A 72,089-nucleotide genomic window follows, 5' to 3' on the forward strand; every position below is an offset into this window, starting at 1 on the left:
CACGGGGGTTGCTAAGGACAATTACTTGCATGGATTACAGTGGTAATCATGTATCGCGAACTGTCTCGGACAGTCAACTCGAAGTCGTTGGTATCGATGGTCCCATGTTGATAATTTACATGCATCGTTTGCCCTTGTGTACGTGCTTGGTTATGCGTAAACTATTCGAACTCTATATGCTATATCAAACTTGTGTACTCACCTTTACATTATATGTATTGACTTTTATTTTAACGTATGTGACAGGTGTTTAAGCTACTAGCGTGCTAGGGAAGCGAGGCAATAATAAGCTTCTAGGAGCCTGTGACCTTAGGACAGTGTCCACGTACCTGCCCCAGGGCCATAATTATCTGTAGATCTTGTACTGGCACCTGTAGTCAGTAAGATTTACGGATAGCCGTCTAGAGGTCTTAGAACAATATTTACATTCAGTCTGTAATAATTAAGAATTTGAGTTGTCGGAACAGTTCCCATATTGTTTAGTTGATTTCTATGATAACTTGTTATTATTTGGGACACGGTATGGGACGTGTTATATAACTGAATTGTATGATAGTTGTTGTGGAAACTTCTGAACAATCTGTTTCGCTCAGTGCCGCGCCCCGATGATTCCGCCATCGGTTGGGGTGTGACACAGGTTCAACTGAGATCCGAATGCTTCCTGAAAGGACTGCCAAATTCTGGACACAAATCTTCCGTCTCTATCAGAGATTATCGAGAGAGGCACTGCATGACGTGCAACGATCTCTCTCATGTATACTGCAGCTAATTTGCTCATGTTGTCTTTTTCTCTGATTGGCAAGAAATGCGCAGATTTCTTTAACCGGTCTACTATTACCCAAATAGTACCGTGACCCTTGGGCGTTCTTGGCAACTTTGTTATGAAATCCATCGAAATCTGTTCCCACTTCCATTTGGGCATCTCAGGTTGCTGCAGAAGTCCTGAAGGCTTCTGGTATTCGGCTTTTACCTTGGCGCACGTTAAACACTTGCTAACATAAACTGCAACATCGCCTTTCATCCTAGGCCACCAGTAGAAATCCTTAAGATCTTGGTACATCTTATCCGTACTGGGATGAATAGAGTATCGTGACTTGTGAGCTTCATCGAAAATAACCTTTCTCAAACCACCAAACAGAGGAACCCAAATTCGTTTCATGAAACATAACGTTCCTTCCTCGTTTGGCACTAACTGCTTCTCCATCCCACGGAGATATTCCTCCTCAATATTCCTTTCCTTGAGAGCTTCTTTCTGTGCGGCACAAATGCGCAATGAGAGATCTGTCTGGATAATCATCTCTAGAGCCCTAACCCTTATGGGCTTGATCCTTTCCTTTTGACTTAGGGCATCGGCGACCACATTCGCCTTCCCTGGATGATACTTAATTTCGCAATCGTAATCGTTCAGCAGTTCTACCCAGCGCCTTTGTCTCATGTTAAGCTCCTTCTGATCAAATATGTGCTGCAGACTCTTATGATCAGTGAAGATTGTACATCGCGTACCATACAAATAATGTCGCCAAATCTTCAGCGCAAATACCACTGCCCCTAACTCCAAGTCGTGCGTGGTATAATTTTTCTCGTGAACCTTCATTTAGCGAGAAGCGTATGCTATAACTTTCTGTCGCTGCATCAACACACATCCTAAACCTTGACGCGAGGCGTCACAATATACCACGAAATCATCCGTTCCTTTGGGTAGCGACAAGATCGGTGCATTACAAAGCTTGTCCTTCAACAACTGAAATGCTTCTTCTTGTTTGATTCCCCAATCAAACTTCTTATCTTTCTGAGTGAGGGAAGTCAATGGTTGGGCGATTTTTGAGAAATCCTCAATGAACCTTCGATAATAACCAGCCAAACCTAAGAATTGTCGAATCTCAGTCGGCGTCTTTGGAGTTTCCCAATTCTTTATCGCTTCGATCTTTGTTGGATCTACGTGGATTCCATTTCCATTAACCACATGTCCAAGAAATTGGACTTCGCGTAACCGAAACTCGCACTTCGAGAACTTGGCATACAACTTCTCCTTTTTAAGCAACTCCAAAATAGCTCTTAAATGTTGTTCGTGCTCATCCTTCGTCTTCGAATAGATCAAAATATCGTCGATGAACACAATCGCGAACTTGTCGAGGTACGGTTTACAAACTCTGTTCATCAAATCCATGAAAACGGCTGGCGCGTTTGTCAACCCAAACGGCATCACCAGAAACTCGTAATGTCCATATCGAGTTCTAAAAGCAGTCTTGGGAATACTTTCCTCTTGTATACGCAACTGATGATAACCTGATCGCAAATCGATCTTTGAATAGTAGCTTGAACCTTGCAGCTGATCAAAGAGGTCGTCAATTCTCGGCAGAGGATATCTATTCTTGATTGTCAACTTGTTCAGTTCCCGGTAGTCTATACACATACGAAAACTACCATCCTTCTTCTTAACAAACAAAACTGGAGCTCCCCAAGGCGAGAAGCTTGGTATGATGAATCCCTTGTAACAGCTCCTGGAGCTGTGTCGACAACTCCTGCATCTCCGAAGGCGCAAGTCGGTAAGTTGCCTTAGCCACAGGCGCGGCGCCTGGAACTAAGTCAATGTGGAACTCGACTTGTCTCTGCGGCGGTAATCCTGAAAAGTCTTCTGGGAAAACTTCAGGATACTCCTTTACCACTGGGATGTCTTCAATCTTTGGCTCAGCAGCTTCTTTATCCACGATGTGTGCCAATAAGGCAACACATCCCTTCTGTAAACACCTTCGAGCTTTCAGATAGCTAATGATTCTTAGAGGCGTATCGAGCTTCTCTCCGTGAACCACGATCGTTTCTCCATCTTCTATTGGGATGCGAATGGTCTTTTCGTGACAAACAATCTCGGCTTTGTTGCTTGACAACCAATCCATCCCTACCACCACATCGAAGCTTCCCAGCTCGACTGGTAGTAGATCCAAAGTGAACTCACGTTCTCCCAGTTCAATTACACATCCTCTAACGACTTCATTCGCTCCAACTAGCTTTCCATTAGCCAGTTCAATTGAGTACAGAACATCTAACTTACTAGCAGTTAACCCAAGCATATTCTTAAATTCTAACGATACAAAGCTATAGTCGGCACCGGTATCAAACAGAACAGATGCAAAGCGTTGATTTATAGGGAACGTACCAGTAACAACGTTGGGATCCTGGTGCGCTTCCCTCACTCCGATGTTAAACACTCTTCCACGGGCTTGGTTCAGCTTTGGGCATTCCTTCTTAAAGTGCCCGACTTCTCCACAATTAAAACAGCCTGGTCCTTGACCATTACCACCTCCGTTTCCAGCTTGAGTGTTGTTCAGGTTGCGATTTCCATTCCCAGCTTGATTCGCAACGTTTCCACGGTTCCCATTTCCTCCATTTCCTCCCTGCTGGCGGTTTCCATTACCATCCCCATAACCTCGATTCCTAGTACGCCCAGCACCAGTTCCAGCCCAACACGTATCCTTCGTGTGGCCATTCCTTCTACATGATTCACACTTCCTCAATCTGCATTGGCCATTATGATGGCGCTGGCACGTATTACACTTGGGAAAAGTACCCATATAACCCTTCCCTTTATTCTCAACACCGGTTGCAGCTCTGGCCGGTGTGCTTGATTCACCCTTCTTGTTCACATTACCTGTACCTTGCTTGAAGTTCGAAAATTTCCTTTTATTTTCACCAGACGACTCCACATGAGTCTCTTTCTTCTTCTGCTCAGAATTCGAAAACTTGTTCAACCGAATGGCTTCCTCAGTAAGTGCCACACTAAGATAAATGGCTTCTGTGATGGTTGCGGGCTTGGAAGTAGTAACCATACTCATGATCTGAGGTGCCAATCCCCAGATAAAGCGCTCAATACGTTTGAACTCCGGTGTGACCATGTACGGCACTACATGGGACAAATCATGGAATCTCTGAACATACTCTGCAATCTTGGGACCTTCCATTTTTAGGTGCCAGAACTCAGTCTCCAGCTTCTGAATTTCAGCACGTGAGCAGTACTTCCTTCTCATGAGCTCCTTCAGCTCATTCCATGACATCGCATAAGCAGCAGCTTCACCCAAGGTTTGCACTTGCAAATTCCACCAAGATAGGGCTCCATCCAGAAATAGCCCTGAGATGTAGGTCACTTGTTGCTCGGGAGCACACTTGCTCATTCTAAGGACAGATTCAGTCTTCTCAGCCCATCTTACAAACGCAACAGCACCTCCTGTGCCGTCGAAATTCACGGGCTTGAATCAAGAAATTGCTTGTAAGTGCACCCTACACATACGTTTCAATTTACAAATGGTATTAGCGAACGTGCTAAAAATATCCAAATGTATCATAGTATATCTCAACGACTTAACATTACCATTGGGTGGATTGTTATTGCCGTGATTGTGCGAGATATTTCCACTCGTTTCTGCATGAGAAGCAGCGTATTGCGCGATAGCTGCAACAATGATTCCTTGGAGTTCTGCCTCATTAGTGGGCATGCGCGGGTCACGTCTTGGAGGCATCTTCTAAAAGATGTTTCACGTTGGTCAGGTCATAGTGAGTGAATAATATGGGTATGTAATAACATTCATCAAGCACATAACATCTCGTGTTACAAATTAATCAAGCACATAACATCACATGTTATAGAATATAAACAATCGATCCATCATCACATATAATGAGAATACTGCGATTGCGCTATCATAAATCAAGACCACAGTACAATGTTTACAAGTTTTGTAACTGTATCGTACATCAAAAGTGACTAAGGGCCACATCGCCCTTGTCTAAACTGTCTAGTCATGTAACACCCCAAAACCGAATTATTAATTTGCTAGTTTGTTATCATGTTTAACAAAAGGAGGTATAATAACTAGGTTAGTAAACCTAGTTAAATGCCTAGCAAATTAAGTAAAGGAATGAAACTTGTGGCAACTATGATGGGTGATAAACTTGAGGGACTAGGAATGCCAAATTTGAAACTGAAATTAATTAAAACAAAATTAAATCACACACACACACACACACACACACAAGGTGTGTGTTGCGATCGTACAGGAGAAGGGAGCAAGGGGGTGTGAACCCTAAACCTCAAGAAATCATCAAATTAAAAGGGAAATTGAAGGCTAGTTGACTGCATGAATTAAGAATGGTGATCACCTAAGTAATTCCTACATCAAGTAAGTCGAATTTTGCAATTTGGTGATGTTTGATTTAGAGGGTTTAGTGTAATTCGTGAATGTAATGCTAAATCTAGTATGAATGATGGTTGCTATGGCTGTGTAGACATCAAGATATGTTAAATTTTGAATATGAACATGGATTAGGCAAAACCCACTTGCATGTCAAGGAATGGCTAGAAATTTTGAGATTTCTACATGTTAAATTGGTTGTTGTTGATGATCTTGTTATGAATAATCGATGTCACAACCATATGTTCATAGTTAGGATGAAATATTGTTATGAACTTGATTGATTGTTAATAAGTTATGTGAAGAATTAGTAGGAATCACGCTTTAAAAGCTTGTACATAATGTGTTACAAATGCGAAACCGGCCAAGTGTTCGATGAAATGCCTAAGAGAACAAATTTGTGAAATTGTATGAAAGTAGGGCTGTAAACGAGCCGAGTCGAACCGAGCTAGACCCAGCTCGAGCTCGGCTCGAACTCGATTCGAGCTGGCTCGGCTCGAGCTCGAATTTCAAATCGAGCTGAGATTTGAGGCTCGAGCTCGACTCGATTAGAATTCGAGCTAGCTCGGCTCGGCTCGATCTAGCTCGAACTAACAAAAAACCGCAAAATTTACTACTTAAAAATGAATTTCTTCATAGACTAAGGGCCATATTTACCATTTAGTTTAACCATATGGCTAAATATGCAAGTATAAATAGTTAATTCTCTTTGTACATTGTCTTTATCTTCTTTTATAGGAGAAATACTCCCTTTGTTTTTGTTTTCTAAACGATGTGGGACAAAAAAATGAAGGATGTAAACCTTATCGAGCCAACTCACGAGCTCACGAGTCGAGCCAGACCAAGCTCGAGCTCGGCTCGTTTACAAACCGAGTCGAGCCGAGCTGGCTCGTTAACAACCGAGCCAATTTCGAGCCGAGCTTTCTTCGAGCTTTTTTCGAGCGAGTTTCGAGCGAGCTGCGAGCCACGAGTTTTTTGAACACCCCTATATGAAAGTTGTGGGTAAGTATGTATAGAAAGTGTTTATGGTGTAGTCGTTAACAAGATAATATGTGAAGTGTGCTTTAGGTGGAGTCCATACGAAAATTCAGATTTGAATGAATGGTTTGGTAAAATTATGCATTAGGGACTTGTACCTTGTGCTTAAATGGTGTGATGCTCACCATGTATTTGATGCGCTTGATTTATGGTAATCAAAAGTGAATGTGTACGAATGTGAAACGAATAGCTTATTAATAAGTAATGATGTCGGAGTTATGTCGTGTACGTATCTATGATAATAAATTTGACTAAGTAAATGTTGAACAATGTGGTTGTCAGTACATGTTTTATGCGTGATAAAGTTTGACTATTAAAAGTTTATGTAGCTAAGAGTTGAAAATGGATGCGATATGAATGATCATGCGTGCTAACTATGAAATGGGTATAATGACTTGAAAGGATAGGAAACCTAAATTGATATGGACTCAAGTATGGAAGGCTAACAGATTAAGAGGAGATGAGGAAGTTATGCACAAGCTTGGACGCACGAGGTAAGTGATTTCCATAATCACTTCTTGGTTTGTTTAAGTAATATAATGTTTAATTATTAAGTTCATATGAAGTTGAGGTCAAATCAATAGATTATTTTGATAAATGCATGAACGGGTCGAATAATTCGTAGACGAATAATAATAAGCCGAACATGTATAAGTTAAGAAATTCCTTAACTCGAATGTTGGATTTCAAGTTCACATGATAGAATGTTAATTTACAATCACGTAGGAAGAAACGTGACGCAAAACGGATGAAAAATGAGAGAGTTATGTCCGTTTCGGTAAGAATTAATGACTAGGAAAAGTGCAGAGCTGACACGGCCGGGTGGTGAGCTAACACGGCCGGGTGAAGGTTCTGTGAAAAATATATGATTTATGTGATTTATGCATCGTAGGCTTCGGCATATTATCCGTGGACTATGGTGGGCCTCCCAAACATGATTTCGAGTGTTCCCTTGACGATTATAAGTTGTAAACCCAAGTCTAAGCCTCATGTAATTTGTATAAGAGTATGATAGATGTATGTAATGATGATTAGGGAGGTGTGTTAATTAAGTTAAGTGAATAGGATGGTATGTAGGTATGAATAAATGGAGTCATGGTGAGTTTAAGCCGTATAAACTAGTATGCGTGATGTGTATAAAAGATATATATATATATATATATACACACACGTATGTACATAATTATGTGAAAGGCGTACATTGTGTTGTAGTTAAATAGATGCATATAAATGGTTGGCGACCTTTTTACGAAAATGTATTACTTGAATATGTTGGGATTACGGGTTTGCTAACCAAGGTATTATTGAGTATGTTTGAAAGTGCAGGTTTATGAATGTCGGACTTTCGAAGTGTTGATATAGTAATGAAATGGTTGAATGTTAGAAGGATAATCGGGTTGAAGTAAACTTAAGCGGTTAGATTATGCTATGGACGTTTTGGTTTATACGGTATTTCATGTTTGGTCGTCACCACCTACAAACGGGTTAGTTATATGAAAGTATATGTCATGCCCATTTAATTGGATAATCGAATGCGTAAGAGAAATGAAAGTATGTACACGAATGGAACTAAAATGATGGTTTTATAAGCAAACAAGTATAACGACTAACTTTTTAAAGCTTTGTTGTCGAATGTAGGTAAATCCTCAATTTGGGCGACTCGGCGAATTAGAGCGAGCACGTGTTCTTCATATGTGATGCCAACCGCTTTCGCTAGTTGATACTAATGTTTTGGGTCAAAATACCTTTTTGTACAATTTGTTGGTAGACGCACTTTTATTAGTATTCGATGTTTTGGTTTCAGTAGTATCTTGTAGAATGGTATTTGTCTAGGTTATGGTTCAAACAGGGATATACGCATTTTACGGACGGGTCATGCCCAAATTTTGTTAAAATCATGTGTTAATGTTACTAGCGTTTTTACCCTTTTAAGTTGTGAAAGATTTGTACATTTTAGAAGTTTATGTTTCTAGCGCCTTCTAGATGTCATTTCTTCTAGACGCAAATGCGGACGTAACAAGTCAACTACAACTACAACCAAATACAAAATATCAAAAGTCATGTCATCAAAATGCGGTCTTCAAAAAGTTGTATAGTCGGCACAATCGCGGTCGTCTCACCAAAAGTCTAACTGTATCGAATCAAAATGCCTATGCTGATGGCGGAGGAGGAGGAGGGGGAAAATGAGAGTAATACAGGCGACGCATGTGTAACTAGTCCTGCTCTAAAGCACGACAGACGCGCAGCAAATATGCTATTTGCTGCTCGGAGGTCCAAAAACGAGCGTCTGAGTCAGGGGAAAGTGGACGCGGAGGGTGTGATGCTGCAAACGGGGTCTGGCAATGACAGGATGGACGTGGAACTCTCTCCAAATCCTGAATACGACGTGTCAATGCCTCCTGCTGTATCATCAAGGAAGTAAGGATGTCCTCCGTAGAGTACCCAACATGGTATGGGTGGTACGGATCAGACAATGGCATGATAGGGGGCGTAGTCCATAAAAATGGCTCGCTCGATGGAGTGAAAGATGGTGCAGTAGGTGGTGCAACAGGAGGAAACTGAGATATAAACGGAAAAGGTGATGACAGCATGGGTGGAGCAGAAATAGGCGGCTGCCTAGATGACCCCTCTGTAGGACGCAGTGGCGGTATGTCCTGAAGGAACGTAATCATGAGATCAGTGCGGTGAGCGTCTGTGGTGTGTGGGGGAAATAGTGGGATATCAGTGGGTGCAGACACAGGTGCTGAAACGGGGGCTACTGAAGGTGTAACAGGTAACACAAATGGTGGGTAATCGTCATCGTCATTGATCCACCCGTTACGGGTGTCGGCGTAATGTGGATCTACATGAGTAACAAAAGGTGCACGGTCGAACAGCACCGGCACAGGATCAGGAAATGGTGCAACAACAGGATCCTCTATCAAGAGTGGAGCGTCAACAGGAGCGTCAGCAACGGGTACATCATCAACAAAGGGTGCAATGGCTAGTGCATCATCATGAACAGGGTCATGCTCTAATGCAGGGTCAGGAGTAGCTAAAGGCTCTGGGGCCACAGCAGGCTCCGGGTCAACAAGATCCATATCGAAGTCAGCATGGTCGTTAAACAAAGGATCGAGAGGAGCTACGGGTGCCTCTAGAGGCTGATCCAAGTGAATGAACTCGATCTCCTGGTCAGGATCGAAATCAGGGGGAAAGACAGGATCAGAATCATCAGCAACCTCGTGATCAAATTCAAAGTTGTGTGCGGGACCGGGTGCAGCTGATAACGCCATGTCTAGGTCGGCGTCATGAGAGTGATGCTGCCCCCCCTGAGTGTGTAAGGACGCAGATGCCACAGACTCAAAGGAATCTGGGACAGGTGAATTAGCAGGAAGCTCCTCTGCAGGGGCCTCAGCAATGGGTAGAATAATGTCAGCAACAATAGGGGCCCCGCCCTCATGGTCAGCCTCAGGTGGGTCATCCTCAAACAGATCGACGTCGTCGTCAGAAACAACATCGAGTGGCATGTCTACGACTGGAAAAGCAGCAAGCGGTATAGGAGCAGGGATCACCGCAAGTGGTAAATCCCCGGCAGGAAGGCCATCAGCAGGCTCAACTCCGACGTCAGGTAGCGCGAACGGCTCGAAGTCATCGTCGTCAGTGCTGGTGGTGTCGGATGTGTAGACCTCTCGCTCTGACAGAATCTCATCATCGGACACAACTGCCATAGGATCCAGGGTGTACGAAACTCCTGTGTCTGAGGATGATGGCATGATGTCTGTAACACAACCACATATATGCACAAATAATCAACATAAGAACAAATAAACATGTAAGTCACCATAAAGCAAACAAGTAATTCTCCTAGTCTCGATAGACTATCCTCCCAGCCTCTCAGACTGAACCTCCTAGTCTCTCAGACTAACTCCCTGGCCTTTAAGACCAAACCTCCCCAATCTCTGAGATTGGCCCCTCAGTCTTCATGACTGAACCTACCCAGCCTCTAGGGTTGAACTCCCTCAGTCTTAGGGACTGAACCATAAATTGTGAAAAAGTGCTCGTACTTTTTGTTCGTAAAAATGTTTTGTATCCTGGATCTGGACGTAATGTATGCAATGTAAAAATGTTTTCGTGAGAGCCCTAGTGATCATAGTCTAGACTCGAGAAAGAATCCTAGTTCGCTATGATCTATGCTCTGATACCAAGTTGTCACACCCTGGCTTTGGGGAAGCGTGGGTTTATTTGGTGTGACTTCTTAATACCTTAGCATAATCACAACAATGCTATATGAAAATAAAACCATGATGTTCATCCATTCAACAAGTTCTAAAAAGTTAACACAACAACATTGTTTAAAAAGTTGACACATGCAACGGATTACAACATGACATAATAAAAATATTGTTCATACGACACAACCAAAAGACATGAATAAAACACAGCTTAAGACTTGTGACCCGTCCAGGAAAAGATCACACTTCCTAAACTCGGATGACATCATTATTCTTACGCAGCTTGACGACATCGCATACCTTGCCAGATCCCTTAATTCCCTGAAATACATGCAGTTTGAAAAATCAACAAAAAGTTGAGCGAGTTCATGTAAAAGTGAGTATGAATAAACCTTTAAAGTATGTATAAAAGTCCCTGGTATGTAGCAATAAGGAAAAAGAGATCACCAATGGATTGCAAAGCCACTGGTATGTGTGAGAAAGTGCAGGGAAACTCAAACCTAGCAAATTTGTACTGGGCTTCGGCTGTAAGACACAGTCACCTCTATGGGCCTCCCCAGCCTCACGGGTGTGGGCTCACTACACCCAAATAGATCTATCACTCTTGTGTCCCTCGGTCCTAACAAAGAGGATTAATGGCCTCGAGTGTTGTACCCACCCCTCACATGATCTAGTAGTATAAACCCTCCCTACGCGCACTACAAGAAAAATGACCATTTGGGACTAAATTATGAGGGACTGATCTATCAGTCTCGGATACATAGTATCGGGGACTAATTTATTAGTTACTAATTGTATTAGAGACTGATTTTTTTGTGACTGATGTCCGTGACTAATAATCAGTCCTTAATACTTGGACAACTTATCTGAGACTGAATTTTAGTCACAAATATGTTTGTCTAAAAATAAATTTTGGGGGAAAACTTATTGGTTACTGAAATTCAGTCCTAAATAATACACCCCATTAATAAAAATGGCGCCATTTTATTGGTCACTAATATTCAGTCACTAATATATTGACACCGAGGGACTAAACTATGAGGGACTAATCTATCAGTCTCGGGTACGTAGTATCTGGGACTAATTTATTAGTTACTAATTGTATTAGAGGTTGATTTTTTTTGTGACTGATGTCCGTGACTGAATTTTAGTCACAAATATGTTTGTCTAAAAATAAATTTTGGGGGAAACTTATTGGTTACTGAAATTCAGTCCTAAATAACTGACCCATTAATAAAAATGGCGCCATTTTATTGGTCACTAATATTCAGTCACTAATATATTGACACCGAGGGACTAAACTATGAGGGACTAATCTATCAGTCTCAGATACGTAGTATCTGGGACTAATTTATTAGTTACTAATTGTATTAGAGGTTGATTTTTTTGTGACTGATGTCCATGACTGATTTAACTAAATAAGACTAACCCAGTTAAAAATTATAAAAGGATTTCTATTAAAAAGACTAACCTAGTTAGTCTTTTCAGTTAACTACTTCAGGGGCTGATTTGGTTATTTTTAAAAGTATTTTAACCTTATATTCTAACCGAGTTAATGGATTTGTAAAGGTTCCTTATTAAACAACTAACTTAGTTAATATACCCAGTTAATATACCCCTGTGGTTCCACATTGATTAGATAACCCATTAACATCGGGGCACGTTCGAAGTTGCTTTCGAATCGGTCACCAACAAGACTCGAACCCGCGCCCCTCGAACACACACACACACACGCATAACCGGCTGGACTACCACCATCGTTGTTCATATCTCAGATTTATGTTATATATATAGATACACTTTAGAAATATCAAATATATATATATTTAAACCTGCATATCCGCGCTGTTGACCGGACTTCGACAAACCCCGATGTTAATGGGTTATCTGATCAATGTCGTTGCACACCTATTCTCTGCACCTCAAAAGCAACTTCCCACGCGCATTTAATTGATTGGAACGTGCCTGACTTCGATGAAACCGAAGTATTTTTTATAAAATTAAAAGTGGAATCTACCACTAATTTTTGTTGATGTAATGTCCAAATTGAGGCGTTTTATAAAAAAAAAAATTAAACCAAGCGTAGAAAAAAGTTGTAGCAACATCCGTAGCAAATCTGAGGAAAAAAATCTAAAAAAATAACGTAGCAAAATCGGTAGCAAAAAGAAATGTTTGAAAATTAAATAAAGAAGTTAAATAAACCTGGTAGCAAAATTTGTAGAAAGTTGGATGTAAATAAAACTTAAACCCCAAAATAGGGTTTTCTTATATGCAACCAGTTACTCCACCACCGTTCACGACCATCACCGCCCACTCCACCGGAATCACGACCTTCAAATTGAGTTTCGGGTCGAGACGAGGTTCGTACACACTACAAAAGAACTACACAAACATGGATATTCTTGTTGACCAATCATATTCTTTCTTTATGACGATGTCTCAAACTGGAAGCAATGATTAGTAAGCAGCCATCTTGCATAACCCATCTAAACTGCATTTGCATAAAATTAAAATAACTAACATGACATTAAAATATAAAAATAAATAAAAAAACCTAATTTAACTATTCATCGTCGGAATCCGCTAAAAGGTGGGGTATTCCGTATTCCGTAACAACGTACGAGTACAAATAACAGTTCAAGTTAAAATACCAACTAACTTATATATCAATTATGTAATCGGTTTCAATTAATGGTCAATAACACAAATTTGTTACTCCTCAAGTCGATTTTCTTTACATATGGAATATTTATACTTAATCAAATTTGTTACCCAAACCCTTTCTTAGCAAAAATCATAAATCTCTCAAAAAAAAAAGGGATTTGTTTTTTGTTAAAATAAAACAAAATGGGTGAATTAAAAAAAGCAATATTCTAGCACTAACTGATTGGTCTATTCAAACTCACACGGATCACCATGCTATCACCATCATCCGTTGATCAAAACCAATCCAACGGCCACAAAACCCTACAACACTTAAAGCAGACAACACCCCCTATCTCCTCACCTCTCTCTCGCTCATCTCCCCCCTCTCTCTCCAGCAGGTGGCCGACACCACTCCAGGTGGCGGCGGCGCCAGCTTCTCGGCGGCAACGACGAACACAGAAGGTCGACGAAGGTTTGAGCGGCGGTGGCGGTGGTAGATCGGAACGACGGGCGGCGGCTCGATGGTTCAGGTTCGAGTTCAGACACGTTCCTGTTTCGGGTCGCGATTCGGGTTTCGAGTTTAATCGGTTCAGGTTAGAATCCGGTTCAGGTCTTGTTTGTTTGAATTCCGATTCAGTTTTCGTTCAGTTTTGTTTTTGGTTCAGGTCATCGGAGCTCCGGCCCGGCTGACAATGGCAACGGATTCAGGTCTCAGTTCGGTTGAATCGGGTGGCTCGGGATCGAGCCTGGGTTTGATTCGGTTCCGTTTCCGTTCTCTTGAATCGGGTGGCTCGGGAAGGTTTGAAAATTCAGATGGAGGCGTTGGGAGATACAGATCCCAGAGTCGCTAAGACTTGCAGGTGAAGTTATTGATCACAATTCTCACTCTGATTTCAAGCACTTTAATGACTTTATTATATGTTATGTTATATGTTTTAAGTTCCAGTTATTGCTCTATTTATTCTTAGGCTTTGATCATGTATCTGTTGCCGACTTGCTGGCCTTTTGTTTTGTATAATTATTTGTTTATCCAGTTAATTTCGATCTAGCAGTACAATTTAATTAGGATATGCTTCAACTGTATTGAACGTTATAGAGTTTCCTTTTGTAATAATAGAACCAGCTCCCAAACAAGGTAGAACTGTAGGAGTAGAACCGTAGATGCGATAGCCAAAAACGGCTGTTTGACACCTGAAGCATGAACATGTTATGTTAATATGTGTTTTATAAGTCCATTGGAGCAGGTAACTGTTTATACATAATAATGCAAATTCACATTGGTAGTGGTTTCGTCTGACAATGACAAATGTTTGTGTTGAACTAGCAAATGTGTCACTGGGGCAAATTGTATTACTGAATGGGAACTGATAACTTCTACATGGCTTTAAGAATTATCTTTTCTTTATATATATACTTTTTGATCACTAGGTGATCTTATATCTTTGTATTGTCCGTCATTTCCCTATGATCCCATTTTTAGTAATCCGTATTTAAATTCATGGTTCTTCATTTCTGTAGATACTTAGCTGAGGCTCTTGTTCAAGCAATGCAATTTGATGAAGCAGATACCTTATGCAAAAGAACCCTTGAAATCCACAGAATACACAGTGCACCTGCATCACTTGAAGAAGCAGCTGATAGACGATTAATGGCCCTCGTATGTTTTGTCGCTGATTGGTGACTTGCTATTGTTGTTTGTTGATGTTTGTTAATCAGGCTGCTGACATTACCGACCGACTCCAACGACATCGAAAGGTTGTAGGACTATGACGACCGACTCCAACGACATCGAAAGGTTGTAGGCTGCTGACATTATGCTTCATTAGCTGTTTTACGATGTCATTTCACAGATATTATGGCGTCAACGACTTATATTCTTTTGTTTGCTTGCATTTCACAGATCTGTGGTGGTCCCCTTGTCACGGAATTATCGACTTCAACCGCTGTATAAACATGGGCTCTACCTTAAGGTACCTAATTACATTTCGTTGTACTTATCGTTATTCTTGTCGGACGCCGGATTTACATGAGACGCCGTCATGCTATACTTGCCTCTTTTTGGTTACATGTCAAATTGCTGTCAAAGTCGATTAAAGATTGTAGAATTGATGCAGGGGCTTATGGGTATTATTGAAAATTGAAGGTTTCTTTTAACAAAATTGGACATGTATCTCATTTTAAAACCCCGGTTAAACCGAATGCAAGAAAATGCCCGGTTTCTTCTGATGAACCGGAGACTACAGTTTCAGATGATGACTCGTCTTCTGATGAATCGGGGACTATAGTTTCAGATGATGACGCTTCTTTGTGGTTGAGTGAAGATCAAGAACATGGGATCAAGATTAAGGGTTTGTTGAAAATATACATATATGTGTGTGTGTTTTCATTTAATTAATCTTTTTTTTTAATTTGATTTGATTTTAGATGAATGTGAATGTTCAAGTAAAGCAGGGGAGATTGAAAAGGGTAAAGCTGATTTCAAAAGTGATAAACCCTTCATGGTTTATATAAATCAATCACATCTTACTAATCGCGGAGTGGTAAGTGTAACTAACTTCATCTTTGTCAGATATATATCAGCGTCATAAAACAGTCACTAATGTTACCACTAATATAATTGCTTTCATATGATGCAGTATCTACCAGCGGAGTTCAGAAAGAAGTTCTCGAGGGGTCACAAGAGCGATCACAAATGTTCGCTTCAACCTTGGAGTTTGGTGGATGTGGTAATGGTCGCAAGCTCACAACTGATGTGTATTTAACCATGTTCTTTGAAATGACAGTTCTTAATATATTAGTTTGAGTTGGAACTAACTTTGTGGTTTAAATTTGTATTTTGTTGAAGTTATTTGTATGTTTTATTGTTAAATTCTTGAGCTTGAGTTGGATGTCTTGAATAATATGGTAAACATCCTCAACGTCACTTTTCTTTTTTGTTCCGCGACGCTCGATATTTGCTCGTCGCTCGTTCGAAAAATACTCGGATCGAAAGACGCTCGTTCGAATTTGACTCGGTTGAAAAAACACTTGGTTCGGTTCGGTTCGGTTTGTAAACGAACTGAGCACGAGCAAAGGTCTAATCGGTTCGGTTAGGCTCGTGAACAGCCCTAGCATGCATACTATCGACTATCAAATGTAGTATCAAAGACTATTTTTTAGTCTTCAAAAAAATCATAACAAGAAACAGTCATAGCATCGGCGACTATTATTTAGTTACGAAATTAACATATTAGGGATTGATTATCAGTCTCTAAAAAAAATATTCGGGATTGAAAAAGTTCTTAAAAGATACAAAATTTCAGTCCCTAAAAAACATATTCGAAACTAAATAAGATGATATCTAAGATTGTTTTTCAGTCCCTAAAAAATATATTAAGGAATGAAATGGCATGTTATCAGGGACTAATTCTCAGTCTCTACAATGTCTATTAGAGACTGAATTGTCATGGAACCCAAATCTAAGTAAATGTATTTGGGACAAAATAGACAAGGTTCAAGTACTGATTTTCAGTCCTGAAAGGCCTAGTATCAAGGACTGATTTTCAGTCACCGACGAAATGTATTCGAGACTGAAATTTAGTTACTAATGAAAGTATCTAGGACTAGACAATTAGGACTGGCCCGGGACTGGCAAAATCAGTCCCTAATAACCATTAGGGACTAATTTAGGAGTTTTAGAGACTGATTTTTCAGTCTCAGATTGCGATCTTTTTTGTAGTGCGCTAACCATACCATGTAATAAAAGTTTTGTAACAATTGTCGCATGTATTTCACCCCCGAAGTATAAAACAGAAAACAGTAAAGAGAAAAGCGGAACATGAACTCACAGAAGTGCGTCTCGTGAAATAGTCGATCCCAACTCAACCTGCTGCGTGACGACCTACACGTACTAATTCCTATTAGACGGACGGCCGTGCCTTGGCTTAAGGTTTAACGTTTTTGGGAAATAGTTAGGCAACTATTTCGTATTCACACTTCTTAATTATTGTATAAGTATATTCCTTCCCAAGGATGGGGGTAATAATACATGTATACTTTATAATTCCGAAAATATATTTTCACTTGAAAATATATTTTAATCACTTGTCAAAAATACTTTAATTCCAAAATATATATATTTTTCCCAAAAATATTATATTTTACCTCATACTCTTTTCCCAAAATAATATTTCACCAAAAATATACCAATAAGAGTATTTTTCCGAAATATACATAAGTTACGTGTTAAAGTTCGCGTTGTAACAATAATACTTGTACAACTTAAATAATTATTTTGTGAGAGCGTTGGTATTATTTTGGAGTCGTAATTTCACAGTATTTTCAAGTTATATTATTTTCATCCTAAAAATAATATATATCTAGTTCACAAAATAATCACATAATCACACAAGCGTTTTATTATAAAATATATATTCTAAATATATATTTATCAAGTTTTATTTACGAAAATCCACCTCCGATACTTGGTAATTTTTGAAATAAAAATCATGGCGAAGTTTATTTAGAAAAGTAATGTTAAAAATATATTTGTAACCGTTTGTTATAAAAATATTTCTAAGTGTTATATTTTTAGAAAAATTTCGCCAGAGTTTTCTCTGTAAATGGAGGTGTCCATGCTTTTAGCATATCATTTGCTTTTGTAAAAATCAATCAACCAATTTAACAATCAACAACATACATTATTTAATCACTAATCTTGACAAAATAAGACTAAATCATAAACTCATGAACTTGAAAGTTTTGTAAAAATATGTAGTAAGTCACTAACACATTTAGTAGGTCTTGTTATCTTTAAAAATAAGATTAGTTTCTTGAAAACTTTATTTTTAAGGAATTTGAAGTTTACAACTTCTAGTCATAATTTACAAAAATATTTCTTTGTTAAATTTTCTTGTTACACAAGTGTTCACACACTTGTTTACTTACTAAAAATGCTTTTAGTTCATACAAAATCCGAGTTTTAACAAAACTAGTATTTTTCACTTGGTTCTTCCGAAAAACCACTTATAGATCTTTAGATCTACAAGTTTATAACCTTATTTTTCAAGAAAAATTATATTTATTCAAGTTCAAGGTTTATGTATGGATGGATTCATCATCTTTCATATTTCTAACTTTTACATCCTACTAGTTTATGTTCTTAAACATGAACTAGTATGTCTAGATGATGATCCATCTTGCTTCTACTAACAAACAACATGTAATAATCATAACAACACAAGATCTACATGATTTACCCATATATCTTCTCTTTATCCACCCATTAACACTTATGTTCAAGACTTTAGATTATGTTCATTAGTGTTTCTTATCATTTCATCATTCAACCATCTATTAACCACTAAAATCAAGATCAAGATGATGTTTTAGAACACTTACCACTAGCACAAGGCTAGGGGAGAAACAAGGCGTAAAAGTGGTGGATAAAAGAAAACAAGAGCGGTCCTTGAACTTCCGAGTGCACCAAGCTTGTTTGTAGGACTCCTTGCACCTATGTGTGTATGTAAAATGATTGAACAAGACTCGATGGTGGTGGTAGTATGGTGAGGTGGTGGCGGCCGTGGGGTATGAAGGAGAGAGAGAAAGGAGTTGCTTGGTGGTGAGTTGATGAAATGAAATGGTTATCTTACTTACATATTTATAAACCATGCTTTACTATAATCCTCCATGTAATATGCCTTCTAAATGACCAACATATGCAATTAAATAATCAAAAGAAACAAGGGCGGGTCACCCCCCTCATGGTGACCGTCGAGTAGGGGGTAGGGGGTTGGGTTGTAATGGTGAAGTAACTAATTAGTTGAATTTGAAGTGTTTAGTTAGCATATTAGTGTGTGTTATATAATATAAGGTGTGTTAGAGGTGTTCAGAGACCCTAACTAGCTCAGAAAAGTAAAAACAGTGTCTTTGGCAATATTTTTATGTTCCGGGTAAAGTCCGGTTGTTCAGTTGGATATTGATTCGTTAAAGTGCTAAATAAAGCTTTAAAGTGTCTTTTATGTTGTTTTTAGTGATACAATAAATTCCCAACACTTTGAAAAGTGTCTGGAACTATTTTGCCAAGTTTTTGCACTTTACTAGCATTGTTAAATGCTGAATTTTGGTATTTAGTGCAGAATTCTGCACTTTAAGTATGTTTTAGGCACTTTCGGTCACTATAACTATCACCTAGTGACGCAGTTTTATGGTCCTCACCTCCCTACACTCCCTACTAGTGTAGTAATCTATTCCTGGCTCATACTAGCCTCAGAAACAATGTCTGTTTAGTGCTAGCAATGTCAGCATGTTTACTGGTTTATCCGCTCACTGAGCTGACTGTGCTTTGTGCATCAAGTTTGTCACTATTGTTTGTGTATAATAAATGGAGTGACAGTAATAAAGTATGATGCATGAGTATGTATTTATCAGAAAACAGAAAATAATTTATTCATAATTGAAATCAAGCACAGTAATTAAGCACTAATTAAATATTAATTAATTTGTACGGATACCTGGATTTGTGAGGGTTGTCACATTTTGTGAACAATATTGAGAAAGAATCATACCCAGGTGGTTTCAGATTAACAAGTTTCTAGAACTATCTTACATAAATGGTTTTGATTATTTTATAAACACCAATGATTTCTTGAGTTTGTTAAATTCAAAACACAATTGTAGACATCAACAATCATCTATCAAATGCAAATGGTGCAAGAAACATTCACAATATAAATCAAAGACACCTGTATGTTTTATAAATCAAAGACAACGAAAAGACCCTAGCACGAATCAAAACTCTTAGTAGTAATCATCTCTCAATGTCAATAACGCAAGAAACCCTTAAACAATTTCGAGTTCAAACCAATACTAACAATCGATTCACACAATTTCAATTAAAAGATTTAAAAATGTTTGTATCAAACCAAAGCATGTAAAACAAATCCTGGAAAACTCACAATCTTTCACCTCGGGATGATTAAAGGGTGTGACAACTCGAAACCTCGATCCGGACCGTCGAGAGACGAGCCTTTGATTATTATTAGTATTGTCGTTGTTATTGATATTATTATTATTATTATTATTATTATTATTATTATTATTATTATTATTATTGTCATTATCAAATCGCGGCGAGATAAACGAGTTGAACCACTATAATCATTCGCGATTTAAACCGGGCAATTGGGTATGCGGGTCCTCTCACACGAGCCCAAAGCCCAACCCAACTCTCCTAAAACCCTACCCTTTAAATAAACTTAAACCCCACCTCCCTCCTTCTTGCATAAACCCCAAAACCTTATTAGAAACCCAGCTGCACACCTCCTGCCCTCTCTCTAATCTCCGGCGGCCGGAGATATATTCCGGCCAACTTTCCGGCGGTGTTTCATGGCCAACCAAGCAAACCCCTGAAACCCTTCTTCCCTCCTTATACCATTCTACACGCTCACAAAGCACATCTTCCCTTTTTATTTGTCTCATTTCACAGCACCTCCACACCCCTTGCACCTTCATCCGCCTCCGAAGATTTAAGGGAGAGAAAGAGAGCGCAAATGGAACCAGAGATGGCAGCGCCGCCATGGCGACGGTGGTGGCACTTCCGGTCCTGATGAATTTCACCGGTAAGAAAACCCTCTCTGTTTCTCTTCATCTCGGTGACAAGTCAGCCGTGACTGGTTCAGTCGATCGAGGCCCGGGTACTTCTGGTTCGGGACAGCAAGTGGCAGCTAAGGAGGGTGATGACTGGAGCCGACGACGGCGGCGGCTGTCGGAGCTCCGGTCAGTGGGTGTAACAGCGGCAACAATGTTCAAAACCCTCTCGGTCAGTGCTATTCTACTGCTGGTACCCTTATGTTTTCTAACTTGCTTAAGAATGATAAATGCTTGCTTGTGAGATGCATACAGTGATTAGAAGTTATATTTGAAACTGATTAAATTATTTTTCTTTGTGATTTGATGATTTTATATGATAATAAAATGCTAAGATGCTATTTTCGTTAGTTAGGGTCAAACACAAATGTCTGTTGAACGGATTTATCTATTTAAATGGTAACTTTAGGTGGATATTGGGTTTGTCATAGTTAGTCAAGTTTTGTCTGAGATTGTATTGGGATTTGCTTGTATAAACTATTATATGTTGCTATTGGAATGTAAGTGGTGATTTCCATCATGAAACCTACCTGCTAAAGATGATTTCGTAATAGGATTGTTGCCACCCGATTGGCGACTAAGTCAAAATGAATGAGTTTTATTGAATAATGATTGAAGATGAGTCTAGGAATATTCATGAGATTGATGATATAGCTATAGGGTCATAATGTCGAGAATGAGTTTGGATGTGAGAACCATACATGATGACCAGTTTGAATATGTGATGAATATTTGAATATACTTGTTTGATCTGTTTTGATGATAATTTAGACAAGAAAACATGTTGGTGGAATATTAGTGGATAGTACATAATTGTTTCATAAAAATGCATTTCTATTGGTTCGTACAAGGTGACAGGTTCTAGAAGGTCTTCATGTGCACGTAATCACGGTTGCGAGTCGGAACCTTTGGTTGCGACTCGAGACCACAGCAGGATTTGTCGAGACCTCCCGGTTGCGAGTCGTAATCAACGCGTATCGAGTCCGGTTGCGAGTCGGAACTGCTGGTTGCGAGTCGTAATCTCCGGTTGCGACTCGTAATCAAAACGTGACGAACCGAGACCTCGGTTGCGAGTCGCAACCTTGGTTGCGAGTCACCCTGGTCTCGACTGGGCTGTTATTGGGCCAAAGAACTTGTTGGATTATTTGCTAACTGGACTGCTTGTGTATCTGTTACTGTTTAGGCCCAATAACCCCACTGTTTGTATGTTGGACCTTCTGTTGACTGGACTGCATGTATACCTGTTACTGTAGTTGTTTGCATTTATGTTAAGTGTGTTTTATACGTGTTTATTTGTGCCCAACTTGACCCATATTTGGTAACCATGTTAGGACGTGGTGACCAACATACTTAACCAAGTAACGTATCATACCGAGCAACCCAAGGTGAGTTCACAACTTAAAAGCATGCGTCCCGGTGGTTTGGGACACGAGACTAACCAACCCTATCCCCTGGTAAAGGGGGATACTATTCACTTTCCTTCCCTAGTTATTGGGAAACAAACTTACTTTATCTTCCCTTGTATTGGGAAACCTTTTTAGTTAATTACTGTTTATACGGAATGCAACTAACGGCACTAAACGCAACTCTATCACTCAAGTCCCTACTACATAATACCGATTAGTCGCCGGTGCCAGGCGAACGGGTTATTAGTTGATAGCGCTATTTAGGTCTTACCAGCCTCACACCGTGCCATGGTATGGGATCGGTCGTGAACTAATGTACTCAGGCATCCGTCAATGATGATAGAACATTGACATCGGGGCATCCTGCGGAAACGCAAACGGTTACCTAGTGTTCGGTATTGGAAAAACAGTTTAGTCGCTAACTTTTGGGGTAGCTCCCCATGACATGTATAAACGGATAAATTAACTGGTGAAACAAGTTTTTGGTAATTAAAACTGGACAACTAGTGAACTCACTCAGCATTATTGTTGACCCCTTTACTGCATGCTTTGCAGGTGGCCAGTGACTGGAGCAGCTACTTGGGATGTGTAGTGGTCGTCTGCCCGTGTGTTGGGCATTTATTATGCTTACTTTATGAACATTGTTTAAAACTGTTAATTATGCTTCCGCTACATTTACTCTGAACTTAAAACTTTGAACACTGAACTTGATAATTGCTAATCTCATGGTTAGTAAGTGTTACTTTTGTTATCAACTTAATTAGTCAGTATAATTGGTGGCTGGATCCTGGTCAGTCACGCCCTCGAAGCGGGTGTTATCCGCAGGTGGATTTTGGGGGTGTGACAGATTGGTATCAGAGCCATTGGTTATAGTGAACTTGGTTTTAAAAAGGGGAAAATCTTTTTGAGAAAAACCAGACTATAACCCGTGACTCGCGACGACACTACACTCCAAGTGCAAGGCTCGACACTTTTGACTCATAGCTCGGACCAGTGTTTACTTGTTTGCTTTATGTTTCCTGTTTAACTATGCATACTAGTGTGCCTAATTAGATAGATACACCTCTCTCTTCTATCTCATTCTCGCTACATTACGACATCACACTCATACTGTGTTTTCTGTGAATTTATCGTTTTGATAACCTCTGTTTGGCACTCGAGTTTGGGGAACCATTTGACACGAGTTAGGAGGAGCTGAGATGAGCATGCAAATCACAATATTATTGTGGGTGCACACATAATAATAATGTGGGGTGCATGCGAGTCCCAGTGAGGCTTAACAAGTGAAAAAGGGGTTCCGTTTCGTTATTTGTATGATGAGAGACACAACAGTCCATAGGAGCCGTAGCAATGATTGTCTCCTGCTCGAACACGATCTTTTCACTTCTCACTGCACCCTTTCGAATCTCGAGGCTATCGAGTATCACCTGAACACCCATATGAACGCCTAGCGAACTGTGTAGAACATTAGGTGCTTGTACGAACATCCCCGGGTTGGATGTTGAAACGACAATGATTGGTCTATATCCTTCTCACCTTTCTTCGCTTGCTGGAACTTAACGTGTTGACGTCTTAAATCCCGAAGTGCGATCACTTCTGCAACACTATCTCAACATACCATGTATTACTCAGCCAACTTGCAAGAACGGTGGACAAGAGGGTAAACGTAGTACCCTGCTGGCTTCAGCATTTGAGCGACCCTAGTCACCGACAACGAACATCAGCGAATTGACTCCAATCAAATCCTTAACCCTAGTCAGCGGCTCATGGGAGCCAGCCCTTGCGAATCAATCAGGACATAAGCGATGACAATTGATCATGGTGCGGAAATGCGTAACGGCCAGCTCAATAAGTACACCTTGGGACGAAACGACGCGGTGAGCGGTTACTCGATATACTTACCTAAGAGAGGCCTGCTACGAAACACATAGAGAAGTTACCAGAACGAATCGACAAAGGGGAGCCACCCCTACATCATGGGATGTTAGAAAGGGAAACAGCGTCATTCGCATCCTTTTTACTTGCATATTTCTTTTCCCGCCTTAAGTAGTGGGACTTGTCCTCTCACCCGACTGCTCACCTGGATTCTTGAAACTTGCTGGTAAGTCTGCACCTTTCGAGTTTATGTTTACACGTCTCCAACACGTAAAACCTGGGTGGTGTGTGCTTCTCTTTGTGGTGCCAGCAATCGCATTACCTCTCCATCGACCACGAAGTTATTTCCTCCTAATTTCTCGTTACATGGTTAATCCTTGCTCATATCTTAGCACGCCCCAAGACCCAGCAAGTTGATATCCTTCCTACGAACCGGTGTATTTGAAGACGTGGCTAGACAAGGATACGAGCCAGTCAACCCACCGACGAGTACGGTGACCTTGATGCTTACCTTATCCTTCATTTGCCATAACCGTTATTCTTTGACGACTTTTCTAATCCTACGAATCCTTTCACTAGCTTCCGTACGAATCAATGTTTATTGCTTAAGACGGTATCCTCACTTCCATCGTTTCTTAATCACGGCATCCACGTTTCTTCATATGGAAACCTTGACCTGATTTCTCTCCAGAATTATGAATTCAGCAAGATAGACCGTTAGTCGACAAACCTCATAAACTCTGAAATATGGCAACATCTACCTCAATCATGCCTTTTCGAAGGTCTGTTTCCGCAGTCTCACATCAACCCCCCCCCCGACTATGCAAGCACTACTTCAGGCTCAATTGCATGACTTAGACTAATCCGCTCGAAACTTGTTTCCCTACCGATCTGAGAAATCATATCCTGCTAGACGTCTTTGTAGACGTTAAGACCTACAGACCCGTGTGATGGTCATTCCTCTCTAGCCGCTTCATATTGTGCTAATCACATTGACGTAACGCCCCATATCGGCAAGCGACATTCTCTAACTATATACAACTTGTATACGACCAGCTACCTCATTGGCGTTAGATAAATCCTTATTGTCGATCCCAAAGCCTTCATGTTTTGTCTCAAGTTGAAGGCGGCAGTTATGACTACCCCTCTTGCATTATCTCCCTACTCGTGATATTGTTCACAGATTCCATGATCCTTATCCTACTCTCCTCTGCACAAATCCTCGTTTGGGCGGACTATTTCCCACGAATATTACTTGTTGGAGAGACAAGCCAAGGATACCCCGGGGGTAACGGGTATCGCAAGCACTGTTCTTTGAACTCGATACGATCAACACCTAGTTTCGACGCTCGAATTTATTCCATCCTACGATTGTTCCTTTCAGCGACGACTGAACCTATTCCGAAAACTAGTGGGAATCCGGATGACTCCTACGCTCTACCCTGGGATTCTACGAAAACCGTATGTGTTAAGTTTTCAACGCGCAACGTTTTAACGTCACAAAAGCCCGCTTTTCTCGACCATACGCGAAACCCCTCACGATTTTGACTCGAAAGGGGTATCACCTAACATTAGGAAGGCGCACAATAATCCACAACTCCAGCAATTGAAAGATGTTCTATGAGGTGCTTCTATCTTACCTTATCCTATCCAAGGCATTGGTGAAATGTCTGCTTGTATCGTCGCGCAACCAAAGAAACCGATAAGTTTTCGAACCTACAACCACCTACTTAATAGAAGTAGCTGTGGGGGCATGGAGTGCCAACTTCTATCACTTTTGATTGAAACCTACGTTCTGTACCCAATTCGTCTCGGACTGAATACAAAAACCTTTGGCTTACAGTTAGACATGAGCACCGTGTATCGCCCACAAACTGGTGGTCGGGCCGAACGCCCCATCCAAACATTCAAGGGCATGTTGAGAACATGTGTATTGACCTTAGATACGAGTGACACCTCCTTTATGTAGAAATCTCTTCTAACAACTGCTACCGCACTAGCATTCAGACAACACAATTGGAGGCATTGCACGAACGCAGATGCCGGTCACCCCTATGTTGGGCGGAAGCCAAACTTCCGGCCCAAAACTTGCACTTGACACAACGGGTAGGATTGCCCAGGACAGACAACGCATGGCGGCAGCTCAAAAACCGTCAGAAAGGCTACGCGGATAAGCGTAGGAAACCTCTAGGATTCCTAGTCGGAGACTGGGTTCTACTTAAAGTTTCACCCTGGAAGGGTGTGGTATGTTTTGACTAACTAAACGAACTTAATCCGCAATATGTTGGACCATTCGAAATTACCAGGAGGATCGGTAAGGTAGCTTTACAGACTGAACCTGCCTGAAGAGCTGAGTGCAGTACACAACGTCTTTCACGTGCATAATCTGCAGAAATGCCTGTCAGACGAAACATTAGTTGTTCTTTTTGTAGAAACTTGTGATCAGCAACAAACTACGCTTCGCTAAGGAACCGGTTGAGATCAAGGATCAAGAAATCAACACCCTCGAGCGTAGTGTAACCAACAGACCGAGTTCGTTGGAACTCACGCGGTGGCCCAGAGTTTACCTGGGAACGGGAAAACCAGATGATGCGCAGGTATCCCCAGTTGTTTGCAAACGTTACTTCCAGCACTGAGGCTACAGCTGAATTTTGGAAAGAAAATTCAAACCAACAGGGGGTGATGTGACACCCCACGAAAACGTTTAAACACACTAGCTTGTCAGTGGCTGTGCGCTAAATTTCGGGACGAAATTTCTGAAACTTGGGGATAATGTGACACTTCGGGTTTTCCGGTACATTACTTGGATGTTACAATTAAATTTGTGAAATTTTATACTATGTGAAATACGTACAAACTCTGTGGATCTTGTGCTACGTGACTGTTACGTGCTGTTTACGTGCTATGTGACCTTATGCACTATGTGTCTTATATGTTCGTTTTGTGGACCTTCGTGAAACTGCTTGTATCTGCGTATAGTAATGGAATCTATATATACATATGGAGTGCATCGTGTGACCTTTGCTTAAATTTCGAGGACGAAATTCCAGTAACATGGGGAGAATGTGACAACTCGAAACCTCGATCCGGACCGTCGAGAGACGAGCCTTTGATTATTATTAGTATTGTCGTTGTTATTGATATTATTATTATTATTATTATTATTATTATTATTATTATTATTATTGTCATTATCAAATCGCGGCGAGATAAACGAGTTGAACCACTATAATCATTCGCGATTTAAACCGGGCAATTGGGTATGCGGGTCCTCTCACACGAGCCCAAAGCCCAACCCAACTCTCCTAAAACCCTACCCTTTAAATAAACTTAAACCCCACCTCCCTCCTTCTTGCATAAACCCCAAAACCTTATTAGAAACCCAGCTGCACACCTCCTGCCCTCTCTCTAATCTCCGGCGGCCGGAGATATATTCCGGCCAACTTTCCGGCGGTGTTTCATGGCCAACCAAGCAAACCCCTGAAACCCTTCTTCCCTCCTTATACCATTCTACACGCTCACAAAGCACATCTTCCCTTTTTATTTGTCTCATTTCACAGCACCTCCACACCCCTTGCACCTTCATCCGCCTCCGAAGATTTAAGGGAGAGAAAGAGAGCGCAAATGGAACCAGAGATGGCAGCGCCGCCATGGCGACGGTGGTGGCACTTCCGGTCCTGATGAATTTCACCGGTAAGAAAACCCTCTCTGTTTCTCTTCATCTCGGTGACAAGTCAGCCGTGACTGGTTCAGTCGATCGAGGCCCGGGTACTTCTGGTTCGGGACAGCAAGTGGCAGCTAAGGAGGGTGATGACTGGAGCCGACGACGGCGGCGGCTGTCGGAGCTCCGGTCAGTGGGTGTAACAGCGGCAACAATGTTCAAAACCCTCTCGGTCAGTGCTATTCTACTGCTGGTACCCTTATGTTTTCTAACTTGCTTAAGAATGATAAATGCTTGCTTGTGAGATGCATACAGTGATTAGAAGTTATATTTGAAACTGATTAAATTATTTTTCTTTGTGATTTGATGATTTTATATGATAATAAAATGCTAAGATGCTATTTTCGTTAGTTAGGGTCAAACACAAATGTCTGTTGAACGGATTTATCTATTTAAATGGTAACTTTAGGTGGATATTGGGTTTGTCATAGTTAGTCAAGTTTTGTCTGAGATTGTATTGGGATTTGCTTGTATAAACTATTATATGTTGCTATTGGAATGTAAGTGGTGATTTCCATCATGAAACCTACCTGCTAAAGATGATTTCGTAATAGGATTGTTGCCACCCGATTGGCGACTAAGTCAAAATGAATGAGTTTTATTGAATAATGATTGAAGATGAGTCTAGGAATATTCATGAGATTGATGATATAGCTATAGGGTCATAATGTCGAGAATGAGTTTGGATGTGAGAACCATACATGATGACCAGTTTGAATATGTGATGAATATTTGAATATACTTGTTTGATCTGTTTTGATGATAATTTAGACAAGAAAACATGTTGGTGGAATATTAGTGGATAGTACATAATTGTTTCATAAAAATGCATTTCTATTGGTTCGTACAAGGTGACAGGTTCTAGAAGGTCTTCATGTGCACGTAATCACGGTTGCGAGTCGGAACCTTTGGTTGCGACTCGAGACCACAGCAGGATTTGTCGAGACCTCCCGGTTGCGAGTCGTAATCAACGCGTATCGAGTCCGGTTGCGAGTCGGAACTGCTGGTTGCGAGTCGTAATCTCCGGTTGCGACTCGTAATCAAAACGTGACGAACCGAGACCTCGGTTGCGAGTCGCAACCTTGGTTGCGAGTCACCCTGGTCTCGACTGGGCTGTTATTGGGCCAAAGAACTTGTTGGATTATTTGCTAACTGGACTGCTTGTGTATCTGTTACTGTTTAGGCCCAATAACCCCACTGTTTGTATGTTGGACCTTCTGTTGACTGGACTGCATGTATACCTGTTACTGTAGTTGTTTGCATTTATGTTAAGTGTGTTTTATACGTGTTTATTTGTGCCCAACTTGACCCATATTTGGTAACCATGTTAGGACGTGGTGACCAACATACTTAACCAAGTAACGTATCATACCGAGCAACCCAAGGTGAGTTCACAACTTAAAAGCATGCGTCCCGGTGGTTTGGGACACGAGACTAACCAACCCTATCCCCTGGTAAAGGGGGATACTATTCACTTTCCTTCCCTAGTTATTGGGAAACAAACTTACTTTATCTTCCCTTGTATTGGGAAACCTTTTTAGTTAATTACTGTTTATACGGAATGCAACTAACGGCACTAAACGCAACTCTATCACTCAAGTCCCTACTACATAATACCGATTAGTCGCCGGTGCCAGGCGAACGGGTTATTAGTTGATAGCGCTATTTAGGTCTTACCAGCCTCACACCGTGCCATGGTATGGGATCGGTCGTGAACTAATGTACTCAGGCATCCGTCAATGATGATAGAACATTGACATCGGGGCATCCTGCGGAAACGCAAACGGTTACCTAGTGTTCGGTATTGGAAAAACAGTTTAGTCGCTAACTTTTGGGGTAGCTCCCCATGACATGTATAAACGGATAAATTAACTGGTGAAACAAGTTTTTGGTAATTAAAACTGGACAACTAGTGAACTCACTCAGCATTATTGTTGACCCCTTTACTGCATGCTTTGCAGGTGGCCAGTGACTGGAGCAGCTACTTGGGATGTGTAGTGGTCGTCTGCCCGTGTGTTGGGCATTTATTATGCTTACTTTATGAACATTGTTTAAAACTGTTAATTATGCTTCCGCTACATTTACTCTGAACTTAAAACTTTGAACACTGAACTTGATAATTGCTAATCTCATGGTTAGTAAGTGTTACTTTTGTTATCAACTTAATTAGTCAGTATAATTGGTGGCTGGATCCTGGTCAGTCACGCCCTCGAAGCGGGTGTTATCCGCAGGTGGATTTTGGGGGTGTGACAGATTAGTCACGCATGATTCTTGATTCCATCTTCAAATCTTCCATTTTCGATTTAGGATCTTTAGTCGGGTGCAAGAAATGCTTCAAGACTCTCCCCAAAGCTCCTAAAAAGTCCCCAAAATTGGTTGTTCTATAATTGGGGTGAAACCCCCTTTTAAATGAGTAAAAAATTGTTGTTTCCCGAAAATCCATGTGTGAAACATCCTTCCAGCATCGGCAACGCCACCTGTGGTTGGTGCCAACTAGTGCTGGCTGACGCCAGAAATGAACACTCCAACACTCCTCACGCCACTTGCGTCGGTGATGCCAGTAGTGACGTCGTCGACGCAACTTCAGCCGATTTTTCCTTCTTGGCTAGTTTTTGCATTCCCGATCTTCCTATCTTCATTCCAAAGTTTCGTTAAGCTTCCAAAATACACCTTAAACCTGTCAAGACCTACAAAATACAAATGATGTAGTGTATGTTAAAGCTCAATTTCATACAATTTGGTAAACTTAAACACACAAAGCGTTGAAATTTTACCAACCCATCAAAAGCAACTCACCACCTCACTCCATGTGACCTTACTATTGTGTGTGTATTTATATAATATTAAAGAGAAAGGTCGGTGCAAAAGACGACAAACCATCTCACTTCACCTTCTTTATAACCCTGAACATCTTTCTCTTTCTCTGGGTACCTCGAGAATCTCACCGCTCCAACCCTTCACCGCCGCACCCCCACCATTGTCACCACCACCGTCACTACCATCATAGATTCTTTGTATTTTCCGGAGTTAAGTGGGGTTCCGAAGGCAACATGAGTGGATGATCTGGTTTGTGATGGAGAGCGATGACTGCAATGCCACAGCCGCGCTCAATTAAACGATCAGTGATTTGGGGTTTTTCGTGATCAGGAGCGAAGTGAAGTAGGGTTAGTTCTAGGGTTTCAAGGCTGAAGTTAACGGCGATACTCGGTGTCACCTTCCTTTCCAATGAAACCCTAAATCGATCCTTGCCTTTTTCCATATCATTATTCCGGCGAGTCGAAGTAGGTAAAAAATAAAAACGTTTATTTCATTAAGAACCTTTTCCTTTGTCAATCGAAACTGAAATTTTGAGTTGGGGATTAGAGATGGAGTGCATGACATTTGAAATGCTAAATCTAATTGGGGAAGATAAACAGTAACATGGGGGCTGAATCCTTGAGCTCTTCTTTGTTTATAGTTGTTTAGTTTGATAGGTGGTGACTATTAGCACCGTATCTTATTATTATTATTATTATTTAGATTATTCTAGAATGTTTATATTTATGTAATAGGATTCTTTGTAAATTAGGAATTATTATCTGTTCCTAATTAGGTGCTAGTTTAGGTTCATGGTTCTTCCCTATATAAAGGGATTTATTGTATTCTATTCAGATCATCAATAATATCAATCCATGAACACTTTCATGGTATCAGAGCCTCGGTTCTGAAAACCCTAAATATTTTCTTCCTCTTTTCCAGCCGCCGTCACCCTCTTTCCGATCAACATGCCCGGCACCGACAAACCGGAATCCTCGGATTCCAATTCAAAGCCAAACCTGTTGCATCCTGCTTATTCTGTTACAAATATTCAATCGAAAATCCGTACATTGGATGGTACAACGGTCACTTATTCTGCGTGGGTTAAGATATTCAAGTTACATGCCGTTGCCTACAAGGTTTCGTCCCACATAGATGGCACCGCCGCCCCATCAAAAACCGACCCCACGTATGAATCTTGGCTCGAACTTGATGCGTTAGTTCTACAGTGGATATGGAGCACCGTCTCTGACGACCTCCTACCTCGAGTCATGATTCGGACAGCACTGCACGGGGTGCATGGGTCAAACTGGAGAAAATTTACTTAAGCAACAAGAAAGCTCGTGCGGCGGCATTAGAGACAAAATTTGTGAACCTTACCCTTGCCGCATGCTCTTCTTTGGATGCCTATTGTCAAAAGTTGAAGGAGTTAGCAAATCAGCTTGAAGATGTTGATCAACCGATTTCCGAATCGCGTCTCGTTCTTCAATTGGTCCGTGGATTACCTCAAGAATTTGATACTACCGCCTCATTAATTAACTCTACCAACGCTGATTGGGATCAGGCTCGTTCCATGCTCACCGATGAACTTATCCGCATAGAGGCACGCAAATCCAACTCGTCCTCGGTCATGGTTGCCACTGGTCCTTCTAATCGGCCATCACAGCAGCAGCCCTCCCAGCAACAGCCGCAATCTTGGAGTCAACAACAGTCGCCAGCTTGGTCTTCACAGCAGCCGCAACCTCCAACTTTTACCCGCGGCCGGGGACGAGGCCGGGGATCTTGGAACAAAAACAGGGGAGGCCGTGGAGGCCGGGGTTCAGGTCGCAACCAACCCTACTCACCGTGGCCGACTCAGCCACCACAATACCCTACATGGGCCTGGTGGAATGTTCCACCATGCCCCTACCCTTCACAACCGGCCTGGTCCAACCCTGGCCCATACGCACCGCCTCACACCGGTACCCCTCCATCCACAGCCAACCGCTCGACCAACACCGGCCCTTCAGCCCCACCTGCATACTATACGGCTGACCAGCAACCATCCGCAATGGCCCCACCTGTTGGTTTCAACGCACTTAACCCAGCAGAGTTGCAAGCAGCGTTCAATGCCATGAATCTCAATCAGCAACCACCGGACCCGGGTCTAATGGACACTGGCGCGGGCTCCCACGTCACTGAGAATTCAGGTATAATCTCCATTCCCAATTCTTTTTCTGTAAATCCAAAAATTCTTGTAGGCAACGGGCAATGTCTCCCGATATACGGGTCCGGCACTGGCTTTTACAAAATCCTTGACCGCACCTACATCCTACCGAACATACTTTTTAGCCCGTCCGTTATCAAAACTTTGATTTCAGTTAGACGCTTTACACGTGATAATAATGTCTCTATTGAATTTGACCCTTTTGGTTTCACTGTGAAGGATCTCAAAACTGGACGGCACCTTTCCCGCCACAATAGTACCGGAGACGTCTACCCAATCACACCACCACAACTTCCGCCACAAGATTGCTTCATTACCACTTCTACTCTCCCTTGGCATGATCGACTTGGGCACCCTGGAGCGCAAGTCTTAGATATTCTTAGTAGAAAATTTAATTTTTTATGTAATAAAGACATATCTACTACTTTTTGTAATTCATGCCATTTATCTAATAGTAAACGTTTGCCATTTTATACGTCCAGTTCCTTCACTTTTTCCCCGTTCGACATTATTCATTGTGATTTATGGACCTCACATGTCCTAAGTAAAACCGGTTACAAATATTACATGGTCCTTATAGATAACTTTTCCCACTTTGTGTGGGTTTACCCTTTAAAATATAAATCCGAGACTTTTCCCACCTTTGTTAAATTTCACCGCCTTATCCTTACCCAATTCAACCGCCCCATAAAAACCTTCCAATGTGACTTGGGCGGGGAATTTGACAACAACCTATTTAAACAATTTGCTCATCAACAGGGACTCTTATTTCGGTTTTCTTGCCCTCAGACATCCTCACAAAACGGGAAGGCCGAACGAATGATTCGTCGGTTGAACGACATCATCCGGTACCTTCTCATACACGCCCACTTACCGCCCATTTTTTGGGTCGAGGCTCTTCATACCGCCACATACCTTCACAATATACTTCCCACAAAACGCCTAAATTTTTTTACACCCACTTTTGCCCTTTATCTTCGTCACCCAACCTATGACCACCTCCGCGTGTTCGGGTGTGCATGTTACCCGAACACCTCGGCTACCCAACCACACAAATTACACCCTCGTGCAATTCGCTGCATCTTTCTCGGCTACCCCGCTGACTTTCGTGGGTATCGGTGCCTCGACCCTACCACGGGCAAGGTTCACATATCCCGCCACGTGACCTTTGATGAGCAAACCTTTCCATATTCCTTACCTACACACTCGGCTACATACTCCTTTTTGGACGACTCCATACCCACTGGGTTCACCTTCGGCCAAACATCGACCCCTAAGCCCGATGTCACGACTCCTTATCCCTTTACCTATTCTCGTCGTCCACGGCCCACTGCCACTCACCCTTTACCCCCTCTTGCCACCGCCCCACACCAACCTCCACAATCCACCACCGGCCCACCTCCAATCCCCAACAACCCACCCAGCCCACCTCCACTCCCCAACAACCCACCCGGCCCACCTCCTCCAGTCGCCACACAAACAGCCCCGCCCACATCCGCCACCCAACCACCACGGCCTGCTTCTTCCAGTAACATCCACCCCAATGTCAACCCGATCCAAAACCTGTTCGATTAAACCTCCTCTTTACCCGACCCTTATGACCACCCCTATTTCGCCCGTTCCCACCACTTATGCTAAAGCCTTTGCCGACCCTAATTGGGTACATGCCATGCAAACAGAATTTAATGCTTTACAGGAAAACGAAACGTGGGAATTGGTTCCACGCCCTCATGACAGGCCGGTTATCCGTTGTATGTGGCTCTTTCGTCACAAGTTTAAAGCCGATGGGTCATTGGAACGGTACAAGGCCCGACTGGTAGTTAATGGGAAATCACAGACAGTGGGGGTAGACTGTGACGAGACTTTTAGTCCGGTTGTTAAACCGGCAACCATCAGAACGGTTCTTTCTTTGGCGGTCAATCGTTCATGGCCCATTCATCAATTAGATGTAAAAAATGCTTTCCTTCACGGTCATTTAAACGAGACGGTATTTATGCATCAACCGCCGGGATTCGTTGATACTCGCCGTCCTAACTTTGTTTGCCGATTAAAGAAGTCTTTATATGGCCTAAAACAGGCACCTCGGGCTTGGTACACTCGGTTTGCCTCATATATTTTGCAGAAGGGTTTTCGCAATAGTGCTTGTGATAATTCGTTGTTTATTTATTCACAGGGGGCCGACACGGCTTATTTGCTTTTATACGTGGATGATATTGTTCTTACAGCGTCTAGCACTCCTCTGTTAAACAGTATTATTCAGACTCTGTCCTGGGAATTTGCTATGTCTGATTTGGGAGCTTTACATTATTTTTTGGGGATCAAAGTTTCGCGGCATTCTCATGGATTGTTTCTGTCGCAATCCCAATATGCAAAGGATATCCTCGCACGTGCCTCCATGACTGCTTGCAAGCCTTGCATCACACCGGTCGATTTATCGGCTAAGTTGAGTGCCACCGAGGGTCCGCTTTTTGATGATCTGACCCTATACCGAAGCTTAGCGGGTGCTTTACAATATTTAACTTTTACTCGGCCCGATATTTCTTATGCTGTGCAGCAAGTTTGTCTTTTTATGCACGAGCCCCGGGAGCCACACTTTGCGTTCATGAAACGCATTTTTCGATATCTTCAGGGAACAATGGATTATGGTCTTCGGATCGTGCAATGTGTCTCCAATGACTTAATTGCATACTCAGACGCTGATTGGGGTGGCTGTCCGGATTCGAGATGCTCGACTAGTGGTTATTGTACTTTCTTGGGTGATAATTTAATTTCGTGGTCCTCAAAACGACAAGCTACAATTTCACGTTCTAGTGCCGAAGCTGAATATCGTGGGGTTGCAAATGCGGTTGCCGAAGCTACTTGGTTGCGAAATTTATTGTTTGAGTTGCATGTTCCCTTGAAGAAAGCTACAGTGGTTTACTGTGATAATGTTTCGGCCGTTTACTTATCAGATAATCCTGTGCAGCACCAACGAACAAAGCACATCGAAATTGACATTCATTTTGTTCGTGAGAAAGTCCGTGTTGGCCACATTCGAGTGCTCCATGTTCCGGCTGCAAATCAATACGCTGACATATTTACCAAGGGTCTTCCAAGGGACTTGTTTCAGTCCTTTCGCTCCAGTTTAAGCGTTTGTACTCCGCCCGCTCAAACTGCGGGGGAATATTAGCACCGTATCTTATTATTATTATTATTTAGATTATTTTAGAATGTTTATATTTATGTAATAGGATTCTTTGTAAATTAGGAATTATTATCTGTTCCTAATTAGGTGCTAGTTTAGGTTCATGGTTCTTCCCTATATAAAGGGATTTATTGTATTCTATTCAGATCATCAATAATATCAATCCATGAACACTTTCAGTGACTTCTTTGTATCTATACACACAATCTATCTCACTTAAAATCTGTTTACTTTTTGTTTATGGTAATAAACAGTTTCTGTATGTATTTGATTTATTAGCTTATATTTGATTGTTATAAACGAATATCATTCATGGTGGTTGAAACACCATGTATATAGTTTGGTGTAAAGCTCAATGTCATATAAGTAAAAGAATTTGAGTTATACTTGCAACTATAGTAAGCCATGATCTGTTTAATATTTTTTTTACTAATGGCCCAATAGGTAACGTACCCAAACTGTCTAAAGAGTCTTTTATAATTAACTAATGGCCAGGATCTATATAGTTTGTCGGTCTCGATCCAGTCTACCTGTTAGACCAAAATACATTGGTCTAGAATGGAGCCCATTGCCTACCAATTAAATTCAAGAACTTGAAGCGTAATCTTTTTAGTAAATAGTTAATTTTAGGCACTTATATAAGGGTTTTTTGTGTATGGATGGTATGTTTATGTTGTTTGTGGTAATACTTTTTTTAAAGATAATCCTCACCCTCATGAGAAAGAAAGCTTGGCGCTCGGAAAGAAGCTGATCTTGGTGGTGGTGCTGGCCGACGAGATTTTAGTTGCATCGCCTAATTACATTGGCGACTAGAAGCAACCCGATTTAATCGGTTTTCTGGCAAAGCTTCCGGTGACCTCAATAGGTTCGATTGCTAATCCGGAGAAATCGGCCATTATCTACTGACTAACAATTAAGTTATTTAGCTGGTTGTTTTCCCTTTCCTTTTATACATTGACTTCCATTTGTACGAAATTGAGTTGAATATTTATACTGTTTTTAACTTTATTTTTGTCTTGCATTATTAGTATATTCTAATTAATAAGACAGTTTCGCTCCTCTGTTCGGGTGTTGAGGCTAATCGTATACATCTAATGCACAACACACCAACGAATCACAAAGTACACCTATAAAGCCAACAAATGTATTGATATTGCTATTTGTGCATTTAGTATAGAAGAGAAGAAAATGATAAATACTGGTTCATATTGTTTTAGATGAAAAGGGGAGAGATTTTGAAGGAAAATGTAGACCACATAATAAGTAGAGAAAAATGTCCGGATAGTCCTTGTGGTTTGTCTATTTTTCATCTTTAGTCCCTAACTTTCTAAAATTACAGCTATAGTCCCCAATTTTTGCAATTTTGTTCCCGGATAGTCCCTGACGCGGATGGGGTTAGTTTTTGGTGTTAGATGAGTGCGAAATGACTAAAATACCCTTTATATTAAATAATATATATAAGAGACCCATTAACTATAAAAAAACAAAAAAAAAAAACAACCCCTTTATCCTCTTCATCTAGTCAGGACCGCCACAACCACCTACCTACCACCTCCGGCTACCATCAGCAGTCGTGCTTAGATCCATGGAAAAGCAGTTTGAGGAATTTAGAATTTTCCAAGATATTTGTAATCAGTTACGTATGCCTCATCATCACTCTCCACACCTCCCAAGATTAAATTCCCCACCTACTTGCATCCATTTTCCAAAATATTTGTAATCAGTTACCACAAAATTTGACCATAATAACTATTAAAGATCAATCATCAATGGGTGGTTTTGATATGGAATTGTTAGTAGATGCAACAGCAGGCGCTATTGGATCTCTCGCTAGCACCACCATCTTGTACCCATACCTGCAAAACTAAGTATCAAGTTGAATTACGTACCCCCAATCTCAGAAAATACAGGTATTTCTTCACTTTTGGGCTTTGATTGTGTTCTCTGTACTTTTAACTTCAGGGTTTTGTTGAGTTCTACTTCAATTAGATATACTGATGATTTATGTGTGAATTAAAGTTAGGTTTTTGTATGAATTAAATTTGATCAACGTGATGAACTCCTGATGGTGGTGGTGGGGAAGATGAATTGGATATGGTAGGTGGTGGGACCCACATAAATATTTAGACATAGAAGAAGAAGACATAGAAGCGGAGCTGGCCGGAATCCCCGATCTCCGGTCGTCGGAGCCAAATACGATGGATGTCGGTGTATGGGGGTGGGTGTTTGACTGGTAAGATAGATGACCGGCAACCGGCTGGAGGTGCACCGGTCACCGGATCAAGAAAAACGAGATGGTGGTGAAGGGTGTGGAAGATGAAGTGGTGGTCATGGTTTGATTCTTGTAGACGAAAACTAGAAAGAGGAAGAGAGAAAGGGGAGAGGGGGTTTAACTATATTTTTTTTTATCTTTAAGTTATTTTTTAATAACAAGGACATTTTAGTAATTTCACACCCACTTAACTGAAAAAACTAACCTCCATCCGCGTCAGGGACTATCCAGGAACGAAAATTGAAAAGTTTAGGACTATAGAGGTAATTTTAGAAAGTTAGGGACTAAAGCTGAAAAAAAGATAAACCACAGGGACAATCCGGGCATTTAAAAAAAGTTTTTTTTCTTTGTTCTTTTTTTTATAGCAGGATCCCTTATGGTTGTGTTTTGCTTCATGTGTATATGTTCTTTTCTTGATTGTATGTATGAATGTCATGCAGATATCCTTAGTTGGTGTTGTCATACAGTATATAGTACTTTCTTTTCTTACTTTAGCAAAGTAATTTGCATAAATTAAGGAATTTAATATGTTGTATTTGCAGATGAGCTCTTTCACAATGCCTTACCACACCGCACCCCACATGCCCTCTAAATCTTCAGCAATGAAAGGCGGCTAAGCGTAACTGAATGGGACCAAACGCTGTGATTATTTCGACTGGTATAGTGGTATCTTTTCGTGTACGTGATACCTATTCTTAGGGGAAATTTGGTAACGGTTCAAATCAAGCTGAGACAACCGTAAATGTCGATTTATTTACATTTAATTAAAGACATTCAATTTCGGTAAAGTGAAGTAAATAATGATGGTCAATACACTTTGATTTTCTTTTGGTGTATGTGCCTAAATAATGGCTATCTTGGTTGTATCCCAAGTTGATAATACTTATATCGATTCACTTATGTGAATATACGGTTTTGCCGCCGCAAAGCACGGCAGGGCTAAATCCTAGTTATAATGATGAATATATTAATATAACATGATAAAGTAAATTTATGTTTTCTGATAATAAAATCTTTGTTGTGAACTTGGTTACTAAGAAGTAATTTGTGTAGGAACCGAGCTTGTTGTAATTTTGGATATGGTTACGTTCAATAACTTTCATCTATCTAGAACACTTTGATGCATAAACATAGAAAATATTTTCTTTTTCACCCAATACATTACATTTCTCGACCTTTTCATTAGATATAGATTTTTTTTAATAATTGGAAGGCAAATGTCATAGAATTTAGGGTAAGTGGATGTCATTATAATCACCTGAAATCTATTACTAAAATTCATATAATAAAACTACAAATCAGATATTGCATTTGAGAACATAAAAACAAAACTATATATATCTCTGCTCTCTTGGCTTAGCACAAGACGAGAGACTTCCTTCCCAAACGTTTGTTTGGTGACATATAATCCGACCTTCATATTTCATAACATCAAAAACGTCTCTAGTGCAACAACACAGCTAACTAGGGTTAGGATTAGCCGCAAAGAACGCTAACACGCCAACAAATGGTGCGTTAATGTATGTTGTGGGCTCGGATTTTCTAAAATCAACTCGATCATCGTCATACGTGTCATCCTCTCCCGGTCCACCAACTATGGCACCAACCAAAACATTGGGGTTAGGGTTAGATGAGTTGAAATAAAAAGTGCCATCTTTACACCGAATGGGTTGAGGATGGTCCCAAATCGATGGTAGGGATGATCCTCGATGATGAATCCGTTGCGGATACCTATTGCTATACCCTACCATATACGACATCCCATTAGGGTTTTCACCTAGTATGTAATCCACTTGGCGTTTGGCCATTCCGCGAAGGTAAGCGGATCCCACACTTATGTTACCACAATTTACTACTGGCCCTGGTGACCGGTCTAAATATTTTGCATAAACTAGCAAGAGGAATGCGATTGTTGTTGAATGTTGTAAATTGCTTCCACCGGGCCGGAAAATTAGGCCGCCCGGGGTGTATTGAATGTGAGGTGAAGACGAGTCCGGTAGTAGTATGCACATGAAGCTTTCAGCTGATGCTTTGTAAGACTCCAAAGCGTACACATTCCCTTCCAAAACTTCCTGCATCACATGAGACCAAGCAGTTGGTGATATTAAGAAAAAAAGTGACATGGATGTTTTGTGTGGTTTGGTCATATTGATGTTTGGGTCTTCTACTTTCAGAAATTACACATTAGTTTGCACGAACGTAAGACCAATAGTACATGGAATGTGCGGTTGTACCTTGGAAACAAGAACGTTTAGACCAGCATGCTTGTTGTCCCATCCAAACTCATTGATGTTCTCATCAGCTCCAAGTGTTTTAGCATTGTTTTGTATGTAATCAAGGTAGTTTGCACCCTCTGAAGCCCTTCTTAACCATGCTGCTCCCCACAACAATTCATCCTGCATAATCACATCATACTCATTAAAAAGAGAGAATATTTTCCTTTCCTTAAAATAGTTATATTTGCTTGCTTGCCTGATATCCATCAAAATCACAGTAAAAAGGGCAAACACCACTCCTGATGTTGGTGTTATCACTGTAAGCCCCCCTGTAAGTATCAGCAAATTCAAAGACTCGGGTGGCTGTTGTTAGAAGGGTCTGGGAATAGGCTGGATCAGAAGAGCGGAATGCAATGGATGAAGCTGCTAGAGCTGCTGCTGTCTCCCCCGCCACATCTGAGGCCGGGTTTGGTGCATCCACTATGTACACCGTCCTATCCGTGTCCATGTCTTCTGCCCTTTCCCAACAGTTATGATCCATTACTGGATCACCAACCTACAAAACAATTCATTCTATTCTAAATTATTGATTTTAAATCTCAAACCCCCCCCCCCCCCCCCCCCCCCCATCTTAGAGTAAAAAGATCAGTTGCAGGATTTATTCATTTCATACCCTAATTCGTGATTTCCATTTCAATTTAATGAGCAGTTAAGTTGCACCTTACTATTAAAACTAACATGTAGACAGTTTAGTGGCCAAGATCATGATAGCCAACCTTTTTTATGCAATTGCAAACACCCAAGTGAGAATTTTCAATAAACCATTTGCACTCATGTTGAAAACTCTAGGGGGGACGGGGCATCCTTGCGGGTTGGTTGTTAGGGTTCGAACCCACGCAGTAACACCCCACAGGTAGGCAAGGTGGGTTACTCGTCCGGGTCATAGTTATCGATAGCGAATAGCGACAACGTACCTACATGCTACGTCGCGATAGCGATGAAATAGCGCCCGCTATTTCGTGTTTAGCAATAAGGTAGTTAAAAATTTAAGAAATAAAGATAGCTATCTATATAATTTTTTTTTATATATATAATGTTTATTTTATACCTTTTTATGTATAAAATTATAAGTTCAAGGACCAAATGTAAGCTAGTGAAAATAGGGGGGGGTTAAATGTTAAGATACACAAACTAATTTTACACTTTTTGTGTAAATTTTACAAGTTTTAGGGAGTAATGTAACTTAATGAAAGATAGAAGGGTTAAAAGTTAAAATCCATAAACTTATTTAACCCTAAAAAGGCTCCAACGTAATAAAAACGCAGCCGCTCTTCTTCTTCCTAAATTTCCAGCAAGTTTCCGGCAGAAATTGCAGGTTTCTGGCCGGAATTCATAGTTTATAAAACCCTAAAGCCTAAAACACGCTAAAAACCCAGCCGCTCTCTTCTTTACCTTCTTCTTCCTGCTTTCCAGCAGAAAGCATCACCGGAATCGGATTTTTTCGCCGGAAATCGCCGCCGGACTCGCTATGTGGTCGATATGCACCTTGTAGCGAAGATTGGCCGCCACGCCACGCTATTCGCTATAGCGTCCGCTATGGACGCTATTGACAACTATGGTCCGGGTATGGTTTGCCACTAGGGTAAGGGGTTGAGGGTTGGGATGTTGGAAAGTTTAAGGTTTAGGGTGTGTGTGACTGGTGGGTGGAGTAAAAGAGTGAGGTCTATGGTTCTAAGATACTTGTGGGTAGGCGCACCTAATGTTTTGTGGTTCTAGGGTACTTTGAAGTATATTTGACATGGTTGCACGAGATTGGTAAAGCAGTAGAGCGCCCCTTCCCCCTTAGCAATGTCACGAGCCAAGTTGTTCATATCAGCTAACGAAACCTTGAATCAAGCTGAACTTAAACGAGCTCACGCCCGACCTTTACATGCCGAACTTGGCTAGCCTAAAAAGATCTATTTTTTTGTATAAATATAACAATTATTATTTAACTAAATATCATTACATTATAAATACTATTATTTTTATTATACTATAATAAAATCTAATCTAAATATTAATAAAAGACTCCATTTAAATGCTACATGGCATTCTATACTTCAATCTCACATTTTTTATTTTTACAAACAATTTATCTTTTTTTTTAATTCTAACTCCTATAAAATCTCAACAAATCTAAAAAGATAAATACAAATGTAAAACAAAATACTAAAACAAAATTGATGTAAATAAAAATAGATAGAACTTATATTAACTATATAATTATTTTACTCTTTCAATATCAATATTATCGAGATGGTTTGATTTTTTTCCTTTTTCAATAAAAAATTATAATCATAATAAGAACTATGTAATAATACAAATACAAAACAATAATTACAACTAAACGTGAAAAGGCTTTCTTACTTTTAGTTACTTTATATATATTTTTTCCCAAATTGTTTGATACATTAATATATTAATCATTTTTATAACTAATAATATTAAAATAATAATATTTTTTATAATAATATTTTTATTGTTCATGCTATAAAATAATACTAAATAATAATATTTTTATACATATTATTAAAATAGTAAAAAAAAAAGAAGAAGAAGAACTAGAGTATAAAAATATCAACAATTTAATTCAACCATACCAACTTAATAACATAGAATATATTATTTGGATAAAAACAGTATATAACAACTAATAAAATATAACATAACATGTATAAAAACTTATAATTTTATTGATAGTATAACTTAACATACTAAAATTACTAGCAGATTATATAAATAAAGTATCAACTTATATTTGTAATATTATTTAATACTCACATTGGTGTAATAACCATGTGTATTCAACTCGAACAATACACGGGTTTTCTAAAAACATAACATTTTTTTGTTATCAAGTACCGAATATTATATTTACTTAAGCTGGGTAGTGTAATACACGAGATACTAACATTGTGTGTGTATATACATATAATTCATTCAATTTAAAAAAAAAAAAACATACAAACAATGGTTGTTGACTGTTAAAACTTATGAGAAAGTTGATGAGGAAGTTTTTTTAATCAATGAATTAAATACTTTCATATTTATAAACTTGATAAACATTACACATATTGATCATACGCGATACAAAATTTATTTTGGTATTTGAAAAACGTCTAAAATTATCGTCTTATAATTTAAATATTCATTACTAACTTTTTGATTCATTTATTCAACCGTGTAAAACACGGGGTTATAATCTAGTTAGTATTTATATACACGTATACATACATACAGAATAAATAAATAACTAATAAAAAATAGTCGGGTTCAAGCTACTAAAATTAGTTGTCACGATACAAGTTTAAGCTGGTCACGAGTCGGCGTAACTGGAGGGCCCATATATTAGGTTCCCCTCACGGGTTCACTTTCAGTAGGGGCCCAAAGATTTAACACGTACAGTACGTCTTGCCTTTGCACTCACGTGTTGTCCTCCAAAAAAGACCTACTTCCACAAGGGAAAGTTAAAAACATTTAATGGTCTTGTTTTTCTTTAAAGACATGTTGTTTAGATGCCAACAACTATGTACATAGACAATAAAACAAACCAATAAAAGAAGATATCATTTATATTCTGAAAACATGTACCTTTCATTTTGCATAATCGAGCCAAGCTCAAACCTTGCTTATTTAATTTGAGTTTTAGCTTGACTCGTTTCGAACTTTGTTTATTTAATTAGTTATATTTATGTAAATAGTAATCCTCTATATGTTTATATATATAACCTAATATACATTATTTACTTTTATCACAACTTTATATAATAATAAATATTATGTCATATATTATTTGATTGTGATAAATACAAATTATGTAAATAACAGGCTCGTTTAGACTCACGAGTCTAGTCGAGCTTGATACGTGAAGTTTGGAATTGAGCTAGTTTATTAAACGAGCTTCAATGGAGACTAGAATTTGGGCTCTTAGCAAGTAGCGGACGAACGACTTGGCTCATTTCTCAAATACATTAGATGAACATGTATCACTGAATTGTGGGATACGCATATAACACATTAAAAAATAGAAGAGATACCATAAAAAGAAAAGGTTACAGATACTGTATATATAGTTAAATAAAAAGGAGAGAGGCAAAATAGTTGTTTTGATTTGCTACGTATATATAACGAGACATATATTCAGGGTCTATGGTTAGCAAAAGACACTTTAAGCACTCTTGAAACATTACCATCGGGAGCTTTATTCTTTTTATAACATTGACGTTGAACAAACAAACAAACAAGAAAAAAAAGTTATGTTTTGGTTTTAAAAAACTTCATTTTCTGGATATTGAAAAAGATATATACCATGACCCACCACCACTATTTAAAAGCAGTGAACCAAAAGTTAAATCCTTAAAAGTAGTGCCATCTTAATTAACACAATAAACAAAAACATCTATGATAGAACTGAAACAATACCAACTCCAACTTAAAAACACATTTAATTCTGCAAACAACATAACCACCATTTGGATCGAGCCTTCACCTTTTTGTTATCTTATAATAAAAGAGAAATATTAAAGAAATCGAAATGATTATATGTCCAGGTTTTGTGCACTAACAGAAGTTCATGGGTGGACAGTGGATAGCCCATGCTCATGACGACATACTACGCTATATTACAAGTTGACAGTACATACTAAATTTACGTTAAGAGATACAAACACACCCTAATTCCATTTGGTACTCGCAATATCATCTAGCTCACTGTTTCTTAATTTGCCCTTATCGTATCCTTCAAATATAAATAAATAAATAAATAATTTTCTCATCTGTCTTATTATTATTTTCAACCTAATTCAACACCAACATTACTTATTCTCCGAAACTAAGAGAGGTTCAACTACTACTACTATAAGCATCATAAATTAATAACCAATTAACCGTACCTGTACAACAATCCGACCCGGTTGCGCCACCGTCTTCAGCAAATAATCCGTGGACCACCGTATCGCCACCAGCGTATTCCTCAATTCCACCGGCGGCATCAACTCTCCGAACTCAATCACACTCCACGCCAACATCGTCGTCGTAAACGCCATCGGAAAACCGAACTTAATATTGTCGCCGGCGTCGTAATAACCGCCGGTGAGGTCGGCATTGATGGCCGAACCGTCTCCGAGGGCCGAATTCCATCGCCATTTCATCCGCTGGTCGTTGGGGAGGAAACCGGAACGCTGGCCTTCGAAAAACAAGATCGATTTGGTAAGCGCTTCGCCATAGATTAGGTAACTGGAATCTGTGACGGAAAAATGGAGAATTAAAACTGAAAGTTGGAGAAGAAATGGGACCAAGAAACGTGAAGCGAGAGGCTTCATATTCTTTCTTGCATAACGTAACAAATGTGTCGAGGGGTTTTTAATTTTATAGTTAAATTTATATTATTTGGGGGTTGGTGTATTATATTTATTTTTTTTTATTTTAAGTTACAAGTATTCGAATATTATAAATTATGCTATAAATTAGCTGCTTGAACTTGTTTAATTTAAGAGAATTAGAAATCAAAACTATTCATGAATGACTTCAGAGGCTTAATCTTAGCTGAGGCACGACACGTGAGTAATTTTATAAGCTTAAGTTACTTTTCTTTGATATAATTTTTAACTAAATATATAATACGATATATCATCTTGTATGGTACATAGTTATATTTATATCGTCTCGCAAATCATATTATATATATTTGAATATAGTCGGTCTCAAAAGCTTAGGGTGTAGGGAGTGGTTAAATACTTGAAAGTGGTAAAACTTCAAAATCAATTAATGAGAGTGTGTCATGTCATTCAACCTTAACAGTTTAAACTATGCTAAAAAATGTTGGCAATGGTTAGACACTTCATAAATAGGTAAACTATTTAAAAAAAAAAATATGTGATTGGTTGAGAAGAATTGGACCCCACCACACACCCTCTCTCTCCCCCTTTCCTTCACCTTCACCTTCACCGAATCGGTGAAGGTTTACCGATTTCACCCCCAAATTCGGTAAACTCCTCGGCATTGGGTCACCGATCGGTAAACATCGGTAAACAAGAAGTTTACCGCTCCACTCCGTATGCCCTTATTATTAAATGAGTTTCATCTTAAAGCTCGGGTTTATAATTCATTGAAAATTGGTTAAACTGAATTTTTCAGTGAGCAGTATCCGAGTATGCGGTTAAACATACTTGTTTAATCCCTTAGTGAAAATTGACTAACCATTATTAAATTTCAAGTAAATAATAATAATAATAATAATAATAATAATAATAATAATAAAAATAATAATAATAATAATAATAATAATAATAATAATAATAATAATAATAATAATAATAATAATAATAATAATAATAATAATAATAATAATAATAATAACAATAACAACAACAACAACAACGATGGTATAAATAATTTTACTTTTTAAGCCTTCATTTGTGGTTTGATACGCATTAATATTATTATATCAACGACATACAATGAGTTTTAATCGCATTATCCAAATGCATCATGAGTTATATCTGTATTTTTCTGTTAATTATGTCCCTAGTAATTAAACACCGTTCAAACTTTCATTTTAATCTTGAAACTGTTTTATAATAGTTTTTTGTTAAATTTTGGGTAATACAATAAAAAAATAAACTTCATGTGTTTTTCTTTTCTTCAGAAAAAAAAAAAAAGCAATAAAACATTTATTTCGTTTATTCCCGAGGCTTGAGCCGATTATATCCTTTATTGTTCCTTACCTATAAACTTAATTATGATAGTTTAAAATCACCCCCTAAGAAATCACTCAATTGCATATATAGTCTAATATTTGGATGGGACTTATTCATCCTAAGTACATCATCACAAATTCCACGAAAGCCTATTTCTTGAAGATATATTTTAATTTTTTAAAAACTTTCTTTCCATAATTTCGCTACATAACATATCTCATTATTTATACGCTTTATAGTTTTGCAAGAAGGCAATCATAATTAATAATTACTATACCAATCAATTGTTCATTATATGCATTAATTAGCGGGTTACACTCGCACTTCATGGTGAGGGCAACACAATTTTTAATAAATTTTTCATAGATCGTAGATGTAGTGGAAAAAATAACATTAATGGCAGGAATCTGGATGATATTTGTCTGGTTCATTATGGTATCAATATATAATACCGACATTTGATATAGCAATCGGGAGCGAAAACTTAAAAAATAAAGCCGTGTTAAGTCCATGAGGACGTCGACAAATGGTTTACATCGATTAAAAACCATAGTAAACGAATACCATTAACGGTATGTTTTTCGGTGGGTACCGGCTCACGTATTTAGTTTTTGTAAAAAAAAAAAAGAACTAACGAACGAAAGTTATATACAGAAATAAAACTATGTGTTTGAAGACCTATATTATTTTGAGTGTAAAGGGTAAATTTAAAAATTGAAAAACTAATAAAAATAAAAAGAAAAAAAGACAAAGTCACTGTTAATCACTATTCAATATTCATTCACATGAATTAATAGAGAGAAATAGTAACTCCATTTTTTTTTAAACCATGTGAAAATTTCCCAGGAGTTCTTCATTGAAACTTTTCCACTAAAGGATGCCAATACACCAAAAATCTATTGATGATATTTGATGTTAACATTTTCTAGTGACCTCCACTAAAGGATGTCAATACATCAAAAATCTATTGATGATATTTGATGTTAACATTTTCTAGTGACATAACATGGAGAATGCAACCATGTGAAATATCATGTGTATAGTAAATTGGTTTTACATTTCTAGTCAGTTTAGTTGTTATATATCAATGGTTAAGTGTTGATCACTAATTCAAGTGTTCCATATTGAAATCTTTTAATAACTAAAACTCATGTTTATTAAAAAAAAAAAAAAAAAACTTTGCATTATCTTTATGATACTTGTGGTATTTTTTAGGCTTTCTTCTTATTAGAACCACGTTGGTACCATATATATTGTCTATAAGACTGTGTTGTGTAACAAGGATCAACGAGCTCAGGCTTACAATGTGGCCGATGAGGGCGTGGAACACCGCCCCGGACGAGCACTACAGGGGTGTGGAGAGAATGGTGGAGGTCTTCGCCGGCGTGGGGACGAACGGTATCTAACTTCTTTTGTTAATAATGAATATAAAAACAAGTCATTTATCTTCACCGTCATTTCTTTTTTAATTTTTTTTTCTTATTACTCACCCCACCATATTTCACATTCTCACAACACATGTTCGGTGTGAAAAATGAAACCTATGTGGTGCATTGGCATTTCACATTTACCACATTATATATACTCTTTTAACTTTCGGGACTTCAGTGACATATTCTTTGGGGTGTGTGTCTTTATGTAAAAGTTAAAAGGGGTATACTCACACTAGTCATATTTTATGGGGACTAAACCTGAATTTAGTTTTTGAGACAAGCTTTAATATATCCCTCTGACGGGAGGCTGTGGGGAATAAGTGCCGACAAACCGTTAATGAGACAGATAAAAATCACATGGAGCACAGCAAGCCGGCCTGCACCATGTTCGAGTTCGAAAAAACTTGTCCTTAATTAGACTTTAACGAAGTTGGGTATTGAGCTTACTAAAAGTCTAAACCTAATGCCAATAGGTTAATAACTAATCTAAATCATAAGAAAAGTTTTGTAAGTGAGCTTATATTGGTGTTTGTATGGGTATACCCTATTAAAAAAAATCTTTTTTACATATACATATCAGTTTTTTTTAAATAACGTGTCCTTCGAAATATCGGGATCTGGCCGGTGCTCAGCACAGTACCAGTGGGCTCGTGGTTTTTTACCGCTACAAATTCCCAAATCTCTTGTTTTCTAATGTGATCTAATATCACCATTTTGTTTTCTAATATCACTAATACTAGGTTAGAACCCTGTGTATTACACGAGTCGAATAAATATAATTTTATATGCTAAGTAATAAAAAAGTACCATTTTCAAACCCGTGCATTGCACAGAGTTAATAAACACGTGTATTACACAGCTTGAGTACATATAACGTAATCGTTTAACACACAGTATCATCAATATATGTTTTTGAAAAAAAATGAATTATGTTGTACTATATACTTTTTTATTACATTTTACTTTGTTTTTATTTTTATTTTTTATAAGGTTATTGTTTTGGTCAAAAATTACCTAAGCAATTAAGTGATCAAATTAGTTTTGTGAGTTAGTGTGCTAACAATGTGTATTGAAAATATTCTGGTTTAGTTGTTTGCAGAAAACAGTTTCAAGATATAGCTCAGGATACCGAGCTATATCAACAATCAAACAATGAGCAGAAAAGTAAAGGATGACACGAGATGTACAAGGAAAGCCCTTGATCAATCTAGATCGCTGGCACAAAACCTCGGGAGCTGACAATCGCAGCTGCCTTGTTCTTCTTATTACTTCAAATTTCAGGATACAGTGCAGGATATTGTACGGATCAGCTAAGTGATACAATGAATTTTCAAGTGTGAGTGTTCGTAAATGCGAGTGATTGCAGCTTGTAGAGAGCGAAAGTGTGTGTGAAAAATTGTGTGTGTCTATCGATCCGTACATTCCTTTTTATAGTAAAATGGAAATAACTAACTATCCTATAAAACCGGGATGCTGCGAATATTCCCTTCTTGAACGTTGGAGACCCCTTCTTCCGGCTTCAATGTTCCCTTTTCAACTGGTTAGTCAGAGTCTTCAGGAGAACAAGTCTACTTGAACGTTATAAGCTTGCCACCCAAATCTGCACATGAACAATTATTAACTATCAGGATACTGCATCAGAATGTTACCAATATCCTGATCCGGTATCCTGGTCACAAACACAAGTATTATAGTCAGGATATAATTGGGGATATATGTTCAGAAAACCACCCATAACAATTATCCCCAAAATATATCTGTTGGAATTATAAATTCAAACGGATATATTTTAGAACTTATCCCTTGGATCGAGGCAATTATGATGATTGGACGATTGAAATGAGTTGCTGCAACTTCCCACGCGAATTTTACTCAATACCCCCTATTATCGGTCTATATCTACTCTTATTTGCTGCATATTAATCACAATATTCCGAGCAATTTTCAGGTACTCTTCTTCCTCTTTCTTCTCTGTTTTCTTTGCAAAAACTCTCTACTCGCCATGGCTAGCCGAACCAGAACCCAGATGGCCGATTCTGTACCCACCTTTAACGAGCAAAACCTCCTCAAAGAACCCAAAAAGGAGGTCTGTTCGTTTGACAATGCCGATATCGCGGCCCTGAAAGCCTCCGGTGCCTTCCCCGCCGGAGCGGTTATACGCCCATTTGACCGAGAGGTCCGATCGGACGTATATTCCGACGAGTGGGTATGCATCTTGGCCTATCCTTTCTCGATAGGGCTCCGATATCCTTTCCCAGCCTTCATCTCTCGCTTTTTGAACTCACCGGTCTTAGCTATGCCCAAACCATGCCTATGGTTTGCGAGTCTTAGTTACCCTGGACCAGATAAAATCTCGTAATGTGCCTGACCTGTGCATCGAGGATCTCTCGATTGCATTGTCACACCCTGGCTTTGCGGAAGCGTGGTTAATTTGGTGTGACTTCTTAATACCATAGCTTAATCATAACAAAGCTATATGAAAATAAAACCATGCAAATCATCCATTGATTTAAGTTTCAAAATAAAAGTACCACAACATTGTTTTAAAGTGCTGACACATGCAACGGAGATTACAACCTAATAACAAAAAAAAACATTGTTCAGAATTTGTAACCACAAACATAAAGCAGACGTAGTTTAAGAACTGTGGCTCGTCCAGGCAAGAGCCACGACCCCTAAACTTGGATGACCTTATTTCTCTTATGCAGCGTGAAAAACGTAGCATACCATACCAGATCCTTAATTACCTGAAATACATGTAAGTTGGAAAAATCAACAAAAATTGTTGAGCAAGTTCATGTGTAGTGAGTAAGTAAAACCTTTGTAAGTATAAAATCCTGGTATGTAGCAAATAAGGAAAAAGAGATCACCAATGGTTTGCAAGGCCATTGATATGTGTGAAGTGCAAGTAGGAAGACTCAAACCTAGCATATTTTGCGTTAGGTACAAAGTCACCCCGAGGTCCGTTACGCTGGACCTGGGGCTGGGCTCGCTACACCCAGATAGATCTACCGCTACTGTCCCTCAGTCCTACAATGAGGATTAATGGCCTCAAGTTGCGCCTACCCACTCACATGATCTAAATAATAACCCTCCTTACGCTAACCATACCATGTAAAAAGTACTTGTAATCATAGTAACATGTATTTCACCCCCGCAGTTTAGAAAACTGAAAACAGTTAAGAGAAAACGGGGACATGAACTCACAGTGGTGCGTCTCTAACAAGAAAATCTCCTGATCAATCTGCTGAGCGTCGACCTACACGTACTAATTTCTATTAGACGGAGGACCGTGCCTTAGCTTAAGGTTTAATGTCTTTGGGAAATAGTTAGACAACTATTTCGTGTTTACACTTCGTAATTATTTGGTAAATATACTCCTTCCCAAGGATGGGGGCTTCAATACATGTGCGTTTGTAAATTTTCGAAATATATTATTAAGTCTCACTTAAAGATATATGTTAATCCCTTCTCCAAAATATAAATATTTTTCCCAAAAATATTATATTTTATTACATATAATTTTTCCTCAAAATAATACTCTTGTTAAAATACGCGTTGACTAGTATTTTTCCGAAAAAAATGCGTAAGTTACGTTTTAAAGATCGGGTGGTATTAATAATACCGTTGTAACTTATTATTTATTGTGAAGGCGTTCGAATTATTTTGGAATCGTTAACATTTGGTAATATTATTTTTACCCTAAAAATAATATTTATATAGTTCACAAAGTAATCATAAAAATCTCACAAGTGTTGTTATGAAAAATTTATATATATATCAAATATATATTTATCAAGTGTTATTTTGTGAAAATCCCACCTCCGACACTTAGAATTGTTGTAAATAAATCGTGGCGAAATTTACATTTTTGAAAACAAGTTAGAAATATATTTATAACACTTGTGATGAAAATATTTCCAAGTGTTGGGTTTTTGGAAAAATTTCGCCAGAGTTTCCCCTGTAACTTGAGGTGGCCACGCTTTCAAGCGTATCATTTTCTTTTAAAATTCAAACAACAATTTTCTCAACATTAATCAACAAAGTTTTATCATCAAAATAGTCAAAATAGATATAAATCGGATAAATACATGAACTTGTGGCTTTGTGTAAAATATGTAGTAATTTCCCCATATTTTTAGTAGACCTTTTTTATAAATGAAACCGGTTTCTTGTGAATCTTGGTTTTATAGAAAATAAATTTTCACAACTTCTTGTCAACATTTACAAAAATAGTTCTTTTGTCAAAACTTTGTGTTACACAAGTGTCTACACACTTGTGTGTTTACAAAAATCACTTTTGTTCATGTAAGATCCGGTTTAGAAAATGTGATTTCTTTTGACTCTTGGTCCTTTGAAAATACCACTTGTAGATCCGTAGATCTACTAGTTTAGAACTCCATTTCATAAGAAAAATTGTTTTTACACAAGTTCATGCTTGATATGTAGTCGTGGTCTTCATCTAACCACTTTTCACACTATAACATACACTAGGTCATGTTCCATGAACATGACTTAGTCGGGTTAGATGACGATCCGAACTAACACTAGCATAGATCAACACCAAATAATCACAACAAAACAAGTCTTACAAGTTTTACACAACTCTATAGCTTTTATCCAACATGTTTATCATTTTTGTAAACTTTTAGTATGTCATCTTGTATGTTCATGATTTTTAACCGACAAAGCTCATTTTAACCACTTTAGAATAGATCAAGAAGGCGTTTAGAGTCACTTACTACTAGCTCGAGGCTAGGGAAGAAACTAGTCGAAAAACGAGTGGATAAAAGCAATGTAGCGAGGTCCTTCGCAACCCGAGTGCACCGAGCTTCCTTATACGCAATCCTTAACCCTTGTATATACTTGGAATAGCTTGATCAAGATCGAAAAGTGGCGGTGGTGGTGCTTGTGTGGTCGGCCGAAGGTAAGAGAGGAGGGAGAGAGGGGAGTGAAGTTTTCTAAGTGGTGAAGTGAATGGTGTGCTAATGTTGATACTTATAGACAATTTCCATTTTAATTACCCAAAGGTTATTATGCTAGCTAGATATTAAACATTTGAGATTAAAATAATCTTGTGAGGACAATGTGTGTCCCCTATGGGACGATTTCAGCTGGGGGGGGGGGGGGTTCATGGTTCCATTTCAACTAAATAGTTAGGATCTAGTTATGTTAAGTTAGGAGGTTAACCCGGTTACTAGCGTGTAGTAAGTTGTGACGGGTGTTAGGGTATTCGGGGACCCTAACTGGCTCAGAAAAGGAAAAACAATGTTAATGACAATATTTTTATGTTCCGGGTATAGTCCGATTGTTCGGTTGTATAGGGATCCGTTAAAGTGCTTAACAAAGCTTTAAAGTGTCGTTATTATTATTTTTAGTGACACGAAGAATTCCCGACACTTTGGAAAGTGACTAGTAATATTTTTCTCATGTTTTGGCACTTTATTAGTTAGCTTAATGCTGAATTTTTATTTAAAGTGCTGAATTTTGTACTTAAAGTACGTTTTAGGCACATCCGGTCACTGTAATTATCACCTAGTGACGCAGTTCTACAATCCTCACTTCCCTACACTCTCTATGGGTGTAGTAAACTATCTCTGGCTCATACAGGCCTTAGAGGCAGTGTCCGCCTGGTGCTGGCTATATCAACGTGTTAAATGGGTTATCCGTTCATTGTGCTACTGTGCTTTTGTGCATCAAGGTTGTCACTAAAGTTCTGTATGTAAATAATAGAGTAACAGCAAATAGAGTATGAGACATGGTTATATATATTTCAGAAATCATGTAGAAGTTTATTTACCACTGTAAGCAAGCACAGTAATTGAGCAGTAATTAAATACTAATTAATTCGTACGGATACCTGGTTTGGTGAGGGTTGTCACATTCTCACCCCGTTAAAGAAATTTCGTCCCCGAAATTTGTACTACCTTAACTCCTTATGGTCACGTCATACATGTATATATATAAATAACATCGAGGTAGATAGTCATCAAACCGAATCAAACCTTACTCACACTTGGTGGGTCCAAGAATATTTAACAATCCGCACCCTAGGGTTAAGAAGGTGGGTGCTCATAGCAGTTGATGTTAGAAGTACAAAATGTACTTTACGTATAGCCTAATGTATTCCAGCTAGCAGGGGGTCCGCAAGAGAGGAGTTTCAACTAATAAGATCCTCAAACGACCAATCGCAGTATCCAAGCGAGTTTTCACGAAACAGAGCGCCCGCTATATAAATTCAAAAATTATCAACTCACATGAAATGGTAAAGTGATCTGTCAACTCCCAAGTAAACAAGTGGCAAGGTTCAGTGCGTTGAACATTTTGAACTGCGAGAATACACCGAATGAATACAAATGAATCTGGTGTATTCTTACCTTGATTTGTAGTTGCATTAGGAATGTTTAAATGGCAGGTCAAACGAAAGGATATGCAGTTTGGTGTAAAGAGGTTGACCATGATTAGCACAAGCTACAAGTTTGTAATGACACCACAAGGTATCGCAACGACATGATTCCATAATAGCGGTGACTGAACAAATTCACCGAGTTTGAGACCAGATGAAGGTGTGCCGAAACAAGCCGGAAGATGAACTAAGTACTGCAAGGCATTTAATTGATAATGAAAGAATCGTTAGGAGGTACATCCTGATATGAAACGAATTTATGTACCTTTGACTCAGCATGCAAGTGTGTTGAGAGTGATTTAATTGTGATAAAGAAAACAGATTTAGGGCAAGTTGTCAAATAATCAATTAAATCCGTGTACGAAGTGAGTAGTCAGATAAGTGCAAGCTTCAATTCTATGAAAGTATCACTGTAAGGTATTGAAATCTATCAACGATTTGGTGGAGTCATAGACCAAATAAGTCTACTACGACTCGAAACAAAAGAATCTGTGCCAAAGTATTAGAATATGATGCTCTCAATACATCATATGGCGTCTCAAGTCAAACATGTGAACTGGATAAGTTCAAGCAGTTAAACTTAGTTTCAACGTAACCCAACAATAAACGTACATATCAACAAGGAAATCTTCGCATGATAGTAAACACGTAACTTGAAAGAAAGTGGTTGTTGACTTGATAACAACAGAGTCATCAATGACAAAAATGTAGGTTATTTGAATCACAAACTAGTAATTAGCTTTGGCAACGTAATATCTGAGCTTTAATGGAGCGTTTATTCGAAATGAAACCACATGCGTTGTCACACCCTGGCTTTGCGGAAGCGTGGTTAATTTGGTGTGACTTCTTAATACCATAGCTTAACCATAACAAAGCTATATGAAATAAAACCATGTAAGATCATCCATTTAATTAAGTTTTAAAAACCAAATACAACAACATTGTCTTAACGGAAATACATCCTAACGACATAAACATTGTTCAACAAACACAAACATCAACATGACATAAACATAGTTTAAGGACTGTGACTTGTCCAGGAAAGAGTCACATTCCCTAAACCCGGATGACCTCGTAACTAGTTGTAACAACTGTCACTAAAATCAATACTTAGGATAATAATAAATCAATAAGGAAACCATAATTGAGACACCCAAATAATTCTGCATTAGCCCTAAAATTTTCAGAACAATCGGAATCAGGATCAGGGCCCCTAAAACTCAAGGGGGGGGGGGTGAACCCTAGTTGGATGTTTATCCACTTAAAACGTTGTTTATATCCAATTGGACCAAAACTTTGACTCATCAGGCCTAGTCCCACGCGTGGCAAACCTAGGACTTTTAGGTGTCCCTTACGGACCGTAAGGGATCAGGCTTACGGTCCGTAAGCTAGTCCAAAATCGAGTATAAATAGCAGAACATTGGCACTTGAATTCTGTTCTTATTTCGACAAAGAAATTCGTTGTGTACATAGAGTTATAGCACAATCAGTCCACAATTAAACACATACGATCACGAGGTGCTGCCGCAATCAGGGTAATCACTCAATCGCTATTACGATTCATTTTCCGACTGATCAATATATCCAATGGATGTTTAAGTGCCGCCCACATAGGGTTATACTTGGTCGTTCGTCATTAAATCGATGGATGTTTAAGTATTGCACTTTGTCGTTCGTTGTGAGAATTTGATCTCGTAAGTTATCGTAAATGTTGTATTGATTACTAACCCGTTCGTGTGTAAGCATTATTATTTGAATTAGGATAATCAAGGCTAATCAGTAGGCTTATACTCTGCTCGTTAAATCTGCAAAGTGAGTCATTCCCCTTTTATAAACTCTTTTCTCACAGTATGTGAGTCATTCTCTTTTTATCAACTGTTTTACAATACTCCAAATTATTTTCCAAAGTTATAATTACAGGGACTAAGTCATGGATATCTTGATTTATTGGTTAGTGGGGTATTGTGCACATTACTAATTTTCTCTCAGTTAGGTTCATTGACCTACTTGGGATAATCACTGTTAGGTTCATTGACCTACAGGGATAATCATCACTATTTAGGTTCATTGATCTAATAGTGGTATGACCATCGTCACCATTGTAACATGTCACCATTGTGACATAGAGCCAGATAAATAAAAGATATAAACCATTGTAATCGCTCTTATGCTGTAATTAATAACTACGCATCATTTTATGTAAATAGAATGATTCACTCAGTATTTCCCAGCTGACAAAACCTTTTTCAAACATGTTTCAGGTAATCTGTTGTGAGCAAAGAAAAGTGCCATGAAGCACTACAAGCTTAGAAAAGTGGCTCAATGTAAATAAATAAAGAAACATGTTTTGTAAAATAAAGATTTCCCAGTGAAATCATCTTATTGTAAATTACAGGGTTTTATCCCTAAATTATATAAAACGGGCAGTTTTAAATATTAAAAGATCCTGTTTTAAAAAGACTTCCGCTGTCGCCTAAATTAAATACCGTAGGATTTCTGTCCCGCGGCTCCTGAAACGGGTCAAACCGGGTCGGGGGCCGTGACAGAAATAAGGTGGTATCAGAGCCACTTATCAAGCCACTGATTTAAGCCAATTAAGTATTTAGAAAATACTTAATTTTTATTAAATTGCTATTTCATGATTATGTGTTCTATTACCTGAATAATTGTGCACAGTATGGACAAATCTTTATATGTTAGCCAAGGTAGCAATTAATGCAAATTTAACTCCAGTATTAATACATTTATTATCTACAGTCTAGAAGTCTTATTCGGGAAATCATAAGAATTACAAATAAAACCTAATGTATTTTAAATTTTAGTTGCTTTGATAGTTACCCAATATAAAATAATATTTAAAAGTTTTTCTGCAAAAGTTTGTTATGAATTTTAACTTAATAATTGTGTGTATTTTACTAAACAGCATGAGTGACTTGTCTGAGGCCCTTCAGAATTTAAATCTCTATCCAGTAAGAGTAGAAGTTTCCAGAGATTTCAATAGGTATATACCAGACATAGAAGAACCTATAGAATTCAACGTTTTATCTCTCGAAAAACCCAAGAAAATAGAAATTGGGGAAGGTTCTAGGCAAATTGAAAAGTTACCATCTCAGGAAGAGTTAGATTTTATAATGGCAAGCTATAATACTATTAAGCCTGTTAATGAAAATATTTTTAATCGCTCTCTTGAAACACAACTACCGATGAACTTAGAACCAGCTATTCCAAACCCTTCAATCCACTCGCAAATAGACGAATGGTTGACTAGTGAAATACAGTTACAAAACCATCCCTATAAGCTTTTTCCTCAGCTCAATTCAGAACCTTTACCAAATCCACCAATAAGTAACGAGAATACGGATAAACTTTGCTTTGCTGAAGAACTAATGGAGACTGGGAATAAAATCCAAGAGATTTGGGGGACAGATGAGAGGGAACGCCATTACTAGAATATTATCTAATAAAGGATAGGAAATTATGGAACTATGATTATGTAATAGTAATAGTAAAATCAGTATGTGTAAATAACAAAATGATTGTATATAAAAGTATAATATAATCAATAAAACAAATGAAATTTTAAAAATTTACAAATTTTGTTCGTTTATGTGATTATGTGCAATTAAGTGTAACCTTGGATTATTTCTTGTATACTAATTATTTATTTATAAAGTAGTTATCAGATGGAAAACGTTAATAACGAACCAGTTAACGAGATTAATCAATCTGAACAACACTCAGGGGATCAATATATGACTAGGCAGGATATAGAAAATATCGTTGCTCAATGAATTGCCAACACTATTCCAACAATGATTGCTCAAGGGATAGCCAACGCTATTCCAACAATCGTTGCTGCTGTTAAAAACCCAATAGAACCACAACAAATCATTCCTAGCAAACGTATTTCTGAAGACAACTTCAGTAACAGCGTAAACGGAGGCGATAATCATGTTAATCATGATAATGAACCACGACAAGCTCCGCTCCCTAAGAAAATAAAAGCTGCAACGCCTGGTTGCACTTACAAAGAATTTCTTGCTTGTAAACCATCTGAGTTTGCAGGCAATGAAGGAGCGACTGCTGCACTACGTTGGTTAGAAAAAACTGAGGCAGTAATTGCCATAAGTAAATGTGCTCCGGATGATCAGGTCATGTATGCGTCAAATCTTTTCAAAGAAGGGGCGCTAGAATGGTGGAATACGGTGTTACAAGCAAAAGGAAGAAGGATGGCGTATGCTATGAACTGGGAAGAATTTAAGAGCTTGGTAGAAAGAAAATTCTGTCCCGAATATGAAAAGGAACAAATGACAAATAAGTTTCTAACCCACCGGATGGTGGATGTAGATTGTCGAGGTTATACTTCGACATTCTTCGAGTATGCTCGAGTAGTACCAACCCTGGCTTCGCCAGAGCCGGTACTTATTTCTCGATATATTTGGGGATTGATTTCTGAAATCCGTAACATCGTCAAGGCTGCGAAACCTTGCACGATAGATGATGCGGTGGATTTAGCCAATACTCTGACTGACGAACTAGTACGGATAAGAGAAGAAAATAGAAGGAAGGAAGTAGCCCAAAAGATTACCCAGGTAATCCATTCAGGTAACCATAACGATTTCAAGGAAGGAGGGAATGGACAATCTTCCACTAGTCTATTTTGCAATTCTTGTAAAAGAAAGCATTTTGGAAGATGCAAGGGATATTGCAATTTTTGCAAAATTCCAGGGCATCAGGAAGAAGACTGCAGGAGGAAGAGATCTTCAGTCTGCTACAACTGTGGAGAAGCTGGACATCTTAGGCCAGATTGTCCGAAACTGAACAAACCATCTGACAATAAAGCCAAACCTGCAGAAGGAGCAAAGAGGAATGTAAGAGCCTTCCAACTGACTGCTCAAGAAACAGAACTCATTCCAGAGGTGATCGCCGGTACGTTCTTAACGGTTACACAAAAGTATTATTTGACTCTGGTACAAACATTAGATAAATCTTTACAGTCGAAACGGCAAGCGGAAATACCCTCATCTATTTTCAGTAAATCTCGAGGACGAGATTTTTCTTAAGGTGGGGAGGATGTAACAACTGTCACTAAAATCAATACTTAGGATAATAATAAATCAATAAGGAAACCATAATTGAGACACCCAAATAATTCTGCATTAGCCCTAAAATTTTCAGAACAATCGGAATCAGGATCAGGGCCCCTAAAACTCAAGGGGGGGGTGAACCCTAGTTGGATGTTTATCCACTTAAAACGTTGTTTATATCCAATTGGACCAAAACTTTGACTCATCAGGCCTAGTCCCACGCGTGGCAAACCTAGGACCTTTAGGTGTCCCTTACGGACCGTAAGGGATCAGGCTTACGGTCCGTAAGCTAGTCCAAAATCGAGTATAAATAGCAGAACATTGGCACTTGAATTCTGTTCTTATTTCGACAAAGAAATTTGTTGTGTACATAGAGTTATAGCACAATCAGTCCACAATTAAACACACACAATCACGAGGTGCTGCCGCAATCAGGGTAATCACTCAATCGCTATTACGATTCATTTTCCGACTGATCAATATATCCAATGGATGTTTAAGTGCCGCCCACATAGGGTTATACTTGGTCGTTCATCGTTAAATCGATGGATGTTTAAGTATTGCACTTTGTCGTTCGTTGTGAGAATTTGATCTCGTGAGTTATCGTAAATGCTGTATTGATTACTAACCCGTTTGTGTGTATGCATTATTATTTGAATTAGGATAATCAAGGCTAATCAGTAGGCTTATACTCTGCTCGTTAAATCTGCAAAGTGAGTCATTCCCCTTTTATAAACTCTTTTCTCACAGTTTGTGAGTCATTCTCTTTTTATCAACTGTTTTACAATACTCCAAATTATTTTCCAAAGTTATAATTACAGGGACTAAGTCATGGATATCTTGATTTATTGGTTAGTGGGGTATTGTGCACATTACTAATTTTCTCTCAGTTAGGTTCATTGACCTACTTGGGATAATCACTGTTAGGTTCATTGACCTACAGGGATAATCATCACTATTTAGGTTCATTGATCTAATAGTGGTATGACCATCGTCACCATTGTGACATGTCACCATTGTGACATGTCACCATTGTGACATAGAGCCAGATAAATAAAAGATATAAACCATTGTAATCGCTCTTATGCTGTAATTAATAACTATGCATCATTTTATGTAAATAGAATGATTCACTCAGTATTTCCCCGCTGACAAAACCTTTTTCAAACATGTTTCAGGTAATCTGTTGTGAGCAAAGAAAAGTGCCATGAAGCACTACAAGCTTAGAAAAGTGGCTCAATGTAAATAAATAAAAAAACATGTTTTGTAAAATAAAGATTTCCCAGTGAAATCATCTTATTGTAAATTACAAGGTTTTATCCCTAAATTATATAAAACGGGCAGTTTTAAATATTAAAAGATCCTGTTTTAAAAAGACTTCCGCTGTCGCCTAAATTAAATACCGCAGGATTTCTGTCCCGCGGCTCCTGAAACGGGTCAAACCGGGTCGGGGGCCGTGACACTAGTGCAGCGGGAAAACGTGTCATACCGCGCCAGATCCTTTAATTCCCTGAAATACATGTAAGTTGAAAAATCAACAATAATGTTGAGCGAGTTCATGTGTAAGTGAGTAAATAAACCTTGTAAGTATAAAAATCCTGGTATGTAGAAAATAAGGAAAAAGAGATCACCAATGGTTTGCAAGGCCATTGATATGTGTGAAGTGCAAGTAGGGAGACTCAAACCTAGCGGATTTATGCGTCGGGCACAAAGTCACCCCGAGGTCCGTTTCTAGTTTGGCCTGGGGCTAGGCTCGCTACACCCAGATAGATCTTCCGCTCCTGTCCCTCGGTCCTACCATGAGGATTAATGACCTCATGTTGCTCCTACCCACTCACATGATCTAAGTAGTAAACCTCCTTACGCTAACCATACCATGTATAAAGTTCTTGTAATCATAGTAACATGTATTTCACCCCCGCAGTTTATAAAACTGAAAACAATTAAGAGAAAAGGGGGACATGAACTCACAGTGGGGCGTCTCTACCAAGTATGTCTCCTGCTCAAGCAGCTGTGTGACGACCTACATGTACTAACTCTATTAGACGGACGGGCGTGCCTTAGCTTTATGGTTTAAGTTTTTGGGAAATAGTTAGACAACTTTTTCGTGTTTACATTCTGTATATACTTGGTAATCATTTTCCTTCCCAAGGATGGGGGATTTAATACATGTGTGTTCGAAATATATTATTAAGTCTCACTTAAAATATAGTTTGTTTCTAACTCCAAAATATAAATATTTTTCTCAAAAATATTATATTTTAACACATATGATTTTCCCAAAATAATACCTTGACAAAATACGCGTTCAGTCATATTTTCTTAAAATGCGTAAGTTATGTTTTAACGATCGAGTGGTAATAATAATTACCGGTGTAACTTATATATTTAACGTAGAGGCGTTCGTATTATTTTGGATTCGTTAACATTCGACAGTATTATTTTTACCCTAAAAATAATATTTGTATCTTCACAAAATAATTATAAATACATGACAAGTAACGTTATGAAAAATATATTTACTAAACATATATTTATCACGTTTAATTTTGTGAAAATCCCACCTCCGATATTTTGTAAATAAAGTCGTGGCGAAATCTATAATTTGAAAACAAGTCAAAATGTATTTCTTACACTTGTGGCGAAAATAATTCTAAGTGTTAGGTTTTTAGAAAAATTTCGCCAGAGTTTCCTCTGTAACTGGAGGTGGCCACGCTTTCAAGCGTATCATTTTCTTTTATAAATCAAATCAACCATTTTCTTATTTAACTAGAACAATATTCAACGCATCAAACTAGTCAATAAACATGTAAATCGCAAAAATTACATGAACTTGTGATTTACTCAAAAATATGAAGTAAATCCCATTACATTTAGTGGATCTTTATATAAAGCAATCTGATTTCGTAAAAACCTCGTTTTTAGAAAAATTCCGTCTTTACAACTTCTCGTCAACTTTTACAAAAATAGTTATTTTGTCGAAACTTTGTGCTACACAAGTGTTTACACACTTGTGTGTTCTAAAAATCATTCTTGTTAGTGTAAAATCTGTCTTTAGAAAACATGGTTTCTTTGACCCTCGATCTTTTGAAAATACCGCTTGTAGATCCGTAGATCTACTAGTTTAAACACCATTTCGTAAGTAAAATCATTTTACACAAGTTCAAGTTTCGCGTGTGGTAGAGTTTCATCATTTAACCCTTGTTACACTTAAACTAGCTTTATGTCATAATCCATGATCATGACCAACTCGGGTTAAACGATGATCCGAGCTACCACAACATAGATCGGGCCTAAATAACTACACAAATCAAATACTACAATATTTACACAACAATCTAGCTTTTAACCATCACTTTTAGTATTTTTAGTAGACTTTTATGCATCAACTTGTATGTTTACGAGTTTTAGCCGTTACATATCATTTTAACCATCTTAAAATAGTTCGAGAAGGTGATTCAAGCAACTTACTACTAGCTCGAGGCTAGGGAAGAATCTAGACGCAAAAAGAGTGGATAAAAGCAACGAGAAGAGGTCCTTTGAGTTCCGAATGCACCAAGCCTCCTCTTACGTGATCCTTAACACTTGTGTGATCTTGGAATGTGATGATCAAAGTCGAATGATGGATGGATGGTAGTGTGGGTGTTCGGCCGAGAGCCTTTGAGAGAGAGAGAGAGAGAGAGAGAGAGAGGGAGAGGGAGTGTTGTTGAGTGTGATGTTAAGTGAAAATGATTAGTGTGTAGTATGTTGTGACGGGTGTTAGGGTATTCGGGGACCCTAACTGGCTCAGAAAAGGAAAAACAATGTTAATGACAATATTTTTATGTTCCAGGTATAGTCCGGTTGTTCGGTTGGATAGGGATCCGTTAAAGTGCTTAACAAAGCTTTAAAGTGTCGTTATTATTATTTTTAGTGACACGAAGAATTCCCGACACTTTGGAAAGTGACTAGTAATATTTTTCTCATGTTTTGGCACTTTATTAGTTAGCTTAATGCTGAATTTTTATTTAAAGTGCTGAATTTTGTACTTAAAGTACGTTTTAGGCACATCCGGTCACTGTAATTATCACCTAGTGACGCAGTTCTACAATCCTCACTTCCCTACACTCTCTATGGGTGTAGTAAACTATCTCTAGCTCATACAGGCCTTAGAGGCAGTGTCCGCCTGGTGCTGGCTATATCAGCGTGTTAAATGGGTTATCCGTTCATTGTGCTACTGTGCTTTTGTGCATCAAGGTTGTCACTAAAGTTCTGTATGTAAATAATAGAGTAACAACAAATAGAGTATGAGACATGGTTATATAAATTTTAGAAACTGTAAGCAAGCACAGTAATTGAGCAGTAAGTAAATGCTAATTAATTCGTACGGATACCTGGTTTGGTGACGGTTGTCACATGCATATCGCTTGAAGTCCCACAGTTCCAGCCGATTTCTCCTCTTTTCCACCTCCAAAGATCCCCTCATCCTCAAAGCAACCAAAAACGAGGATGATTGGAGATGAAAATTCTTTTTCGTGAAAAGAGATTCTATTGACAAGGGTGTTGACCTTCCTGGGAAATGGCTGACCTCCGGTAGGATTTAGGGTTTTAGGAATATCCCCAGTCGTATCCTGAGACTATATCCTAAACCGACATCCTGATATATCTTATGTTTTGTAGCAAATTTCAAGGAATTGGCCCCTCCAAGCGCTGAATCAGAAGGAAGAATAAAAGAGATCTACCGACTCCCGGAGAGTGAAAGAACTTTTTCCCTGTTATTCACAAGCTCAAGCCAAAAATCAAGTTCCGATATGTCTGGTAAGTATAGTTTTACAAGTTATTCTCATATATTAAACTGATTGTATTCTAACAGTGTATAAAGACTTAGTATTTCTTCCCTTTGTGCAGCACCACTCAAAAATCTTGAAGTTTTTGACCTTGAGGAGCTGGATAGCTATTTTGGCCCCATGCAAGTCAAACAGGAAGCGAATCCCAAGCCAGCTGTCACATCAAAACCTACCAGCTCCAAGACTGCCACCGTTCCCAAGCCTTCCACCGCCACAAAGCCACGCGGCTCCAGTTCCCGCAAGAGGAAGGAACCAGATTCCCCCAATTTTATACAATACACTTTCTCTCTCTCTCTCTCTCTATATATATATATATATATATGTATGTATGTTTTAGTCATTCGGAAACTAAGTCGTTCCGAGACTTCGTATTTCTCCCGATTAAATGGAATCAGATAACCACTGATTGGTTATTACAAATCAAAATAATAACACCTTCATAGATGTCACACCCTGACTTTTGCGGAAGCGTGGTTATTTGGTGTGACTTCTTAATACCATAACAACAATCATAACAGTGCTATATGATAAAAATACGAGATGTTCATCCATTAATTAAAGTGATAAAATACCACAACACCATTGTTTGAAAACATCGACACTTAAAATAAGTTACAAGCCACGACATGTTTAACTGAGTTTGCAAGGACTCAACAAAAGTACGTAAATAAAAAACCTGAGTTTAGAATTATGTATCCTGTCCAGGAAAGGGATACACCTCCTAAACTCAACAACCCCGGATGACATCTTTATTTCACTACGCAGCTTGACACATGCATACTCCGCCAGATCCACTAATTCCCTGAAATACATGTAGTTTGAAAAATCAACAAAAGTTGAGTGAGTTCATGTGTATGTGAGTATGTATAAACCTTTAAAGTATGTCTGTTTGTATGAAAGTCCCTGGTATGTAGCAATTAAGGAAAAAAAGATCACCAATGGGTTGCAAAGCCAATGGTATGTGTGAAAATGGTGCAGGAAGACTCAAACCTAGCAAATTTGTCTCCGGGATGAAGACATAGTCACCACATGGGCCACCCTGGTCCGCATGGGTGTGGGCTCGCTACACCCAAATAGATCTATCACTCATGCCCCTCGGTCCTGATACGAGGATTAATGGTCCCAAGTATCCGCCTACCCTATCACATGATCTATGGTTCTTTCCTAGGCTAATCATACCAATAGTATGGTAAGTATCCCTTTGTAACATGTATTTCACCCCCGAAGTAAGTAAACAAAACAGTTTAAAGAAAAGGGGGACATGAACTCACTGTAGTGCGTCTCGTACCGGCAACTCAAGCACTGACAGCTACACGACAACCTACAACGTACTATAGTCTATTAGACGAACGGGCCGTGCCTTGGCTTAGAGTTTAATGTTTTGAGTTGCGTTTCTTGTGTCTCCAAATGTTATTCCAAGTTATAATTATTTGTTAAAATAATAATTATTTTAACTTTAAATTATATTAAATTTTAGAATAATTGTGCAAACAATATTCTTGTATTAATACTTCACAAGTTTTTTAATTTTCGTATTTCCTTCCCAAGGATGGGGGTATTTATACATGTATATTGTAGTTCCGAAAATAATATATTTTAAGTCTAACTTAGAAATATATATAACTCATTGTCAAAAATAATGTATTCCAATATATATATTTTTCCCAAAAATAATATATTTTCACTTCTTTAGTTTCCAAAATAATATTTTCCAAAAATCTATTTGTAAAAGTATTTGCCGGAATATTTTATAAGTTACGTTTTTGCGTTCGGTTTCACAATATCAAGCGTGTAACTTAAATATTTATTTCGTGAGATTTCTGGTATTATTTTGGAGTTGTAATTTTCATGGTAACTTGTAAGTTATATTATTATACCCTAAAATAATATAACTATTTCACAAAATAAACAAATATCCACACATGTGTTTTAATATAAAATATATATTCTAAATATATATTTACTCGTTTTATTTACGAAAACCAACCTCCGATACTTTGTATTTTTGTACAAAACCTATGGCGAAGTTTATTTTGACAATCAAAGTTAAAAATATACTTGTAACACTTGTTTAGAAAATATTTTCTAAGTGTTGGAATTTTAGAAAAATTTCGCCATAGTCTCTTTTGTAAATGGAGGTGTCCATGCTAATAAGCATATCATTTTCTTTTCGAAAAATCATTCAAATCAATCAACAACCATACTCTAATCATATTACACTCACCAAGTGCAAAACTATTCTATTTATAACACAACATGAACTTGATGTTTTATAAAAACGCGTAGTAACTTAGTGGGGTGTTTAGTGGGTTTAGTTACCCTCCAAAGTGTGTTTACTTTTGTTAAAATCTCATTCTCGGGATTTTTAGATGTTCACAACTTGTGAACATATTTTACAAAAATATTTATTTTTCACATTTTCATGTTTCACTAGCATCCATATACTTATTTTATTTCCAAAAATAGTGTAAGAATCATGATCTTTCAAAAACCGTCTTTTAAACTTTGTTTTCTTTAGAAAGTTATTTGTAAATCTCGGATCTACATGATCACCAACTCACTTTGTTTACTTATATTTCAAGACATCATCTTTGTTATCAAGTTCATGTATAAGTATGAAGGTGATCTTTTTATGTAAACCTCTAATCACCTTCTAACTTGTTAACTCATGTTTTCAATCATAACTTAGCAAGTTTCATATGATGAATATCATCATACTACCAAGAAATCATCAATCAATCATCAACATAACCAAGACAATATCATTCTAGTAATATTTCATCATGTTTCATCCATTTTTCATATCATGTAAAGCTTTATGTTCAAGACTTATGTGCATGATTTTTAGTGTTCTTGTAAGTTTCAACATACTATAACCTTTTAACCACCATAAATATGAAGTAAATAAGGATCAAAGAAGCTTACAACTAGCTTAAAGCTAGGGAAGATCACAAGTGAAAATGTGGAGGATAATAGCAAACGAAGGTGGTCCTTCAAGTTCCGAGAACACCGAGCTCCGTTAGACACCTTGTAACACCTTGTAGTACACTTGGATCACTTGAATGGAAATTGAAAATGGGTGTGGTGTAAGAGGGGTGTTCGGCCGAAGGTATGTGGGAGAGGGAGAGAAGGAGTTGTTGGTGAATTGATGAAGTTGATAGGTTTCTTATAATCCCACTAAGCCCTTTATCCATTGGTTTAAGTGTCATGGGAAGTACAAGCAAGGTCATCTCACAATCTTTTGAGAGATTACATGGGGATTTGTTAGAGATTTAAGAAATCTTATGGTGGGCCCCTATGGGCCGATTACTTGCAAAAGGGGGGGGGGGTTAAATGAAAATTCAAATGGTCAAAAGGTAATTAGTAGGGTGTTAATTGTAATGTCAAATGTTTAGTGTGCACCATGTATTATGTAGTGTGTTAGTGTGCTCGGGAACCATAACTAGCTCAGAAAAAGTGAAACAATGTTTTTAATAATATTTTTTGTGTCCCGGGTAATGTCCGGTTGTTCGGTTAGATACCGTTCCGTTAAAGTGCTAAGTTATTCCGTATAATGTCTTTTATGTAACTTTTTGTGACACTTTTAATTCCCGACACTTAGGAAAGCATACAGGACCATTTTGCCATATTTTGCACATTACTAGCATGTTAAAATGCTGAATTTTGTTAATTAAATGCAGAATTCTGCACTTAGAGTGGGTTTTAGGCACTTTCCGTCACTTAAACTATCACCTAGTGACGCAGTTTTATGGTCCTTACTTCCCTACACTCCCTACTAATGTAGTACCTTGACTCTGGCTCATACTGGGCCTCAATATATTGTCTGTCTATGTGCTAGCATTGTCAGCATGATTCTGAGTTATCCGCTCACTGTGCTAACTGTGCTTTGTGCATCAAGTTTGTCACTAAAGTTGGTATGCAATACATGGAGGGACAGTATGAAATGTGATGCATAAGTATGTATGATGCAAGAATCATAAAGCAGTTTAATTCGTCAGTTGTAATCAAGCACAGTCATTAAGCACAAATTAATAATTAATTAATAGTACGGATACCTGTAATTTTGGGGGTTGTCACAATAGAATCGTTGGGTTAACGATTCGGTAGAGCTCGGACACGCAGTTTAGCTACATCGATTTGTTTAGAAACTTATAAGTATTCCTTGGTAGGAATGTCATAGATTGCATGCTAGCAAGTTCACGTTTTTGGAACGACATCACAGAATCACATAAGCTAGCTTTGCACTGGATATCGAGGTGAGTTCATAACCCCCACTTTTTACGGTTTTAAATTTTTATAAATGTTTTCGAGGGTGGAAAGACATGCAAGTTTTGCAAAAGTAAACTATATTTCGACGAACGAAAAACTCACATTCCTAAACCATGTTGCAAATGAATTTCAACAAACTCAAATGGTTTACGAAAGGGTTTATATTAAAAATACCGGTTTTACAAAACACAAGTGTATTTTCGAAACGTGCATGATTTTCATGACTAGTGACAGGATTGTCCTAGTTACAACAACGGGACTAGGTTGGTCTGCGTAGGGACAACGGGACAACCCAGTAATTTCAAGTCTCCCTTCTCTCTTAAATGTTTTCGGATTTATAACTCTCAGAGGAAATACAAGTTTTTGATGGTATAGTTTAGCTAGGGAATGAACTATTAGATCGTGTGAGACAAGGCTCTCTCTTAAGCGCCATTAATCTTTTGTAAGACCGTGGAACAAGAGTGGTAGATCTATCGGGTGTAGCGAGCCCCACTCATGGGTCCTTGTGTAGCCGCATGTAGTGCTTTTGTTGTCCCAGCCGGGTGGACCAGATGAAATCGTCTAGGGTTGAGTGCTTTCTATGTCGTCACACATATTAATGTCTTAGCTACACCTTAATGATCAGGTTCATAGATGCTTTACATACCAGTTTTTGATACTCGGATTTTAAATTTTTTTAAGATTCATTTGATGCAAACTCACAAACACATGAATTTACAAACGTTGGTGACGTTTTCAACTTATGTACAAGTAAGAGGATGGGTTGGTCCATCTTACGAAAACTCTTTTGGGCTCGGCCCATTCTCACTCGTGCAAGGCACAAAGACTCTCGTGGGCTAGACTCACAGTTTTCATATGACATGTCGAGAAAAATGATTTTACTATGTTTTCTCAACAACTTTTAAACCGGTTATCAAAAAGATTTGTTTAAATCTTTTTCAAACAAACTATGAACTCGCCAACTTTATGTTGATTTTTCGCATGTGCTTTCTCAGGTTGCATATTCAAACTATGGAACGGTTGGAATAGGAGAACCCATGAGGATTCGAGTGCTTAGCATGCGTTCAATTTCTAAAACTCTTAGCTTAAATACTCCCGCTGTGCAATGAAGATACCATTCGGATCACCCCGACTCTGATGTAATCGACTTATCGGGGTGTGACACTTTGTTTCACCGAGGGACGCTCACCAACAGTCGTACTCAGTTGCTCTGAAAATCCGTATTGTTGGTTTTTAGTAATAATAAATAAGTAATGTAGATATATGTTTGATGATGTACATATATGTACAAATGTGCAGAGGCGGAACTACAGGGGGGTTAGGAGGGTCTATTGACCCTCCGGCTGCCGGCTGCCATGTAAGGTTTAATCCTTCAACCAGTGGGTTTTTTGAATTCTGACCCCCTTGTGATGGTTACAGGCTTTTGAGATCGTTATCGAAGAGTAGTAAATTAAAAAAGGAAGGACAAGTGTGAAAAGTGTTCATCGTTTTCTTTTCCGGTCGGTGTGATAGTTACAGTCTCACTGATGGGTGTGAAGAAGATGCAGAAAAGATGAATGACATATTTGTAATTTAATAAAAGTCTAAGGTGTAAGAGTGGTCAGTATGTACTTTCTTTTCAAATGCTTTTAATATTAGATTTTCAACAATGTAAATAATATTAATTAATCGTTTAACGTAAGTCTTAACTTTTACTTTTTTATTAATTTTATGTTATTCGTTAATATGATTTAGTTTGAAGTTTATCAAGTTTTTTTTTTGGGTAAAAAAGTTTATCAAGTTTTTTATTTTTTCTTTCATATTTTACCTTAGTATTTTTTTTACATCAGTAAAACATTTATTAGTTATATATATATTGACCCTCCGGTTAAAAGTTTCTGGTTCCGCCACTGCAAATGTGTATAAATGATTACACATATATGTATATAGAAGAAAATTATGGCTTTGAACATGTTTTTTCTAATATACATACACGTTTAAAATTGAAAAATAAGTATGCTACATATACGTTTGATAATATACACATGTGTACAACTAAAAAAGCTCACCAACAAAAGGTGTGATTAGAAAAAAAAATGCTTAGAGAAAATGAGTGATCCAGAATGGTTCTCAATAACCATGTGTTTCTAATAGGATGTCCGACGTATATCTAAAAGGGTATCCGTGCGATGCGGCGGAGGACATAAACACTGCGAGGGGTGTGCATGGTTCGGTACAGTTATTAGCCTCAACCGAAACCGAAGTCATCGGTTAATCTATTTTAACCAATTGGTTTTCGGTTAATCAGTTTTGTTTATTCGGTTAAATAGTCGGTTTTTGGTTTGGCTAGGTTAATGTCAGTTAATAACCAAAACTACACTCAGGCTAACTTTTTTGCTTAGAAAAATATAAAATAGATGCATAAATACATGTAGAGGGATAAATGCATTAAATGAAGTTTTAAAACATGAAATGAGGGTATAGCGGAAAGGATTATAAAAAATGATTAAACTCTCATAGCCCTGTTTTCTTATTTACCGACTTCCTGCAACCTTTTATTGTCGCTTCAGCAAACGATTGTCGTTTCTTTAGCGTTGTCATCTCGAGACAACCCTTTATCACTAGAAAACATGTTCGTCGGGCGCCTTGATGAAAACATCAGACAATGACACACTTCATGTCAAAATCCACTCAAGAATTTATATATGGCCCCGCTACAGAAATTTAGTTTAATTTTCTACACAAAATTGTTTCAACGTCATGTTTCATCGATATCATTATGCATAGCTTTTGTCTTCTTTTTTCCCCATTGTTGGTTGCTATAAACAAAAAACAAACCCAATTTAAGATACTTATTCATAGATCGACGTAACAGACGAATCTAAAATGATAGCGTTTTGTATCTCAGACCCGAGTTAAATGCAAGGACTGAGGACCTTTATACTCTCACATAGTTTAGCTTTGTTTTC

The 72,089-nt window shown here is 38.5% G+C and overlaps 1 protein-coding gene and 2 long non-coding RNA genes across 3 annotated transcripts; 2 read left to right on the forward strand and 1 right to left on the reverse strand.

Annotated features, from left to right (window-relative positions):
- The first annotated feature begins 13,417 nt into the window (after positions 1 to 13,417).
- Positions 13,418 to 15,980, forward strand: LOC110940730. Its single transcript, XR_002593487.2, has 7 exons — positions 13,418 to 13,671; positions 13,744 to 13,938; positions 14,597 to 14,873; positions 14,979 to 15,048; positions 15,193 to 15,426; positions 15,503 to 15,618; positions 15,715 to 15,980. It is a non-coding gene; the product is annotated as an uncharacterized LOC110940730 (long non-coding RNA).
- Positions 15,981 to 37,377: 21,397 nt separating this feature from the next.
- On the forward strand, positions 37,378 to 38,998 carry LOC110940731. The gene is made up of 2 exons (XR_002593488.2): positions 37,378 to 37,802; positions 38,707 to 38,998. It is a non-coding gene; the product is annotated as an uncharacterized LOC110940731 (long non-coding RNA).
- Positions 38,999 to 39,415: 417 nt separating this feature from the next.
- On the reverse strand, positions 39,416 to 45,782 carry LOC110940732 (endoglucanase 24). The gene is made up of 4 exons (XM_022182290.2): positions 45,315 to 45,782; positions 40,637 to 40,936; positions 40,399 to 40,560; positions 39,416 to 40,236 (listed from the first exon to the last, which is right to left on the reverse strand). The coding sequence occupies exons 1-4, from the start codon at positions 45,741 to 45,743 to the stop codon at positions 39,625 to 39,627; spliced, it is 1,503 nt and encodes a 500-aa protein (XP_022037982.1). The 5' UTR covers positions 45,744 to 45,782; the 3' UTR covers positions 39,416 to 39,624.
- Between the last annotated feature and the right edge of the window lie 26,307 nt (positions 45,783 to 72,089).

This window comes from Helianthus annuus, chromosome 5, assembly GCF_002127325.2.
Source record: "Helianthus annuus cultivar XRQ/B chromosome 5, HanXRQr2.0-SUNRISE, whole genome shotgun sequence".
Classification (NCBI taxonomy): Eukaryota; Viridiplantae; Streptophyta; class Magnoliopsida; order Asterales; family Asteraceae; genus Helianthus; species Helianthus annuus.

Coding starts and splice junctions, on each gene's coding strand:
- LOC110940732 (XM_022182290.2), bottom strand. CDS start 45,743: ATGAAGCCTCTCGCTTCACGTTTCTTGGTCCCATTTCTTCTCCAACTT. Junction 40,937..45,314: donor CGGGTCGGATTGTTGTACAG/GTACGGTTAATT, acceptor ATTGTTTTGTAG/GTTGGTGATCCAGTAATGGA. Junction 40,561..40,636: donor GTGATTTTGATGGATATCAG/GCAAGCAAGCAA, acceptor GTGATTATGCAG/GATGAATTGTTGTGGGGAGC.